Genomic DNA, 70,768 nt, shown 5'->3' with positions numbered 1-70,768 from the left:
CAGAGACTTCCTGAAGAAGAGCTAGAGAGATCAGGGTGCATTCGAGAAACTGAAAAAGCTTCTGAATCACTGAAGAACAGAACAGGAGCAGAGATTGAGAATGGTCATATAATTCAGGGTTTTACATCACCTTCAGGACTTTGAAATTTCTCCTGAGTAATGGGAATTTACTTAAAAAATCTTCAAGTTAATGAATGTAATTATATTTATATTTAACACTGATAGGATGTTTATTATGTGTCAGGCCATATGCTTTAGATATATGCCTACTTTGGTTTCCAAAGATGAAAAGTGAAGCTCAGAGATGTTCACGGAGTTGGTGTAGGTGAGACTGAAATTCAGTTTTGCCTAATCCAGAAAACTATACTGTCTGGAGTCTTCTGGAATTATAAATTGCAAGACGAAAAACAAATGTATTTCAGAAATATTGTCCTGGCTACCATGAAGAAAGACAATGGGAGGAAACAGTACTGAAGTCACAGAGTTAGACTCACAAAGCTGCAGGTACCTAAGGAACAGACGATGGTTACCTGAACCACCACTGATGCAGACAAAGGAGAGAAGTGCGTGGGTTTAAAGATGCTTAGGAAGTAGAAATGGCAGTGCTTTGAGGTTGCACAGACATGTAGGATAAGAAGAGAATGCGAAAGGATGACAGATTTTGGTTTAGGGAACTGAATGAGTGATAGGACTATCACTAACAGATGTAGACAGAGACCGAATTATGGATACAAATAGTAAAATTTTGAGCCTGTTTAGTTTTAACTGTGTCAGGACCTTCAAATAAGGTTGACAGGAGTTGGATAACTGGTGGGAACTATGGAGTAAGAGCATGGCTATGGAGGTAAATCCAGGCAATTATCACATACAGAGAGGAATGAGGTCGCCCAGGGTTGCAGGTGGCAGCAGAGAAGATCAAACCCTTTGGGAAATGACAAAGTGTTAGCAGAAGTTGGAGCTTCCAGAGGAATATAAAAAGAGAGCTACAGAAGGTAGCAGGAAAATGCAGCACCACAGAAGCAGAAGGCTACAGAGTTTTGTGATTTCACAAGAGGTCGAGATGTTCAACTAAGAGAAGTGTCAGTCTTCTTTCCCACTCCACATTGCATGAAATGACAGAAAGGTCAGAGGCATCATTAGCTGATGGGTGATTCTCAGGAATACTGGGAACACAGAGAATAGTATAAACAACTATTCTCACAGAGAAGAAGGAATAGAATCACCCTACCCCCAAAGCTAGCCAGAAGAAAACGACTTTAGAAACAAGAGCAAATGCACAAAGAGTCCAAGTTCAGTGTCAAAAACTAAATAACAGGGGAGTGGGGCAGAGCCTGAGGCAATTGTTCAGGTAACTGAATTTTAAAATTATGTTGAAAACAGCTGTGTCAGTTTGTCCCTTTCTCCCTCACCCAATTGTCACACACCAATGTGGTTTAACCATGAGACAAGATTCGAGAACTGTTTTACAAGCAAAATTACAGTTCTGCCCCAGGCAAATGTACAGGAGGTGAGTGCTGGACCTAAGTAAGAAGCGGAACAGAGGCAGGAATAACTTCAAACCTTCCAAACAACATGGGAAAAAGAAAAGGTAGGGAGAAAATTAAGGAATTGACTCCCAAATGAACATTCCTGAAATGTTCTGTATTTTTTTTTTTTGGCAACTGCTCTACATTCTCTTATCTTCTCTCTTCCAAGAGATTGAGTAGTTTTTATTATTATATTTCTCCCTTCAGTTAGCCTGGTAATTATACAAGCTTTACTATACAAGCTTTTGCGTACAGCCCTAGAAATAATAAGTAATTCAGAGAGAAAAGACAACAAGAAAATGTGCCTTGGATTTCATCTAATGGAGGTGCTCAGTCCTTCCCCTGGTCCCAACCAATTTCCTTTCTCTAGATGTAAGCATTTAAATTTTTATTGTTTAATTTACGCTTACTTTCATATTTCTAAATGAATGCATTAGTACTGTTTAAAATTGGGGGTTTTTAAAACTAACTCCCTCCTTACTATTAAAGACAATGAACGGACTAACTCCCACATGCTGCCCCCTCATCCCGTCACACATCTCCACCACAGCACTTCCTTTCCCCCATTCTTCCCATACAGTTTTATCATAATTTTCAGCTGCATCAATATATAGTGTTTAAATCATTAATGGCTAAATCACTATGCATGCTATGATGGTGTCTTCTTGCAATGATTTCTTTTTTCTGGAGTTAGAAACTGCCTCCTATTTCACATGCTTAGTTTTCTATATACCTAAAATGAACTAATTCCCAAATATACCACCATAAATGTAAATCAGTGTCTACAGATTCATAGGATAATTGATCAGCTTCATTTGTTTTTCTGGAGACACTTTTTTGGAGCCCTGGACTATCTTGTTCCAGTTAGAATTGATTACCCTCTAGGGCTGCTGAGTTCTTAATTCACTATTTTTCATGATTTCACCTAATTTATTATTCATTAACTTATTAAGACAGAAGCAGCTCATCATGGTGTCCAGTGACAAATCCAACCGGAGGCATTTCCAACTCCTGGAGCTTATTTGAGTTCTGCAAAAAGGAACTAGCCTTTTGCCAGGCATCCAGCTCCATCATTCAGATTTACACTTTCTGTGGGCTGCTTAGTCACTTCCTATTCATCCTATTTGTGGACTTATGACCTTTTTCCTACCCCTTCTGGTCATTTTTGTTGGGTTTTGAGGGAACAGAAATAGATATGTTTAATTCACCAAGAGTAGCCATCAGTTCAAAATTATATTCCTTATGTCTGTTTTTCTTAACAGGTTTTTATATCCCTGAGGATGGGAATCCATTTTTCTGATTTCAACATTTAGCAGTACCCAATATCACACAAGGATATTTCAGTTGAATGCCACTGGTGAGTAAAATCGAGTCTAATGGAGGGAATGGATGTAGGTGATAAATTAGGAGTGAGCTGAGATATATCATCACAGGAAATAATATTCCAACCTCAGCAAAAGGGATGGGAAAAGCTTCAGATACCTGGTATCAAAAATGAGAGCAGAGGAAAACTGTGTAAACAATATTTTAGGATTTGGGGGTCATGTGAAGTTGAGGAGATATATCTAAACCCCGCTCTTCATTATTTTGAATCCAGGAAGATTATTACTTTGCTTTCTCCTAATAAAATGTTTTTTCCAGTGACTGTACAATTCCAAATTAAAAGCACAAACATAATATATTTTTCTTTATGGGATTCCTCTATGATTAAGAACAAAGTGGTTCTGTAAATAGCAGATATGAAGGATAGAAAGGTACTATTCTTGAGAAACCACTCTTTAAGTGCTTGTCATTTAACCACAGACACTTGTCCTGCACATACTAATACATAAAACAAATGTTAATGGTCTCTAAAGAAACTAGGGATCGCCCAACCAATCCAAGCTGATATCAAGGCAATGTACACACGTGGCATTCTCTTCTTTATTGTTACCAGTTCACTCAACTCTGCCCATTCACGTCCTTGCAATCATTTCACCAATTAAGTACATTAGGTTTTTATCTGAACTTCTAAGAGAATGACGTTCAGAGCAATCAAGTCACTTAAATTAAATGAATATATATGTTTTAAAAAGGAAACAGGAGCACTGTTTCTTATTTTATTTGTAAGACGAATTCTAAAAGCCTACAATTCCAGTGAGATCTAATCTCACTTCCTCTGAATGCTGATTTTGACAGAAAATACCAGCTGTTTCTGGCGAGTAACTCCCTCAATGCTTCCATTTTTATCAGGAGTCAAAAAGGCTTGTGTTTTGCACACTGGAATTTGTCTTGTGACTTTGGAGCAGGAAAAAATAAATTCCACAAAAAGCTAAATAAAATATCTCAGCATTTCTCCAAATCCAACTACAGTGACTTGATATAATTTTCTCACAGTGTCATCTCCTCTGACTTCTGAACCCAGAATGATTAGCTATCCCAAACTTCCTTTAGTATATTGATAATCCAAACAAACATTGTTCTCCAGCAGCCATTCATTATAATTTGTTTTACTAAAACAATGGATTACTTACAACTATATATGCATTTTTTCTTCTTTTTTGCTAAGGAGACCGGGGCTGTGGGCTTTGCCCCTGAATATGCCAGTGTGAGTGTGGTAATACAGAGGGACAATCTTGGGGTGCCCAAATCTGGGACTAGCAGCTGTTTATTGAGGAGCTATTCTGAGCAAGGCATTGAACAAAATGTCTTATTACATAACTCCTTTAATCCTCCCAACTATACAAGGAAGGTATTATTAGTTCCCAACTATAGCTGAGCCTCAGAAAAGTTGGGACACAAAACTAGGATCACACAGCAAAGAAGTGTTGAGTCTAGATTTGAAACTAGAGAGGTGGGTCTTGGAAGAGTCCCCCCAACTCTGCATCCGTAAGGCCCTATGCCTTGGTGCTAAGGCAGGGTGAGGTCTTTGCAACTCATCCTAGACACCAAAGAGCAAATGAATCCTGAAGGTGAGCTGAGGGTCAGAGGGTGGGTCCCAAGAGTTCTCACAGCCCAGTGCACAAGGGTCTACCTGCCCTAATCACTGGGCTCTGGTGAGGAAGGGTCGCCGTTTGTTAATAAAACGCAACAAAGGACATGGAAGTGCTTTGCGAATCGCTAGATGCCACCCAAATGCAAGATGATCGTCACTTATTTTCCCCGTAAGTGCAATGACTCTACTGATAAATTGTGAGGTTGGGTTTCTAAGTTTAATTTTCCATTTTTTTGTGATATAATTGATATATAACATTAGTTACAGGTGTACAACATAATGATTTGATTATCTGTACTTACTGTGAAACAATCACCACAATGTCTAATCAACATCTATCACCACACATAAAGAATTCTTTTTTCTTGTGACGAGATAGACTCTATATACAAACATTTTAAGAACTACTCTACATTCAAACATTCTGATAGGTCGACGAAGTGTGATTTAACAAGATTGTAACTCTTGCAATGGTTTTTAGGAAAAGGTACTAAAACCGTAACAGCGAGGAACAAAGAAAAGAAGAACAAAGAGGAAACAGAGACGGTCGATGGTAAGGGAAAGATAAAACAAGGGGCACCTGCTGAGCGCTCATCACACACGTGAGAACTTTGGGTTGTGTGGAGTGCCTAAGGAGCAAGGCGGCTGCAGAGGATAAGGGGTGTGATTGGGAGTGAGATGACCCAAGTTCTCAGCTCAGCTCAGCCACTAAACTCAATGCCACATGAGTAAGGCTTTGTTTCTTTATCCTCCAAGAGAGGAACTGAAATGGGTAAGTTCCAGTGACCGGCCAGCCTGGTCCCCAGCGATTCCATCTGTTAGCTGCCAGCTGCCACACAGCTCTTCACTATTCCCATCTGACGATCGCCTTATCACTATGACCTCCTCCCCTGCCATCAATACCACCTTCCATGCGTATCTTATGACCACCATGTCTCATGCCTGTGATTTCTGCAAACTGGAGGGTCTTGATCTACAAAGCCCAGGCCTGGATATATACTGGCTCAACAGAGCATGCTGGCACTCTTAAACTGGGCGAGTGAGTTACACTGTCTGCAACATAACCACACACATAGGCAGAAGAACTCCAGAGCCAAAAGATCAACATTTCATCCAGTCTGCAGCAAGGGAGAGTAGATGGTTCCTGAGATGAGCCAGAAGCCGAAGGGGATTTTTCTCTGATGTTCTGTCTCTGGCAGGACTCTTAGAGGTAAAACTCATGAAAGTGTACCCCCTGCCCCAACCCACTCTTGGGTTAGTCCCAGCCTTTATCCTTTATTAGTTGGTGACTCTAGCTATGAAAGCTACATAAAACATTAGGAAGAGGAACAGAAACACCATCAGACCAAGAAACTGCTTAGTCCAAGGTTGGGATTGAGACCCGCCATTATCTCTTTGTCTCTTCCTGCAGGGGAACAAGGGGAATAACCAGATACTTAAGTCTTTTTACCCATGTGTACTTTCAACTTTCCAGGTTTCCATATTCTCTGTGAGTCAAAGCCAAGTTCCATTGAATTGTTTCTCCAGAAAGGGGGACTGTAGGCATAATGGAAGGATTCTAGGACTAAGAAGCAGCAGGTATGATTTGGCCATTTGCCAACTGTGTGCCTCGGGGAAGTTCTCCTGTAAATTTCATATAATGAAGCAAACCATGCAGAGAAGTGTGGAGGGCTGGAGACTTAAAGGTGGCGAAGGGCAAGGCATCCTCGGTGGGAAAGGGCAAGGCATCCTCTCCCCACCCTCTCCCTGCACTGGCATGGTCTCTGGCCGTGGCTGTTTTCTTCACAATTAGGCTGCAAAGCAGCTTCTCTTCCCAGATTCCTGCTCTTTTTCTTCTTTGGTGCCTTTCCATCCCTTCTAGTTCCCTTAACTGCCCAGCATCTGGAAGGTCCTCATTAAAGTCCATTAAAATGAATCATGTGAGATGAATTCTGTTTCCTGGGGAGATGGCTGGTAACTGGGGGTTCAAAATAACTGAATGTGGGGAGTGAAAGAAAGGGAAGTGCCTAGCTAGCCTCCTAGGTTATCTTCTGCAGAGCGATGCAGCCTCCCAGTGGCCTAGGCCACCACCCTCTCTCTCCCGGACCACTGCGGTACTCACCTCACTGTTTTTCCCATCTCCACCCTTGCCCACTTTGGGTCTGTTTTCAATATGACATGGCAGCCAGCACGATCCTCATAAAACACAAGTCAGATCCTGTCTTCCCTTCGCTCAAAGTCCCCCATGCCTCCCATCTCACTCAGAATAAAAGCTCAAGTCCTTAATATCACCTTGAGCCTTTTCCTGAACTAGCTACTGGGCACCTGAGACAGCGTCATCTTCTCCTCCCCAAATCCCAGTCTCTGCTTCAGACACACAATCTCATCACCTCAACAGCTTGGCACTTTCCATTTCTTCTGCCCAAAGCATTGTTGGTGAGCTCTAGGGAACTGTATTTTCAGCTTCAAGAAAATTGCTTGGTTCCATTCACTATGCTCTACACTGTCAGGTCCGAAAAATAATAGTACATGTATGTTAAGTTAGACTGAATTTTATTCACCTAAATTCCTTTTGAAAAAATTCCTTTATTAGCTATTTTGAGTAAGAACCCCAAGGGATACTCAAGCAGCACAAGATGGTTACTAAATTTCTGGTATAAAAAGGGTGTAGGTGATTTAAAATTCCTGTGAGGGAGACAGGGCTGGAGAAAACTTAGAATAAATCAGTGGATCTCTGTATTGTGTGAAATAGATAGCTAAACACACACACACACACACCAAAAAACTCCAGTAGTGGTAAAGGTTCAGCCACAATGGGACTGGATTTTGCAGAAATACTCACTGTTCAGTTCTCCTCCCAGCTCTTCCACTGATCTACTGTACAGCATCATGCAAGCCCAGTCTCATCTATCCCTGCCATGGGAAACGACTAGGTGAGCCCAGTCACCTCCAAAAACACTTCCAGCTCCAGAAGCCATATGAGTCATTCTAACATCTCTTCCTGCCATATTCCCATGGTACATGGTCTAGCTGCCCAACACCGGCATGCAGGAGCCCCACAGGTTGTGGTTCGGGTTGTTGCCTACAGCAGAGGCCAGGGACTGCTCCACCGAGATGAAGGAAGCTGGGCACAGCTGGTGCCACCCGGATGCTCACCCTGGAGCCATCCACAGCCCTCACCTTCAGCTTCTGCAGTGAGGTCACTTTCCAAACAACAGAAAAGAGGACCTGGCAGTGTTTCCGGTGTTCCACCCACAACCCAAATCATTCAGAATATGAGGTCAGGTGAGGTTTCAGTCTTGTCCTCTCCTTGTAGCCTTATCCATGCCCTCCTCCATCCTGCCTGTGCTCAGACTTTCCAGAAGGTGAGGATTCAGAAGGGGGAGGAGACTGTATTAGAGAACAATTAGGCAAAATCCAAACGATTGCTTTCAACTAACCAGCATACAGAGAATGGGATGGGATTGGAGGGTACACAAAGCACTCTTTGAAATTAAAGCATTGTAACTATAGAGTCACTATAATAATACCTATTATCTGGAAGACCAACTTTATGTTAATTAAGCTTTTTATATGCAATATCAGTGATCCTTACAAACACCTTTCTATATCAGTAATAGTATCTCCACCTAGTCGATGATAAAATGAGGCTCAGAGGTTTGAATTAATTTATCCATGAAACTTCCAGATAATCTAGGATAGAACTGTGATCCAACTCAGATCTAGCACACAAACCGGAGGTCTGGGTCTCCCTTTCAGTAGAGCCTTCCAGAAGACATTGGTGAGGCTGGAATTCAGAGCTCACTTTCTGCCCCACTGACTCCCTCTTGTGGCTCAGACACATCATCTCAACGTTTAGGAAAAAATTTAGGAAAAAGAGTCGAGCAAACAGGTTATAAACACATTTCCTCCATGACCCACATGAGTCACTTTCTTCTCTGGGTCACAGTTTTCTCAAGTCCCTTATAGCTCTGAGGTTCTGTATTTCTAAGATGTATACTGGGCTTCTCAGGTAGAGCCCAATCCTAGCTCCTTCTCATTATAGGAACTCGGCATGCATGTGTGTATAATTTAAGCAACTCTCCAGTGAGAGTCTCCATGACTTTAGCATGGCTCTAGGACACACACACAAAAATCTCAAAGGAACTGGTGTGCAGGGCTCTGAATTCATCCAGTTTATCACACATTCACAAGAGGCCAACCACGGCCATTCAGAGTGCTGTCTGACCTCAGCAAACTTAGTCAAAAAAGCTTGTAAGTGCAAGATCCAGGGTTTGAACATAGGTTTCTGGCTCCAAGCTCATTTATTCCTTCCACACATATTTATACCAGATTGAATAAACTTAGTAATGAAGATGCCAAAGACAAGAAGAGGGCCCAAAGGAGCTACGATGGCTTGGTGAAGCGCCTGGCCAGCAGTGGAAATGTAAGTTAATTATAAATTCAAACACTAGCACGGACTTGAATCCTTCCTTGTGTCATATCATGCATTAAACAATTCATGGATGTGAATCATGTACAGTTTCTGTCTTATACACAAATTGACTTAGTAACTAAACTGCAGAAACAACGTAAGGATTAATGTATGTCATAAGAAGGTGCTTGGTAAATGGCAATAAAGATGATTGTTATTTCTAAACTTTTGTGATCCCACCCAAGAATCTGATCCAACCAAAAGAAACTGACTTGGAGATTCCATGTATAGGAAGAAAAAAAATAGAACAGAATTCACAAAGCTTCTTGAAGGAGAGAGAACTGGGTGTAATGGCTCCGAAGGCACAGGAATAGTCAAAGCCAGTGCCGGAAGTTTGGTGAGGGGACTCTTCAGATGGGGAGGGAGAGGAGGGGACAAAAGGAAATGGCAACAAGTAGGATTACAGAGGAGACATTCAGAGAACAGTGAGCCTTTGTGTTTCTGGACACCTTAAGATTGTACGCTATTTTCCACCTGTGTTTATAGTCAGTAGTGAACAGGCCATGCCAGGACTGCTGGGAGAATTTCCCCGATGCCAGGGTTTGAGGTTTCTATTGCTTCTCCATCCTAATTCATTCCCCAAAACATGTCACCCTTGTCCCTTTGATGGAGAAGGAGTGAAAAGTGCATTGCGGCATGTGTTCCTGGGACAACCACTCCCTACAGTTATCCCTATAGGGGGGTCTACAACTTAGGTTTCGATGCGGTGCTCTATGGGATGAACCCAGTTTCTGAGAAGTGGAACGGACTTCTTGAGGCCTAGGCTCAGATTTGGCACGCCACCACTTTTGTTGCATTCTGTTACCAAAAGCAAGTGACAGGGCTCCCCAGATTCAAGGACTGGGGAAATAGAGGCCCACCTATTGATCGAAAATGCTGAAAATTCACATTGCAAAGGACAAGGATGCAGAAGGGAATGAAAAATTCTGGCCATTTTTGTCATCTACCACCCTTTCTTGTCATGTGATGGGCACCTGAATAAAACATCAGGGGCTTGCCGTGTCTCCTGAGATGGGCCTGTAGCAACCCCTGGGGCCAAGCAACCTCAGCCGCCCTCCTGCTTGAAGAAAGTCTTTTTTTCCAGGTCTCAGGTTTTTATATTAATTTTAAAAAGCTTACATTTCTAGGTAATTAAGCACATTTTTATACATTTAAAAATTGCTTCCAAACCCTAAAATGACAAAAAAAAGATACCTCCTCTTGTCTTTATTTTTCTTTACCATTTGATTATTCATTCCATCTGTTTTCTATTATATATTCTGGGATAGAGTATAGGTAGTATGAGGCAGGACTTAGCCTATTATCATTTTTTAAATTTTTTATTAAAGTATCATTAATATACAATATTATATTGATTTCAAATGTACATCACAGTGGTTCAAGAGTCCCCATGACCAACTTACACTGTGACTGCGAATCATTGTGCCCTTTTATCATCCTCCCCCTTCCCCTCCCCCAATCCCTCCCCCCTTAGTAACCACTAGTCACTTCTCAGTGTCTATAAGTCTACTGTGGTTTTGATCCTTCTGTTTTGCTCTGTTTTTATGTTCCACAAATAATTGAAATCATATGGTATTTCTCTGCCTGGCTTATTTCACTGAGCATAATACCCTCTAGATCCACCCATGTTGTTGCAAATGGCAGGATTTCTCTTCTTTTTAAGCCTGAATAATATTCCATTGTGTATAGTACCACTGTTTCTCTATCCATTCATCTGCTGATGGACACTTAGGTTGCTTCCATATCTTGGCTATTGCAAACAGTGCAGCGATAAACATAGGGGTGTATATATCTTTTTGTATCAGGGATTTTGTTTTCTTTGGGTAAATTTCTAGGAGTGGAATTACTGGGTCGAATGGTATTTCTATTTTCAGTTTTTTGAGGAACCTCCACACTGCTTTCCACAGCAGTTGCACCAATCTGCATTCCCACCAGCAGTGTAGGAGGGCTCCTATTTCTGCACATCCTCACCAGCATTTGTTGTTCCTTGTCTTTTCAATAGTGGCCATTCTAACTGGTGCCAGGTGATATCTCATTGTGGTTTTAATTTGCATTTCCCTGATGATTAGTGATGTGGAGCATCTTTTCATGTGCTTGTTGGCCATTTGTATTTTGTCTTTGGAGAAGTGTCTGTTCAGCTTGTCCACTCATTTTTCAATCGGGTTATTTGCTTTTTGGGTGTTGAGGTACATGAGTTCTTTATATATTTTGGATGTTAACCCCTTATCAGACGAGTCATTTAGGAATATATTCTTCCATACTGTAAGATGCCTTTTTGTTCTGCTGACAGTGCCTTTTGCTGTACAGAAGCGTTTTAGTTTGATGTAGTCCCACTTGTTCATTTATTATTTTGTTTCCCTTGCCTGAGGAGATACATCCAGAAAAAAGTGCTCATGCTTCTATTCAAGAGATTTTTGCCTATGTTTTTGCCTAAGAGTTTCATGGTTTCATGACTTACATTCAGGTCTTTGATCCATTTCGAGTTTACTTTTGTGTATGGAGTTAGACAATAATCCAGTTTCATTCTCTTACATGTAGCTGTCCAGTCTTGCCAACACCAGTTGTCAAAGAGGCTGCCACTTCCCCATTGTATATCCATTGCTCCTTTATCATATATTAATTAGCCATATATGTGTAGATTTATATCTGGGCTCTCTGTTTTGTTCCATTGATCTATGGGTCTGTTCCTGTGCCAGTACCAAATTGTCTTGATTACTGTTGCTTTGTAGTAGAGCTTGAAGTTGGGGAGCGAGATCCCTCCAACTTTATTCTTCCTTCTCAGGATTGCTTTGGCTATTCAGGGTCTTTGGTGTTTCCATATGAATTTTTGAACTGTTTGTTCCAGTTCATTGAAGAATGCTGTTGGTAGTTTGATAGGTATTGCATTGAATCTGTATATTGCTTTGGGCAGGATGGCCATTTTGATGATATTAATTCTTCCTACCCAAGAGCTTGGGATGAATTTTCATTTATTAGTGCCCTCTTTAATTTCTCTTAAGAGTGTCTTGTAATTTTCAGGGTATAGGTCTTTCACTTTCTTGGTTAGGTTTATTCCTAGGTATTTTATTCTTTTTGATGGAATTGTTTTCCTGATTTCTCTTTCTGCTAGTTCATCATTAGTGTATAGGAATGCGACAGATTTCTGTGTATTGATTCTGTATCCTGCAACTTTGCTGAATTCATTTATCAGTTCTAGTAATACTGACAGTTTAATTTCTTCCTTACCTATTTGGATGCCTTGTATTTCTTTGTTTTGTCTGATTGCCATGGCCAGGACCTCCAGTACTATGTTGAATAAAAGTGAGAGTGGGTATCCTTGTCTTATAACTGATCTTAGAGGAAAAGCTTTCAGCTTTTTTCTATTAAGTACAATGTTGGCTATGGATTTGTTGTACATGGCCTTTATTGTGTTGAGGTACATACCCTCTTTATCCATTTTGTTGAGAGTTTTGATCATGAATGGATGTTGCATTTTGTCAAATGCTTTTTCAGCATCTTTTGAGATGATCATGTGATTTTTATCCTTCTTTTAGTTAATGTGGTGTATGATATTGATTAATTTACAAATATTGCACCATCCTTGCATCCCTGGAATAAATCCCACTTGGTCATGATGGATGATCTTTTTTATGTATTTTGGATTCCATTTGCTAAGATTTTGTTGAGGAATTTGCATCTATGTTCACCAGGGATATTGGTCTGTAATTTTCTTTTTTTTGTGGTGTCCATCAGGTTTTGGTATTAGAGTGATTCTGGCCTCATAGAATGAGTTTGGAAATATTACCTCCTCTTCTACTTTTTAGAATACTTTAAGAAGGATGGGTATTAGCTCTTCTTTAAATGTTTGATAGAATTTGGCTGTGGAACCATCAGAACCTGGAATTGTTTTGCAGGGGAGTTTTTTGATTACCAGTTCCATTTCATTGCTGGTAATTGGTCTGCTCAGATTTTCTGTTTCTTCCTGGGTCAATCTTGGAAGGTTGTATTTTTCTAGAAAGTTGTCCATTTCTTCTAGGTTGTCCAATTTCTCAGAATAGAATTTTCCATAGTATTCTCTAATAATTCTTTGTATTTCTGTGGCATCTGTTGTGATTATTCCTTCTTCATTTATGATTCTGTTTATCTGTGTATGTTCTCTTTTTTTCTTGATATATCTGGCTAGAGGTTTATCTATTTTCTTTATATTCTCAAAGAACCAGCTCCTGGTTTCATTGTTTTTTTTTTTCCATTGGTTTATTCTTCTCTATTTTATTTATTTCTGATCTGATCTTTATTATGTCCCTCCTTCTACTAACTTTGGACTTCATTTGTTCTTCTTTGTTTAGTTTTTTCAGTTGTGATTTTAGACTGTTCATTTGGGATTGTTCTTGTTTCTTGAGGTAAGCCTGTATTGCTATGTACTTTCCTCTTAGAATGGCCTTGCTGCCTCCCACAGATTTTGGGCTGTTGTGTTTTTGTTTTCATTTGTCTCCATGTATTGCTTGATTTCTGTTTTAATTTGTTGATTGACCCATTGATTTTTTTAAAAGCATGTTGTTTACCCTTAATGTGTTTATAGGTCTTTTTGTTTTCTTTGTGTAATTTATTTCATTTCATACTACTGTGGTCTGAGAAGATGATTGATACAATTTGAATTTATTTGAATTTACTGAGGCTCTTCTTGTGACCTACTATATTATCTATTATGGAAATGTTCTGTGTACACTTGAGAAAAATGTGTATCCTGCTGATTTGGGGTTGAGTGTTCTGTAGACACCTGTTAAGTCCATTTGATCTAACATATTGTTCAATACCTCTGTTTCCTCATTTATTTTCTGTCTGGTTGATCTGTCTATCCATGTGAGTAGTGTGTTAAAGTCTCCTAACATGAATGTGTTACAGTCTATTTCTCCTTTAATTCTGTTAGCATTTGCTTTACACATATTTAGGTGCTCCTAGATTGGGTGCATACATATTAACATGGGTTATATCCATTTGTTGGACTGATCCCTTTATCATTCTGTGATGTCCTTCTTTGTCTCTTGTTACTTTCTTTGTTTTGAAATCAATTTTGTCTGATATAAGTACTACTAATTCTGCTTTTTTCTCCCTATTATTTGCATGGAATATCTTTTTCCATCCTTTCACTTTTAGTCTGTGTATGCCTTTGGGTCTGAAATGAGTCTCATGTAGGCAGCATATAGATGTGCTGCCTACACATCTTGTTTCTACACATCTATAGATGTCTTGTTTCCTTATCCATTCTGCCACTCTATGTCTTTTGATTGGTGCATTCAGTCAATTTACTTTTAATGTGATTATTGATGGATATGCACTTATTGCCATATTATTGATTGTCGTCTGGCTGTTTTTTATAGCTTCTCTCTGTTCCTTTCTTCCTCTTATACTTTTCTCTTGTTGTTGATGGTTTTCTTTAGTGTTGTAATTAGATTTCACTTTTTTTAATTAATTAATTTTTTGTGTGTATTTATTGTAGGCTTTAGTTTTGTGGTTACCAAAGGTTCAAGGATAGCTTCCTCACTATATAATAACCTATCTTAAATTGCTGATTACTCTATTTCAAACACAATCTAAAGGCACTTTTTTTTTCTTCTTCCTCCTCACTTTTCATATTAGATGTCATAATCTGCACTTTTTGTTTACCATATGATTTTGCTTCTTTTATTTTGTTTTAATTTTGTGCTTCCTTAATTAGTTGGTCTATTATCATTACTGTGGGTTTATTTTCACTGGTGAAAGCTGTTTAGCCTTAGGGTCATTTCCATCTACAGCAGTCCCTTTAACATATCCTGTAAGGCTGGCTTAATAGTGGTGAATTCCTTCAACTTTTGTTTATCTGGAAATTGTTTAATACCCACTTCACATTTAAATGATAATCTTGCCAGGTAGAGGATTCTTGTTTGGCGGTCCATCTGTTTTAGTATATTACATATATCATGCCACTCCCTTCTGGCCTGTAAGGTTTCTGCTGAGAAGTCTGCTGATTGCCTGAAGGAGTTTCCTTTATAAGTAATTTTTTTCTCTCTCTGGCTGCTTTCAGTACTCTCTCCTTGTCCTTGATCTTTGCCATTTTAATTATTATATGTCTTGGAGTTGTCTTCCTGGGGTTCCTTTTGTTAGGGAATCTCTGTGCTTCCATGACCTGAGTCTATTTCCTTACCTGGACTGGGGGCATTTTCAACTATTATTTCCTTAAGGAGACTTTCTATCCCTTTGTCTTTCTCTCCTCCTTCTGGTACCCCTATTATGCAAGTATTGTTTCATTCAGATTGGTCACATAGTTCTCTTATCATTCTTTCATTCCTAGCTATCCTGTTGTCTCTCTGTTGCTCAGTTTCTTTGTTTTCCTGTTCTCTAATTTCCATTTCATTTACCATCTCCTCTACATGTTCTTATCTACTTCTAAATCCTTCCAGTGTACGTTTCATTTCAAATACTTGAGATATTCTTCAGCTCTGAGTGGCTCTTTTTCAGGATTTCTATGTCTTTATTGAAGTCCTCCCTGAGATTTTGAATAGTTTTCTATAAACCCATGAACATGTTTATGACTTTTATTTAGAAATATTTATCAAGAAGTTCGGTGATCTCTGTTTCATTTAGCCCTCTTTCTGGGGTTCTGTCTTGTAGTTTCGTTTGGATCATATTCCTCTGTCCACTCATCTGGTCAGTGTTTCTGCATTTCTTCCTTTGTATTAGGTGTCTCTGCTATGCTTTCTGGCCCATAGAGTAATAGTTTTATGAAGAAGGCATCCTGTGGTGCCTTTAAGCTCAAGATTCTTTACTCTCTAGTGCCTGGTTCTATTTGGTGAGGACCCTGGCTGTTGGTGTGCTGTGCGCAGGGCTGCCTTTCTGTCTGGTTTCTGTAGTGGTCTAACTCTGGGTGGGCAGATTGCTTCAGCTGCTGTCTTTGTGATCAGCTCAGGAGTCTCTGTTGAGCTCGCTGTAGGTGGGGCTGCCCTCTGCCTGGCCCGCAGCAATGATGGGGCTGCAGTGTTAATGGGGCTGGTGGACTGATGTGTGGCTCTACCCTGGCCAGATACACAGCATGGGGTTGAACATCACAGGGAAGAAGGAGCTCTTGGTGCTGGCTCCTCCAGGCACTTCCACGGTTGGGCTGAAATGGAGCCAAGCAAGCTGGGAGAGTCTCCCTCTGCCTGCCAGGCAGCAAAGTCTGATGCTGCTTCTGGGCCGAGTGGGTTGGTTCCCAACAGTGTGCAGGGAGGTGCCTTGGGGCTGTATTGCCAGCAAGGGGGATGTAGCTCCCAAGAGTTCCCTGTCTGTTGGGTTAAGGAAGGGCTGGAGAGGTGTCCTCTACTTGCCCTTTCTCCTGAGGGGAGAGTTCTGTCCAACCCTCATCACCTCTGATATCCCTCCCACTGCTGGCAAGTCTTTCACACTGCCACCTCTGCTTTGGGTCTCGGGACTGGAGAAGCATGCCTGCCCTCCACACTGGCTAGAGTCTCAGCCTCCCAGAGTGTTCCACCTGCCCCTGGGTGCAACCCTGCTAATCACCAGAACCCAATGTAATGTGGGCTTGTGCTCCCAGAGCAGATCTCCAGGGCCAGGTGTGCAGTGCTCCTGGGCTCCTACCCACTCCCTGCTCCAGTCTTCTTTCTCCTGCCTGTAGGCTGGGGTTGGGGGAGGGCTTGGGTCTTGCTCTATCTCAGCTTTGCCACCTCGTCCTTTTCTGTGTGGTCCTCTCTTCTTCCTCATGGTTGCTGTCTGGGATTTCAATTCTTACTGTTTTATCATTTGGTGTGTTTCAGTACCCAGTAATACACAATTTGTATTATTTAATGTATATATTCTATTTTAATTTCTGGAAGTACAATGTCTGTTTTAAAAAATGTTTTGGCTAGGTGTATTCATTCCACATGAACTTTAAATCATTGTCAAGTTCTACAAGGGACTCTTTCTTGGGAATATATTACATTTTTGAAATAAATTTTGGAATACTTGACATAGAGAAGTATGTCAATATAATCAAGTCCTTTTTTATGTCCTATAATAACAAAACTTGTCTCTTTCCTCATATGAGTCCTTCACACTTCAGGTTAAGTGATTACTGATTATTTTACATTTTTCTCACAGTATGAATAAAACACATTCACTTCAAATTTTTAATCTGGGTATTGACAGCTTAAAAATCTATAAATTTTCATTGGGCTTGAATTTTTTTACAGTGGTAACAGTATTGGTGTTGTCTATTTCCACTTGTATTGCAATGTGACTAGAGAATGTGACTTGGATTTTTTATTAATTTAATGAGGTCTTCTTTGGGACAAATATTTGGTCAATTGTCAATGTACCAAGTGAGGTTTAAAAAAACCTGCTTCCTTTATTTATGTTGGTTCATTCAAGAATTTTATTATTCACATCATTTGGCTTTTGCTTGCATTTCTCAAAAGTTGCAAGATATCTCTTAAAAATTCTCATGTCTACTGTGTTTTTGTTAGTGACTCATATTCTGAGGCAAATTTTTTATTATTATGTTATTTGGTCATAAAGATTTTTGACAATGTATTATCATTAGAAATGAACTCCTTTGTAATATTTAAGAATTTTCCTTAGACTTTTTGTTGTCTGATACTAATACTACATCATTTGACTTTTTAATTTGCATTTTCGGATCTATCTTTGCCTCTCCACACCCTTGCATGCAGTACTATACTAGAGCTGAGCATTTGAAAATACAGAGATTTTGTTAGCACACCACTTAAAATCTCCTGCAGCTACTTACTGGCCCCCTGACAAAGCTCACTGCCTCCAGGAAACACTGAAAGCCCTGGGCCTCCATGATCTTGCCTTTCTCCTTGGATCTGTTACTTCTCACTCTGTTATGGACTAAGAACTGCTTCCTAGTTGCCCAACAGGCCAGTTTCAGGGCCCTGACCTTTATCCACACAGACCCTCCTGCTAAAATGCATATGGCCACAAGCACCTGCTCTTCTCTGAAAGCACCATGTAAATGTCACCTTGAAAAGCCTGCTCTTGCCCTTGTGTAAGCAACTTCTCCCACCGTTGTGCTCCTGCGATGCTCTCTAACACAGTGTTCAATGGCAGAGTCAGTAACTTACTCATTCGGTGCTGCGAGTCTCTGGCCTGGTGCCAGCACATGGGGGACACCTCATAAATACTGGCTGACGAAGAGAATCTGCATACTATCTCACAGTTTGGAAAAGTAATGTTTTTCTCTGAAGTTTCAAAACAAGGCTACTGGGAATCACTCTTACTGGACCAGGTTAGGTCACATGTCCCTACAGAACTAATCGTTGCTATGGGAGTGGAGGATACCCATTGATGATGGAATCAGCCTAGAAGCAGAGCACACTGGAGAAAGGGGAAGTCAGTTCCTCATATCTGTGTGGCTCTCCAACCCAGGTCGTAGATTATTGGGAAAAGGAAAGTGGCAAATGAATGCTAAGGAGACAAGTCTGTCACCCTATTTTCATCCTGCCTTTTTCCTTATTTCACCAGCTCACCCAGAGATGTCTCCCTCAGAGTCCCTATAGAGCTGGAGACCTCAGCAGCATTCCAGCTCTTCTCAGTTCCCTGTTTACAAAATGTAGGAAACAAGCTCAAAACAAACCCTTTGAAGAAAACAAATCCATGGAAATCTATGTTTCCAGAACCCCATAATTAATCTAGACCTACGGTGTCATTTTCAAATACCAAACAGCAACTGAAAAGTCGATGAAGGAAGGAGAGTAGATGAAGAAAAAGAGACCTTGATTTTCATCCTTAAGGAGGCTTATTGATTCCAGTTTTCCAGACTTAATGATTTAAATCAATTTAAAATCAATTAAATTTGAATTTAATTGTGGATTTAAAATCAATTAAAATTGAATTTGGGCACCTTTTAATGCTGTCTATAGTGTGAGGGGGGTACAATAACCTAAGTGTACACACAGCTTTCTCAGAGAGCAAACATTGAGACTTTACGGTACTATGTCAGTCAGAGTTCTCTAAAGAAACAGAAGAAATAAGATGGATAGATGGATAGATAGATAAATAGATAGATAGATAGATAGATAGATAGATAGATAGATAGATAGATAGATAGATAGATGATAGATCGACATGATATTTATTACAGTAATTGACTCACATGGTTATGGATGCCAAGAAGCCCCACACTCTGCCACAGGCACATTGGAGAAACAGGAAAACTGGTAGTATAATTCAGTCTAGTGCCAGTGCCTGAGAGCAAAATAAGATGGATGTCTCAGCTTAAGCAGAGAGAGTACATTCACCCTTCCTCTGCCTTTTTGTTCTATTTAGGCCCCCAATAGATTGTATGATGCCCACTCTCATCAGTGAGGGCCATGTGCTTTACTCAGCCTGCCAATTCAAATTCAAACGCTAATCTCTTCTGGACACACCCTCACAGACACATCCAGAAATAATGTTTACCAGCTACCTGGGTACCCCTTAGTCCGGTCAGGTTGACACATAAAATTAACCATCACAGTTACTTTTGCAAAGGTTAGACATATACATCCATCCCAAGTACCAAGTCACTCCTGAGGCACTTCTGTCCCTGTCCCACTCAGCTTACTCAAAACCGTTGATGTGTTTCCTCTCTGGTTTCTGTGTCCTGGTACCTCACATTGCACCAAGTGTGAGATCTCTCTGGTCATACGGTCCTTGGCCACAATAGCTATGCCAACATTCTCTTGGGTTGCTATCACTTAGTCCTCTAAAACCAGCCTCCCTCGTACAGTTTTCCCCTTGTTCTCACTGTAATTTTGGCCAAAGAATCCCTCTGAGAGAAATCCTGAACTAAAGCTTCTCTCTGTACCTGTGAAGCCAGAGCCCCCAGGAGGCTAGGATGGCCAGTCCCTCTGCCAATGTGCTGCTCTAGAACCAAGCCTTTCTTCGGCTTTCAAATCCTTGGGCCATGAGGTGGCACTTCACACTAAAATACTATGGTTACCGCAAAGTAGCAGAAATGTTTCTCTTTTCTGCAGCATTTTTTCTGCAGAAATCATATTTTACCCCAATATTCTATTTCCTTCTGTAGTTTTCCTACTTTCTTGAAGGCTTGGCTGAGCTACTACACTTCCTCTGCTTTTTAAATTGGTGTAAAGTGGATGCTTTTACCTATTGATATAAAGTTGATGCTGCTAATTGATTAGAACATATTCTCTTTTCCTTTCTGGCTTTGGCATTTGTGTCTTCCTAACATACTCCCTACATGGAGTCTCCAAGACTGTCAGTGTTCCAGAAGCATCTGCTGTTCAAAGGAGGCTCATCTGCCTCAGCCCCTAGAGTTCCATGACCCACTTAAGAGACATAATTCCATTTTGTCAACTTCCAGCCAAGACTACAGTCAGCTGGTCATTGATTTGAAGTCACCCAACCAAGGCTACAACAGATGCCTCAGTCTCCCCAAATGTCAAATTTTTTTTCAAGGTTTCCAGTTTCTGGACACAGATTTTTGGGGGATTACTAAATTTGACACCCCTCACGTTAAATAAATTACATGACCAAATGAACCCCTCATCCCATGCTTAGGACCACTTGACAAATAAGACACAGAAAGCAGGTGAAAAACAAAATACCACGTTATTCTTGATGAGCTGAAAGGAAAACATTCCTTCAAGGCCAAGTGGAATTAAATCTCTATGTCCAACTAGTGTAGATAAAAGTATAGAAAATATAAACATTAAAAGATATTCTTAAACACTTATCATCCTACCATTGTATAAAGTAGACACCCAATGCTTTCAGAATCAATACAAGAAAAATCAAGGAAAGAAATAAGAAAATATAAGTCTCCTATAAAATTTGGAGCTATTTCATTATTGTTTAATGTACCATTTCATACAGTTCTGCAGCTTATTAAAGTCCCTGAGTGGTGCACACACACACGCACACACACACGTGTGTGTGTGTGTGCGTGTGTGTGCATGTGTGTATATATAGTTTTAAATTTTTTAGATTTTTTTAAATTAAGACATTTCAGAAAGAAGGTCAAACAGGAAGTCATACACATATATACATGTAATAAGTGTACTTATTTAAGTGTGTGTATGTGTATATACATATATATATGTATATATATATATGTATAGTCTTGTTTCTTCCTCTCTCCTCTCTGTTCCAATGTAGCCCTCAAATGGTTAATACTCTTTTGGGGACCAGATGCCATTGTCATGCTCATGAATCATAAAGGCAGATGCACTGTGCCCCCTAGAACTAATGGGATGGAAAGCTTCAGCCTAAGAGGTATTTTATACTAATCAAGCAGTAGATGTCATTTCTAACAAACTGAAAGTAGCTGAAAGACAAACCTCATAAAAACACATCAGGTTTCCATTCCCACATGCACCCATGTTTTCCTTCCCCTCCTTACCCCACGTTTGGGCACCATGAATGTTTTCGCAAACTTGGGAGGCAAAGAAGTCAGTCTGACTCACGCAGGGACCAGTAGGAGATGCTCTACTGTGACTTCCAGGGTGAGCTCATGGCAGAGGTGCAGTTGGCTTGGAAGATTGAGTTTATTTTTAGGGCAGGAGCAGAGGAAGCCCCTTCATGTCCTCAGAGAAAATAAGCATTGCCCATCTGCATTTCTGCCGCAGCCCCCCAGGAGCCATGGCAGAGAGGCTGCTGGCAGGGGCAAGTTCTGTCCTGGAGCTCAGGGCCCCTGACCTGGCCGCTGCCTCAGGCCCTTCGCCCAACAGCCTGTCCCAGGAGCTCAGGGTCAGTGTGGCTCAGAGACGGCACACAGGTCTCACCCTGCAGATCAGATGCCTGAGCACTTCCCCTTGAGAAGCCTATTTACTGTTTATTTCTTCAAACACAAAATAGTTGATCTTGACCAAGTTCCTCCACTTTTCAGTGTCTTCCTCTCTGTGTAAAATAGGGAGAGTCAGAACATATACTAAATAGTGCTCCATATGCTGACAGAATAAGAAAATGAGGATCAAGAATAAACAGCGCCGGACCCGTCACTTCATCACTCGTGAGTTTCCTTTCCCTCCTCGTTCTCTCTTTCTCTGCCTGGCTTTCCTAGCCTAGGCGAGTCCCCTCCCTCCACAACACACACACACACACACACACACACACACACACACACACACACACACACACACGCGAGCCCATCCAAGTGACTTTCTGGTACGACTCCTGCGAGACCAAACAAAAAGAAAAGCGACATATGGTGAGGAATTTTCATCTTAATTCTTTTTATTTTAGGTAAGGCTAAATGTTCCATCTGCTTCTGACAGTTGCATGCACACACACACACACACACACACACACACACACACACACACACACACACACACACACACACACAGTGCCACCAGATACGATCGAGCAGATGAAACACTACACAAATCTAAAAGGCGTCATTTACATTTGCAACCACGATGGATTTGTGTACTTGCTATTACTTGCCTGCAGATGGTGCTGCAGAAGCCGGAGCTAAACTGTCCACCTGGATCTAACAGGCTTTAACTTGGGCAGACTTTCTGCTGTTTCATCTGAGACTCAGACAATAGATAACACGGTGTCACGCTGTCGTGCTCACGGTGTCGTGCCCCGGGCAGCGCGGTGGGAGGCAGTGGGAGTGCTCCAGGAACAGGCCATTTAGATTAGAATTTAGACCAACAAATTTTGATTTTTTGTCTGGAGAGGAATTTATTATTATTGATATTGTCTAGAAGTCCTTATACATGGACCATCAAAGGCTTCTGTTACTGTTTTAAAAGTTTGTACAAACAATGCTTCTCCTTTTTGCCTGCGCACCTGGAGGGACCACTCCCAACATCTTGTTCTCGATTTGCCAGAGAAAACAATCATTCCCAGTTTATAAAACGAAATGCTGTTCTCCCAAGAAATAATTACAAGAGAGACAACCAGATATGGTTTTCTCAACCAGCCTATAAAAGCAGTTGAAGATTAAGTAATAATTCAGAGAATTTTATTGGAGACAGAATTATCAGCTTGAAAACTTTACAGGAGAACTTCATTGCAAGAAAATTGTTGAGGTTCTGTGGGGTTTTCTGCTCCTCCCACCATAGAAGAAGGAAGGAGAAATTTCCCCTCATCTCTAAGATCAGAAGGGCAGGGTTACAGTGGGACCACATGGGGAGAGTAATGGAGACCCCCAGGGCTGGGGGCAGACGGTAGACTTGAGTCCAACATACTCTGAGGGACCAAAAGGGGTTAAGGCTGAGGCTTTCAACTCTGAGGGCCAGTGTATGTATCTGGGGCTGCACAACGTATTACCACAACCTTAGAGGTTTAAAACAACACGCTTTTATCGTCTGTTTCTATGGGTCAGGACTCTGAGGATGGCTTTACTGGGTTCTTTGTTTCAGGGTCTCACAAGGCTGCAATCAATGTGTGAGCAGGGCTTTGGCTTCAGCTGAGGCCGGGCTGGTCTCAACTGGGGCAAGCTCCCATTGATAATGACAGAATCTAGTTCCCTGCAATTGTAAGACAAAGGGCCCCCTTTTTATTTGCTGGGTGTTGGCTGGAAGTCTTTGTAGGCTGTTGTTTAGAGGCCACTCTGAACTCCTAAAGGCTGCCCACAGCTCCTTGCCACATGGAGCTTCCCAACAGGGTGGCCTGCTTCCTCAAAGTCAGCAAAGGGGGGAGAGAGACACCAGCACGACATGAAACAATTGACATTATACAGTCTTCTGCAGGGTAATCATGTAATCACATACACATAATCAAGCACACATCCGGCCACCTTTGCTGTGTTCTATTTATTGAAAGCAAGTCACCAGTCACAGGTCTTGCCTGTACTCATGGGGAAACAATCACAAAAGGACATGAACACCAGGAAGCAGGACTCATTCGAGCCGCCCTGAACTCTGTGTGTCAGCTAAGCAGGAAGTGTGGGGTCTATGGGGATGGCCTGGCCTTCTACCTGTAAGCCACCTGAGACTCCACCCGGGTGGTCTTAGAGCTTGCTCCCATAGGACAGCAGGAGCAAGGAGACCTTGAAAGAATAGGGCTGGAGATTTTTGATGGACACTCAGGGACACTTATTTCCCCTGTAAATGACAGCTAAGTTGTGATTCTTGCGTAACACTCGACGTTTATAGCTGAGGTAGCTGAGAATTCTTTACTCCCTGACAATAGCTTACCTCATATTTTAAATAAGACGTTGAGGAGAACTAGCCCCAGTGTGGATGTTTGGAATGATCGGCTGTGGGGAAAGAATAAGATTGTTTTCTTTGAATTCTATATGTCCTACTTACTCAAGTACAGGTTACAAGGGCTTTGAAAACCCAAACAGGAAGAAAAGTGCTAATTATTATTTCTGTGTTCTCCATGCTGGGTGTATTTATGCTTTAGGAATTGAGCTGTCAAATTCCTTAATATCAGGTGATGCTCCTTCGAAAAAAATTGAGATTTTTTAAGTACTACCTTAAAGTGCTTTATTCCTTAATTCTATAATTAAAGGATCATAACTATAAACCAGCTATAATATTCTTTACTTATTTTAACTAACCATTTTTCCACTTAAATAAATGCATTTAAAAATACAATAAATGTTGTCACTGTATATTTGTGTGCAATATTATTTGTTACAACAAAAGGTACCCACAAATAAATGGTATTTAAATGAAAAAGCATTACACTTTAAATAAGCAAAAAATATCTCTAACAATAAACAAGCTAATGGCAAAAATTAATCTGACTATAATTGCTTAAGTAATGAAGGATTTTGTCTGAATACCACTTACTAAAAATGAAGATGACATTTCATATCAGTAACTTTTTAAAAATTTAACAAATATTAAGGATCCCAGGTCACATGTGTATTCAATCAGAATTCCTAAGATTTTAATACCATTATGTATGATACTATTTGACATGATTTGACACGTCGAAGAGTAACATAAATATCATTAGAGTTTACTAAAAATAAATTAGTAAAACTAAGTTTGTTTTTGTATAGGTGCCAAGTATCATCTCAGAGAAGAAAGTCATTAAGCATTCGTTGAGTGGGGAAAGCCAGGGGCTTTCCAACTGGAAAGAAGAGCTCTCATGTTGGTTATGCAAACCACAGACAAAGCTAGCATTCTGCATGCAGAGAAAGAGTTTAGAACAAGTCCTGCCATTCAAAGTTAATAACGATAAACTTCAGTGGTTTGAATCAGTTGCAATGAGTGGGTTGAGTCCACTGTAATGATACACAGCACTCGGTGTTGATTTTTTCCCTAAAAATATTTATCTCCTACAGTGAAAATTAATAGCAAGCCAAAATTATAGGAAAAAAATGATGAAAAAATTCTGGTCTCTAAAATGCCATTAAAATTTGATATAACAGGTGTATGTGTGTGTGTATCTAAAAATGAAATATCCTTCCAAATGTATTTTAGTAATACAAAATGATAGTAAAATGGTTCTGTATCCATACTGCAATGTTCTGGTTTAAGAAAGTACTTAGGAAGAAATCTTAGCAAGTCTTGAATGTGTCATTTCATAATTTTTCAAGTATTTTCAGCTAAATCTTCAAATGAGTTCGTAACCAGGTTATTGGAACCATGCAAAGGATCCAGCCCACGAAGATGAATACACACAGTCCAGAAGAAATCGTCTTGCAAATCCAATGCTCATTATAAAGAGATAATCTGCCTTTTCATTATCTAGTCTCCCTATTTTTCCGACACAGTGACAGTGACTTTACTCTGGAATGGAAGAGTGCCCAGTTAAGAGACCATGGTTTCCCGCCTTCATGTGGCTAGAATGGCAATGTGACATTGTCTGGCCAGCGAGAATAATTCTGCTGGACATTTCAGGAATGTGTCAGTTTCCTATTTAGGTGCTACTTCTCCTCTTCACATCTTCCTTCTTCCTACAGGGAAGGAGAATGGAGAGCTGACAGCAGAGCACCCAACGTGCTACCATACAGCTCCCATGAGGATGAAAACCTACGTTATGGACAGCTGAGCAGAAAGACAGGAGCTCAGAAGGGTGGCGGCGTGGACCTTCTTCATAAGGTCTAGACAGCCTCCCCACACCTTGGATAGACCTAATCTCCTAAGTCTTAGTATTCAGAAATCTGTGGCACAGAACTAAATGCGACCTCTAATTGATCAACTAGCATCAACATCCATAGAAAGAATAAATATAAGTTGTTCAGATCAACAAACTGTTGAGTTAAATTCAGTTTTGAAAACAGTTATCTGTCCTCTCCCCAAGTTTATCCCAGAATAAAAAAACCACAGGGGCCTGTCAAAATGTTTGTGTTTGAGGAATTCAATGATTATATTACTAAGGATTGGGAATTGAATTACCTAGAGCTTCCTAAGTTTCCTTACATGTCTCCTGAGTCAGATAAATAATCACCACTCACACTAAACATTTAAGATGATGTAAATGTAAATAACTGTGTTAAGCTAAATTGGATTGTAATGTCTAATGCCTTAATAAAAATGGACTCTTTGACATTCAGACAAGTACTTCAAATTTTGTGGCCAGTTTCTCTACTTTCACTAGCTGATTAAATTTTCAGTGGCCATTTTTCTCTGACAAGTTTTTAATATTAACTACTTTAACGCTAGTTTGAAATGTAGTTAAAAGGTCCCTACTTTAAGAGAGTGATCTAATATTAAACAGAAAGAATTAATGAATAATCTCTGTTACCATTTTTAAAGAAATTGAAATTTATATATACAAAGAGGCAAAAGTTGCCACACTATACTCTTTGTGTCTAAATTCCATGTTTTTGTTCTTCATAGTTTTCAAATTGGAAGGTAAAAATCAGTAGAGAAAAACCATCATCATATGCTTAATAAAATCTTATTTAAAAAGTAAAAAGCAATGTTCTAAATAATATTGTCATTTAAAAATATTTAATACGAGTGTATAAATATATATAAGACATGCTAAAATTAAATATTTTTTGAAAGAAGATTATTGAGAATATAGACAGAATAGAACTGGTAATCTACATGGCAAAGATTTTTGCCTCACTTAATGTAAACTGTATTCAAAATTTTAGGAAAAAATCTTTATTTCTGTAACTGTATAGATGAAATCCACAGGCGTCAACTGCTAATTTTTCAAAAGGAGGTGTACTGTAAACAAGCAAGTTGCATCTGCTCATATGTGCATAATTTCCTAGAATGTTCTTTGTTCTTATTTTCAGACCACAAACAGTAAAACACGTTTATATAAAGGACAGCATGAAATTAAGCAATTCTCTCTTTCATATATATACTTTGCCCTTCCATCTGATGATGCAAAAAGATCTGCAGCGTGACCAGATGAGCTAGGCTGTGTCCTCATCTTCAGTAGCATTAGGATTATAACATCACCATTCCTCACAGTTCCAGCTTTAAGTTCGCTGGCGATCTTTGAACACCCAATGCAACACTCCCGTCTCCACCTACCTCTTCATCTCCTGCTTTTCCTTCTCTGCTTCCTTCAGCCATTTTATAAGTGGTTCCACTTTGGCAGCAGTTTGGTCAGCTGTTCTCTTGGGACCTGTTTCTTAGAAGCCTTTTCCAACCAGCCAATGATAACGTCTTCTTCCAAAAGCCCTGTGACCTCTCTCTCCTTCAAAATACATGGAATGGTAAAAGATGATTGGAGCTTGAAAATTTGCTATTATCACCCCAAAACCTGAAGGAAGTCCTGGGCCCGTTATTACTGAGTCAAATTTGTAGGAAATGGCACTTGGATTTCTTAATTTGTTTTCTTGTATCTTTTCAAAAACGAAACCCTGCCAAAACGAGAGAACTCATCATGGCTTGTATACCCAATTTTTCTGCTCTTGCAATAATTTGTCAAGAGTCTAAAAAGCCCTCTTTCTTTTTTCTTATGAAAAACTAGGACAGGACATTGATCTGCTCTTCAGATGGTCTTTCAGCACCACCATCAGTCAAACCATGTGCACCATCACCGACTCCCTCCTTGCTGATTTCGGAGCTGCCTGAGCGCTGTTCCCCCTCCCTTCATCCTTATCCTCTTGTTCCACGTGGGGGGCTTCTTCTGAAATGTGGAGTTGCCTCACTCTGGCCACAGACTAGTTTCTGTCTTTGCTCTGCTACTGTTCTTTGCCGCTGTCCCTGGATACGTGGAGTCTGTGATTTTTGTCAAGCATTTGCTTCCATAGCTACAGGTCTCCTGAGCACTGTCTACTGTTTCCGTTTCAGGACTGACATCCAGAACTGTTTCAGGATTCTCACCCTGGGCCAGAGGACAAATTTTTAAATAAATCCACCAGTGTATGTTCAATCTTACTCACTTCCTGAGATCCACTTAAAATGATATTCTTAACATCAGCTCTGTTCCACTGTTCTCTGCACGACCTTCTCACTAGTCCTATTACTATGTCAGCACAGTCCCCCCTCTTTACTCTTCTGTTTTAACATAATGTAAGCCAAACAAAAGCAGGTGATTTTGTCTGTTTTCTACATTGTCAAACCAATCTTAGCACAGACTGGGTGGCTTCAATGACAGACAGTTATTTCTCACAGTTCTGGAGTGTGAGAAGGTCAAGATGCCAGGAGATTTGGTGTCTGGTGAGAACTGTCTTCCTGGTCTGCAGACGGCCACCTCCTCACTGTGTCCTCACATGGCAGAGGGAGCCCCCTTGTCTCATCCTCTTTATATAAGGATACTAATCCCTTAATGAGGACCCCACACTCATATCTCACCTAAACCTAATTACCTTCCAAAGGCCCCTCCCCCAAATAATCACACTGGTGTTTGGATTTCAGCATACACATTTACAGGGACACATGACATATCCCCTAGAATGCAGCCGGGAACAGAAGAGGCACTCAGATGAATGAATGAAGAGGAAGCCCATTTTTTTTCCATTTGGAATTTTGGGAGGAATACTGGGCCTCTACACCTCTTCAGGAAGGAGACTGTCTGTGAAGTTCCAGGAGGCCTGGCAGAGCTGCTGAGAGTGGCGTGCATGGGGCCCCACTTTATGCAACACTTCTTCCCAACACGCAACACTGCAGTGTCTGGCCTGAAGTTCTCCCAAGGGCAGATGCTCAGCTCATCACCATCTGGCTCCTTCACCAACCTCACTTCCTCATCACCAGTCTCGTTCTTTCACCCTCCATCAAGTGAGTGGTCAGTCCATCAGCTGTGTTTTACCCACACATCAAGGGTACTACCAGATGACCATCCGTGCACATTTCACTTGGAAGGAAAGGTTTCACAATAGGTTTGGGATCAGCTGTTCAAGTCAAGAGGACCAGTAAGCAAGTTCGGCAGCAATAATAGAGCAGAGTAGTTAGAGCGTGGTCCCTGAAGTCTGCCTTCCTGGATCCAAATTTAGACTGTACTAACTACCAAGTGTGTGACCTGAGAGATAAGTAGGTAGCTTAGGTGATCAGTCAGGAGACAGAGACCTCCCAAATTATTTTAGCAGAGAGCATTTGCCATAAAGAATCATTAACTGCAGTAAAGACCTGAAAGGCATGAAGAAATCACCAAACTATAGAGGTAAAACCTGTGTGAATCAGGCACCATCCCAGCCACTCCCAACTCCCCAACTAATCTGTGGGCTTTAGTTTCTCCACCTGGAAAATGTGAGGCTGGGAAAAAGATCCTTTAGCTTTTATTCTGCTGTCATAACATGAGAAACTAAGCAGGGGGAATAAAGAACCCATGAGTGCAAGACAATAACCAAAACCGAATGCCAAACCGACAGCAAACTGCGGCTCTGGGGAAGCTCTCCTAGACAGTCAGACCCTGCATCGCCTATTCTGAGGAAAAAAATCTCAGTTCAAGGTCAGTACAGTTCTGAGATGATGCACTTCCACTTTTCCTAGCTTCATGGCTTGGGGTGGGGAGGATGGGAAATTGGGAAATCCTAGACTGCACCCTTGAAGCAAGCTTAGCACAGTGAGTCACTTACCATCTAGACACCAGGACTCTTTGAATAGGGCTGAGGTTATTCCTATCAATGTACAGGAGAATGGATTTAGAGTAAATGTAGGAAAACATTTTCTCTACATTACTCTACTGGCACATAGACACCAGAGATCAATCTAAAAGATCAAGCACACTTTTCTATAAAGGGGGTGGGAGAAGATGTTGTACAAGGAATACAGATTTTTCTGAATGTTAATATATGTCAGACTCTGTGCTGGCCACTTAATACAGATTTATATACATATGACTTTATGACTTAGTACTCACAAAAATTCTGAAGATCTTTTTATAATCACTTCATATCTGAGAGAACTGACTGGATGTTTAACTGATTTTCCCACAAATCAACTTCTTCCAGTCAAAGAAAGCTTTTCAAAGCTCCCTTCTCTTTCCAATCTGGTTATTTTGTTTTTTCACATTGCCAGCCTGTACAACCCCAAATGAATGACTTCATTTGCTAACATCTGAGGATATAAAGCACCCTGGAAATCTGCTTCTGGTTTTCAAGAGGTTGATACTCCTTTACCCATGCACACATTAGCACACACAATCACACACAGGCAAGCGTGCTCATCATTTACAAATACAGAAGTAATTATTTAAATCACAAAATCAACCAATGGAAAAACTTTTTAAAAATTAACTACAGGGAGAAGAAGGAAGGGAGGGAAAAAACAGTGTCCTATATGCGTGTAACATCCCCAGCAGCACAGGAGAGAGTTCGTTTGACACCCTCTGTATGTTTACACCTTACAACTGTCCAGGGCACAATACATGCAGAAACCACCATGTGACAACCAGGGAATATTAAAGAGTTCCTTTTGGTCCTGGATCTGAAGTTCACACTTAACAGAGAAAGGTTCTGCTTGCTTAATCTCTGCAGTTTCTGTAAACTCTGTCAGTTTTATTTTTTGAATCATTTGTACACACTGGATCAAAGATGATGATATTCATATTAAGAGATACTTATCAAGGAATATATTTATGAATGTGTTGATCATGCTAACCTATCCACTAATACTCCTCCCCCAAAATGAGCAGTTTTTACAAATAACCAAGAATATTTAAAAGAATTATCTCAGATTTAGATATCGCTTCACACAGGTGTATGTAAAATTTCTGAACAATTTAGTTGTGGTATTTATTGTTACTTCATGACTTGAGTAAAATTTATAGTTCTTGGACTTAAAAAGTAACATAAAAAAATAACCACGTGCTCTTGCTTTTGGTAATAATGAGCATCTATGTATGAAGTAATTAAGGTAAGCGAAATTATATAAAGATATGCATTACTAAAAGGGAACAAAAAAGTGATATGAGGCTGAAGAACTACTTCTAGCCAACATTTTGTGTTATCTCAAAAGTATTAATAAGTTTTTATATCTGAGATTAATTTTATTTCAGAGTACTGACTATAAGTATTATGTACCAATACTATGTAAGTACGTGAAAACTATGTCATCTTGTCCATAAATTAAGAAATTATAAGCCAGAAACTATCAATCATTTAATCTTCAATCATGTGCATGCTGTCAAAAAATTGAAAACATACACTTTATTTCATATTGCATAGGCCAAGATTAAGCCTTGATTGTATCACCCAATTTGATTTTGTAATGTTGATTTGTAAAGTTTTAATTTTCTAAACAGAACTTTTTCAACCCCTTTTAACTGCTTCTTCCATCTCCTGTTTCAATTCCTTTTCCCCAAGTCTCAGTCCTCTTTTCACTAGTTTCTCTTTCATTCCTAACAGTGGAAAAGAAAATATAAATACACACACACACACACACACACACATTTATACACCGATGTACACAGATACACATCCATATGCATATATATAAAGAGAATGAATAGTGTTGCCATGCAAGCAAATACGGGTTTGGAAATTAACTGAGAACATTTGATAACAATATTGATCTAATCCTGGCGAATCCTAACCTACAACATATATGCACAGAGTTATGCATATAAAAGCAGAAAATAAATTATCTGTGACATGGTAGTTAAGCAAGTCTTTTTCATATGTAAACTTGGTTGAAACTAAATTAACTACGAAGATTGTTCAATTTAGTCAGAAACAGTGCTGAGCAGCTCAGCAACGTCAGTTCTGACGTTCTCATGGATGAACATTTTTACAAACGAGGCTTTGATTAGTATGTATTTATATCCATGGTATAAACAGAAAAATATTATAGCTAAATTAATCACTACATACACCTCAAATTTTAGGATATACTAAAAATTACCCTAATGATAAACTGAGGATAATAAGTATCAGAAAAAAATCAAGTGAAAGTTTTTTAAACATTTACCATATATACGTGTATTCATATGTATATGTACATATGTGTCTGAATATTAATTTTTCAACATAAAATAAAAATATTGATACTACTGGTTTAGGGTCACCTCTTTGGCTTGCAGAAGATGTATGAGAGAAGCCCAATGATGGAGACTTTTCCTTTGCCATTCTGTTCAAAGCAGGTCACAGACCCGGAGGAAGGTCTGGACCAGGAAGGTCTTCTGAAGTGAAGAAGATGACGACGTTGGTCTTACGATGAAGATAATGACAGTGAAAGATTGCTGCCAAAGTACAGTCGTGAGCCCGAGCTGCCAAGAGACTTGGATCCCAGTCCTGTTTGGACCACTGACCGGATGTGTGAACTGCGGTTATGCTCCTTCGGCAATGTCACCTCATATGGAGGACAAAAGGGTTGGACTAGAATTGTCTCCAAGTATTTATGAGTCTATTAATGCCCCCTGGCTTAGATGTGCTCCTCCCTCAGGGAACAGCCTTGCCAGCCTTTAGGAAGTAGAGAACCATGGGGTATCGCAGGCTGCTGGCTGCTGTTACAGGCTGCACTTCCCAGAGCCATCCTGACCCCTCGCCTTCAGAGCTGTTCTCCAGGCAGCCTTAAAAGGAATGTGAGGGTGGTAACAGCATCCCTTCAACAACCTGTAATTCCCAGGATAGGAGCTTGTTTGCAGCCTCGATGGCTCTGCCTCTGATGCCAATCCACTGACATCCTTCCCAAGATGTGTCTGGACTTCTTGCGCACGAAGTTAGGAAGATATGGAGCCAAAGATAGAGGACAAGGCAGCCCCAAAGAAGTAATAATAAGGCAGGAGTCTCCATAGGTCGCTTTCAGTTTGCCAAGAGCCTGGAAATGGGAAAATACATAAATTCTCCCAAACTCAAAATTAACATCATTATTATCACTAGTAATTATTGGGTGCCTACTTTTTGTAAGCTCTTTACATCTTTTCCCTTTAATTCTCCCAAAAGCCATATAGGGTAATTATTATCCATCTCCATTTAGTAGATAAGAAAACTCAGGCTAAGAGGAAGTGTTTGAATTACCTACAGGAATGGGGGAAACGACTGCTAACAAGGGCACGGAACTCACTAGTCTTCACAAGCTCCTTCCCTTATGTGTTACTTCATTTTCATGTCATTCTCAGACAGTGAAATTTAGAAAGAGGAAGCAGAGATATTTTTTATATTTAACTGTAAGTACAGCGAAACCCCTATCTTGTGTAATCATAAATTGCTCTGAGAAAGGGACAGGAAGTCTCAGGGTTGGACAGCAGAGCAGCAAAATCATTCAGCAGGAACAGCCTAGGAGGCAGTTCTGGCTGAAGGCTCCCCAGAGGTGAGCTGACCCACCAGCCACAACACCCAAGACTGGGCGGCAAGAACAGGTAGGTACCTTGGTTTGGATCAGGCATTTTGGGAGAGATTACTGTCTTTTGAAAAGCCAGCCAGGAATCAGATTCCTGTCTCTGTGCTGATGACCTGCAATGAATTGGTGAGTCAGCTCCCCTCTCTGGGCCTCAGTTTACACACTTTCCAAATAAGAGAACTAGGTGAAATGATCCTTAGGTTTCTTTCGAGATTGGAGGTGGTAATTTCCCACAATTGTCTGCACTTTGTGGTATGTCCCTCAGTCTCACACAGGACATGCTCTCAGCAAGTATGGTGCAATTAGATGAAATCCTGCAGGAGCACCCCACTGTTTTATGCTGTTTCTGTAACAGAGGAAACTGCTGTGTGCAGAGCAGTCCTTCAACCTATGGTTTGAACCCAAAGTGAGGATTTCAGAACTGTCTTGGAAGGTTGTGGGCCACCCCAAGTTTGTCCCCACTTGGTGGACGCGGAAGGACAAGGCCTCCCCCTTGGACTGTGGCATTGGAGATGATGGCATCAGTCCAGAGACTCCTCATAAATCCATGAACGATCTTGGTTATCCAGGATGCCTCCTAAAAATTAGCAATATGTGTCACAATTCGAGTATTACAGCCTTAAACTCAGTAAATCCACTTCTAAGAAGATAATTGAAAAGGTGAGGTACAGCAAAGAGGCAGAGATGTTCCTTATGGCATTGATTGTAAAGGTAACAAATAATAGCAAAAAAACAGAAATAACCTAAATAACCACAAGTACATGACTGGTTAAATGAATCTTGGAACACCTATTCATTTGAACATTTAACTTGGCTTTTTTTGTGGCAAAATATACATAACAAAAATTTAGCACTTTAACCATTTTTAAGTGTACAGTTCAGTGGCATTTAGTACATTCACACTGGTGTGCAACTGTCACCACAATTGAAGCCCAGAATTTTTTCATCTTCCCAAATTGAAACTCCATGCCCTTAAATGCTAACTCCCTTTCCCCTCTCCTCTCGGCCCCTGGCAGCCTTCAGCCCGCTTCCCATCTCCTTGAATCTGAGTGCTCTGGGCGCCTCGCAGAAGTACAATCATTGGGTGACTGGCTTATTTCACTTCGCAGATTGTCTTCAGGGTTTTCATCCATTTTGCAGCATGTGTCAGAATTTACCATTTGGCTTTTAAATTTAGGGCTTTTATTATCTATATTCATTAGTGTTAAAGACATCCAAGAATAGCATTGAGTGCAGAAGGAAGATTTCTGAATGGCACAGATAGAATGACTCTGTTAGCGTAGGATTTTGAATGTATGTAAACATACATACAGAGAGGAGAGAGACAAAATGAGAGAGGAGAAAAAGAGAGTGTAAAAGACATATATGAGACAGCGGCAGTTGCATGGTAGTTGAGATGCAGGGAACTTTCTGTTTCCTTCACAACCTTATTCCTTTTTCTACTATAGTTGCTAGGTTATGTTCTCTTTTAAAGAAAACAATTAAAAAACAATAAAGGGCAATAAATGTACATAATATCTGAGAGTGCAGTGAGCTAGAAGGTAATAACTAGGCTTCCAAGTCCTAGATTCAGGCTTAGGAGAGAGCACATCCGGTAGTTTCTGGGAATAAGAACCGAAAAATACAGGAAGGAATCCAGAACTATGAGGCCTTTTTTTTCTAATTGGGGTTCAATCTTTTTTTTTCTTTCTTCCCAATTTTATTTTTTAAATGAGATCTATTCTTAATGAGATCTACCCTCTTAGATTTCAAATGTACAATACAGTATTGTTATCTATAGGCATAGTGTTACACAGAAGATCTCTAAAGCTTATTTTGGCATAACTGAAATGTTATACACCTTGTACAGCAATTCTCCATTTCTTCCTCCCCAAGACCTTGGCAAAAACCATTCTAACCTTTGCTACTATGAATCTGACTATTTTGCATACCTTCTGTACGCCGAATCATTCAGTATTTGTACTTTCTGTGACTGGCTTATTTCACTTAGCACATGTCCTCAAGGTCAGCCTTAAAAGGAGGAAGTCCTGCAGTATGTGACAATACATATGAACTTTGAGAAACTTGTTATTAAGACCAGAAAGAAGAAGGGGTCTACTTGGCACATCTGGGCACTTAAACTACAGGGAGCAAGGCAGAAGCCAAGTTAAGAGACTGTGGGACCAACTCTGGACATATAGACCATGAACCCACATTCCCCAAGGTCAGAAATGTACCTGTGAGTGACTGTGGAGCTGCTGAGTGGCAGCCAATGGACTTCAGCTCTAAGGGAGGAAGGACACAGGGGCTGGTCCTGTAGCTCCATGAGTAAGCCCACATCTCTAGGGGACCGAAGAGCTCTGGCGTTAGACTGCCTGGGTTCAAACCTGCCTCCACGACATGCTAGGTACACAGTCTTATGCAAACTATTCGCCTCCCTAAGTAACAACAGCACCTATCTCTAAGAGTCACTGTGTAGATTAAATGAGACTCTATGCAAAACTCTTAATATTGTCAGACTCACAGTGGGTGCTCAATAAATGCTAGTAGTTGTTTTCATTTTATTAGAAACTATTGTTTCATTTTGAAACGTAGAATCTCTGGCTCTAAAGATGTGCTGGAATGCTCAGTGGAGGGGGCCTGGAACTATCACAGCATCCTTGCCCCAGCTCTACCACAAGGATTCAGTATCAACACTATTCCTCTCCTTGTTCAGGTAGCCTCACCCATACTTCTGCCCATATTCCATACTTCGGCCCAAAAAGTGAAAATCAGCCCATTAAACAAGGAGAACTTTATTTTTAATAACTCTTCAAATAAGGTAGTTGATGCCCTGAGAACATAAGAAACTTAACCAGGGGAAAGATGTAGGAGTAGAAATGGAGTAGAGGCCACCAACGTCTTTTTGAGTATTACAGAGCACGTGCACATCACAGAGGCATGACAAAGGCCACTCACGTACACCGCCTCATTCAAATCCTCACACGAGTCCTTCATGATATGCCTATTTTATAGGTAATGAAACAGAGGATGAATGAGAGGAAATAGCCTGCCTGTGGCCAGCTAATAAATACCAGAGCTGAAATTCCAGTGAGCCTCGGACATAACTAATACGTGTGGAGAGCTCATCATGTGCCCTGCTCTATGCTGAGTTCATTACACACTTCATCTCATCTAACCCTCACCACAAACCTATGAAGTGGCTGAAATAACTTGCCTATGGTGAATTTGGTGATACTTGATGAGTATAGAGTATGAGCTTACCTCACCTAGCCATTGTTCAGATGTACAACCATGTGCTGAGGCATCAGACTCCCAGCGCAGTGCCCTTCCCCATCTCCCCACCAGTTATGAGATTTTGATGCCAGTTCCAATCTCTATGTGCTATGCACCCCACCTGAGAGAGCCTGGAACCATTCCTAGAATACTAAGAGATAGAGGTGAAGCGTCAGGGAATAGAACTGTGGCTCCATCAGATTACCATGAACCTTAGTCTAAACTGGGACCTTCAAGACAGAGAACGTGCTGCAGAGAAGAGACCTGGGGAGCCTGCCTGTGGCTGAACTCTGCTGCTGACACCCCAAAAGCCCAGGAGTGCTGCTGAGCTGGGGCTCAGCAGACAACCTGCTCCTTAAACCTACCCCGGAGCTGCCAATGTTAGGGAGGAAGGAAGGGGAAGTTAATGAGGGGAGTTAGTGTAGTGTTGAGAAAAATACCATAAGCTTCTGAGTCAGACTGACCCGGTTCATACAACTTCCAGTTATGCAAATACAGGCGAATAACTGTATTTGCTGCATTTCAAACACTTTCTATGTGTCAAACTAAGCGCCGGCACTTCGTGCTCTGTGTGACTGTACCATTTAACAAAGATCACTTGAACTTAGTTGTCCTGAGTTTCTGATGTATAAAGTGTATTTAATAACATTTAAGTTGTTATAAAGGTTAGTACTATGGCCTAGTGCTGTAATTCAGCAGGAGTTAAATAAATGTTCGTATACGCAATTATTAAGCTAATAAGGTGAAGGAGTCATTCTAGGTGGGACAGGCTCTATACAGGGAAGGAACGTGGAATAGGATTATCAACTTATCAATGGACAGTAAACAGGACTCTGATGGAAGACCGAGCAGGACAGGGGTAGCATAAAAGCACAGTACTGGGAGGTGCGGCACGGGAATGTACCACAGGTGAACCAGAGGTACAGGGCGAAGGAAGGGGGGCTGGAAGGAAGGGTCGTTGAGGGAGAGGGAGCTGGACACACTCAAGGCTGCAGAGCAAATGCTACGTGAATTGTTCAACTGTTAATTGTGGGCCTCCTCAAAACGCTTACAGTTTTTGCCCCACGCCTTGCTTCCTGTCCACAGTGACGGACTGTGCCAAGCACGCATAGCTTTCCAATGCTTCCACTGCTCCCCCACAGCCAGCTTTGTTCCTTAAAGGTAAATCATCCAATGGAGAAAAATATTACGCTCCTACAAAGTCTGATTCCTGGGAGTTTCGTATCCTTAAGTCAAACCTTGGGCCCTAATTGAGCTCACTGAGTTCATTGCCTCTTCCAGAACCATCAGCATCATGTTATTGCAGCCCAAGACCAAGAAAGCCTTTGACGCCTTCACTCTGAAGGGCATCATTATCCCCCACGGAGAGAAACCTGGACACAGCTACCAAAAGGAAAACCTGCAGGAAGGTCTGCAAAAAGAAGCCACAGTTCTTGGAGTAAGTCTGTCTCACTGTAAGGGGAGCACCAGGGAAAACATCATGCACAGATCCAGACTACAGCTCTACCACACATCTGGAGGAATCTTTCATTTTCTTTCCTATCTGCTTCCAGGTTAATTGGGACATGAAGTGGGGCTGTATAGACAGACTCTCTCCTGCTCAGGCCTTTTTGTAAAATAACTGAAAATACTGGGTCTTTTCCACCTGAAATCTACAGTAATAAGGTCTCTTATCATTTGTCTTTAATATAGTAGAGATTTTGGATTTAACCGTATGATTTTAGTCAATATGATTACATTAGATCTTCTTATTCTGAGCTCATTTCTTTAACATTTTGAGATGAGGTGATCTGGACTAATCTCATGATGTATTTCCTCCCTGGTCACCTGCATAATCTTAAGACACCCACGTGTCCTAAGCCATCATCCTTCATATCCAGGATTTTAATTCCCACATGGTTCTTAATATCCCCTCTGAAGACCCAACTCCTCCTCATTCCCAACTTTGGAAACCTTTATCTATTGTGCAAACAGTAATCTAATTCCTGAGGGCACTGCTTCCATGGCAACCCTCTAGGCATGGAAGGAAAGGCAGTATCTGTTTTGCTTCTTGTGAACATTTCTAGATCAATCTTTTCCTCTCACCTCTAAAAAACTCCTACTTTAGGATTTCATGCCATCCTACTAAGCAATTCACTTCCACTTACAAAAAATAACATAAACATCCTTTTTTACTTATTATCAGAAAAACCCAAGAAGATATTTGAAGTGTTATTTATATTTTGAACACTGGAAAATAATCATTATTTCAAGTATTTTTAGACAGTCATGAACTTCAAAAGGTATTTTTAGATAATTCTAATATTAGGAATAACAGAGATATAATAGAATTGTAATTTAAGAATACTGAGCTTAGTTTAAAGATCTAAAAAAAGTCAGTGTTGTAGAAAATAACATTAAAGGATACACCGGCAAATTTGAAAAGTGATCATCCTTTAAAAATTGTATGATGAATATGTTGCTGGAAAATAAAAGCAAGTAATGACTGTCACTCTGCCTCACCAATACTCCTTGATTCACTTCATTCTGGTGACCAGTTCCAGGCCGATCTGCCTTTCAACTCTCTCGTTCCTTTTGCCCAGGCGCCTTGCAATCTAGCCTATATGTAGCCGAGAATCATAAACACATTTCATTCTTTGCTTCAGCGATCAGTAAGAGATATTATAAATATGTTTATTCATTCATACATTCATCTATCATTAACTGAGTGCCTTCAATGTGCCGGCCATTATTTTACATAGTTAGGATAATCTGTGAACTATAGGGTTAAAAGACACAAAACAAAAAAGCTCCCTTCTCACAGTCCATGTGGTGTATTAGAGACACAGAGACAAATTCCAGTGCATTCCCACTTCTTTTACTCTCCAGGTAATTGACCTCCTCCCCTCAAGACACTGGCTCCTCATTCACCATCTCTCCCTCCAGTAGGGTTTTTATTATAAGCCTCAGCTGGTGCAATACTCGTGTTTATGCTCCTCCCAGTGTCTCTTCCTCTCAGCTCCTGACCTCTTTCTTCTTCACAAGTATCCTGTTTATCCTTCCTTAGACAAACATTCCTGGACCTTATCAATACTAATGGTGTAAACCCATCATTACCTACAATTCAACCATCCCCTACACCAACCACCAAGTCCACTCTTTCCAGATCACTCTGTCTAACTCTACATTGACTAACTTTTTTGACCTCCCTGAGATTTGCTGATAATATCCCTTCCTCACAAAGCATCACTTCCTTATAAGCTCACCTCCACCCCAACCTCGCCAAGAGCCTGTAGTTCACTCTCTCGTGAATGCCCTCAACAGCCTTGTCCTTTCCTCCTTGTCACACATTCTTCAGGAAAAACTGTAACATTGGTTTAATTCTAACTCTGCCTGTTTTCCTACTCATATTATACCTAAATAAATGCAACTAACCTTGGTTGAACACACACACATACCAGTTTTTGTAAAAGTTGCCTAAAAAGAACATATTTCTCTCATCCTTCCACTTTCCTACTACCCCAGGAAACTATTTCAAAAATCTCTAATGCTTCTTCCTTCTCCACTGACTACCCTGCTTCCTAAAATCCTAAGAAAATTGAGGCACTCTAGAGAGAATGTCCACAAGCTGCTACAGTGTACCTCTACAATAACGCACATCCATGATCTTATATTCTTTCTTCACTCCCCCATTACAAAGAATAAAATGTCCATCTTCTAATTAATGATAACCCTGCCTTTGTGCAGAGACCCCTTGTCACTTGTTCCAGTAGTTCTCCCCATTCTTTCTGCACTTTTTTTAATCAATTCCATGAGCACAGAATCTTACTGCAGTTCCTTCCATCTTGAAAACAAAAAGCAAAGACAAATACTTTAACTTCACACACCCTCCAGCTACACTTCCCAGCAACACTCCTCTAAAGGGTAGGAGGTCAGTGTCTCTAATTACTCTTGAATGATGTTCTCTCTTGAATCATATCCAGTGGTATTTTTCCCCAGGGCTCCACATAACTGATCTAATGTCCAAGCCTCCACTGTTAACTTTCTTGAACTAATAGAGGTGTTTGATGTGGTCAACCACTCTCTCCTCCTCAAATGTTTTATTTCCTTGGCTTCTTACACATCACGTTCTTCTGGTTTTCCTCCTTCCCTCCTGGCTGCTCCATTCCAGTTTCTATTTATTTCTCTTATCTTAAATCTGGAGGGCACCATAACTTCATCCTTGATCCCATTCTCTTTCTATATCTGCTGCAATGGTGTCCTCATCCAGTCATATGGCTTTAAATATTATCTCCACTTAGGATTTGGAAAAAAAAGAATATGTCCTTTGCCTGGATCTCTCCTTCAAACCTGAGACTCGTATAATCTAACAGCCTGTGTGCATCTCCACTTGGATATCTACTAGAGATCTCTCCCTTAACCTATCCCAGACTGAAATCCTGATGTTCCTCCCCAAACGCACTCCTCATACAATAGCCCCCATATCAGATCAATGTCAACGCCATTATTTCAGATGCTTAAGTCAAAACCTTTGGAGGCAACCTTCATTCCTCTCTTCCATAACCTACATTCAAACTGCCAGCAAATACTGTAGCTTTAACCTTCATAGGACATCTAGAATCCAACTACTTCTCAGTACCTCTACCATCAACAGCTTTCAAACCAACATCATCTCTCATGGGAATTATTGCAATGACCTTCTTATTGATCCCCTGCTTTGTTTACTTCCAATATCTTCTCACCACATCAAGCAGAATGATCGTTCAAAAATATCAACTTATATCATGTAACTCTTTTCACTCAAAATTATCCAGTGGACTTCCCTTCTTACTCAGGATAAGAGACAAAGTTGGTCAAGTAGCCTACAAAGCCCTACAGAGTTTGCACCAGGTTCCCAGTACTTCTCAGGCCTCCTTTTCTATGACTTTGCTCTTAACTCATTCTACTTTCTAAGGAACTTACCTGTAAAGGACATAATGCATGTCCAATGGCAGTGATTTTCATTTGTGTTATTCCCCCAATGGCTGGCACACAATAGATATTCAATAAATACTAATTGTATGAATGGTTGTATGTTCTTTAAGTCACTTCTGCGTGTGCATGATCTTTACATATGTGTAACAGCAAGTAAGACTGAGGGCTGTGGTGGAAATCCTAGCTCTTCCACTTGGCCATTTCTGTGGGTTTATACAAGTTAATTTAAAGTTTTTCTCATTCATAAATGACATAAATAACCAGAACGTAGAAAGTATCAAATAAATGCAGACTATATTATTATCATTGGTGTCATAAAAATGGTAATTATAATTAAAAATCCAATGATGAATAAGATAAGATGAATTAAGGCACTAAAGACTTCCTGCTCTATTCTTTTTCAATTGGAATTGAGTCTTTTTTAAACACTCCCTGGCTTTCAATATCTATCTAACTGGGCTGCTGCCCAGAAAATTTTCTCCATCTATTTTTCCTACAACAACAACAACAAAAAAAACATTGCCAACTACCTTTCTCAAAATAAAGTTAAAATGTGCATACGATCACTCTTTGATTTGCTAGCTTCACAAATCCGAGAAGAAAGTTACACATGGCTTTATCTTAGAAAATGTCTTTCGCCTCCTTGCATTTTTTTTTCCTTTTCAGTATGACAAATTTTAACACTCTCATATTCTTTATAATTCACAATGTGTATTCAAAGAATCACTTTCATCTTTTAAAGTGTGTTCTAGATGGTCTCTTTTATCTCTTGCAGATTATCCAGATTCTGTGTTGCCTGATGATTTCAAGTATGGGGGCCATTCTGGTTTCTGCTCCCTATTCCCCCCACTTCAAGCCAGCAGTTTCCACCGTTCTGATGTCTGAGTACCCATTTGTAGGAGCTGTGTGTGTGAGTAAAGCGGGGTCTCCAAGAGGAAATATTTTCTAAATGCTAACTGGGTGCTAAGTCATGGGGTGACCCAGTCCCATGAGGTGGGGAGAAGGGAGAAGGCCACGGCGTCCAACCTTCCCTCTGTTATTGTCCCACATCTGTCTCTCCAATTCAGGAGAGCCGCAGGGGAGTTTAATCCATCCCCATCTGTGAGCGTGCTCGGCTGGCTGGGGCAAGAGGCAAGGGCATTGCTTACCTGGCTGTACAGCCTACCTCTGGAAAGTGGAAGATTTTTTACATCCTTCTTTGGACCTTTGATGAGGCCATTGGATTCCCTCCAGTTTAAGGGTGATCCACCTGTCAGGCAGAGAGCAGAAGGTCATTTAAAAAATACTATCAGCACTACTGGTAGATGCCATGAGCTTTTCAGAGAATTAAAGTAGCAACGGTAAAATTCATGGGAAGAAGCGGCACTCCTGCTATGTGTTCAGAGGCAAATTTTGAGCATTTGGAAGACTTTTTGGCTGCCTTCCATCTAAGGACCCATGAAAAAGGGCCTAGTGGACCCTTTTATTTGGAGACCATCCGAGGCCTCCATATGCCTTCTACAAAGTGCCAGTTCTTTTCCATGTAGTATATCCTGTACAAAGGAGAAAAATTCTGGGCAAATTTTACCAAGGCACCACCTCTGTATGGATACAGTCCTTGTGTGGATACAAGCTATGCAGTGATGCCCGGAGGCCCTGCTCCTGCCCCAAAAGCATCCTCTGTCCTTGACTTCTCTATCTAACCAGTAGGTGTGGCTCCCACATTCCCCTGTGAAAGATGAATTAGCTCAGACTGGACCCTCTTCACCGGTGACTCCCTAATCCCTAAACCACAAGCTTAATCAGTATTCCCACTTCTCAGAGCATCCTCCCTCCACCAGCTGGATCCTACACACCACTGGGGTCACATACTGACCTCTGGCCTTTATGACTAAAGAATCTTTACGTATGACTCTGTACTTCCCACTTTCCTCAACTTCCTGTCTACAGCAGGCCACCGACACCACTGGCTGGAAGCCCATCTGTTTCTGCACCTTAAGCCTCCAGGGCCCGTTTCCTAAGTGCTTCTGTTGACTGCTCCCAACTCGCTCTCCCTTTAAGTCAAAACTCTTCTCTTCCACCCTTGCAATTTAGCTATGTTCTCTTCCCTCCACGCACACTCTCTCTCCAGGCCTTCTCAGCTCGTAGTGATTCTCACCAACATAAAACCAGCCCCTCTGTGCATCTGCCTGCTCTTCAAAGTCCATGTAAGCCTCCCACGGGCAGAAATCAGGCCTCCATCAATATGGGCCCACACCATTCCCGCAGTGTTATGCCCCTAAAAGTTTTACATCATTGATTGATTGAGTGATTGACAATAACATGGTGGCCACACTTCCACAAGAAAACTCAACTGACAATTTCTCTCTTTTCTGAGCAGTTTGCCATTACTGGATCCCTCTCAATTATCTCTGGGAAAAAAGCAGCTAAGCCCTTTGTAAGTATAAGAATAATCAATAGCTGATTGGAATAAAAGGAACTTCCGAGTTAATTCTTCTGGTTCAAAATCTCCATTTGAGAGTTCAGGGAAATAGGACTCAGAGCAGGAGTTCTTCCCACCGGTCTGTTGGCTGAACCAAGAGGAAAGCCAGGATTTCCTGCCTTCCGGACCAGCACCCTTTCCTCTGCACAGGGATGCTCCTGGGTCACATTCCAGGCTTGGAGGAGGTTCACCTCAGTTGCTTAAGCAGTGGAAATGTTTAAATATTCCATGGATTCTTTACAACTTGTTATCTTTGCCCTGAATAGGGCAGAAGACCATCCCAGCTAGAGCCTGGAGATCCTTTTTCTAGAAAATCCTGCCTCATAATGATTCAGTTTCTCTATAAATTGCAGGATCAGAGGCAGAAGTGTATGGGATTACATACTGTAGATATCTCCTCTACCCACTCCGAAATAAGAAATGCTCAGAGGGTAGCCACTTCCCTGACAAAGGTCCCAGGAGTCAGCAGGGGGAAGCAGCTGAGGTCTTTGATCCTCTCCCCTGCTGCGCACCCACAGAGATGACTTAGGGAAAGCCACTTCCTGACTTGGGAAGACCCAGGGTCTGGTTAGGCATGGATGAGGGCATGTGAGGTGGTGTATGAAGCTGGCATACGTTCCTGAACCTTGAGGCCAGAGTCTAAACCCCAGAACTAGTGCACAGGATTTTGAAGAGTTCACAGCCTTGGATGGAGTCAGATTATGGAATCAGGAAGACCATTGTCCCATCCCAGCTCTGTCACTGACCCATCTGTGTGGCTGAAAATGTTCTTTCCTCCTCTGGGCTACATTTATAAAATGTGGAAGATGAACACGTGGATCCCAAGCAATGGCCTCCCAAGAGCCCTAAGTGCACTGAGAGGGAAACTGACCTTGGGATGACCTGACCCAAGGTGGGCTCTGCATACGGGACACAGACACCATGGGGCTCCATTCCCACACGGCAGGTCTGTGCAAAGGCACTGCCCATTCAGTCTGCTCCTCCTTCAGGGACTCAGCACTGGAAGTTATGCAGCTACTGGGCTAGGGCGGCGAGGGCAGGGCAACCATCCTCCCCAACACAGAGTATCTTAAGACAATGTTCAAACAGAAAAGAGCACGTGCTGGGAACCTGACACAGAGCCTGGCACATCAGTGTCTTTGCAGATGAATCATATCCTATGAGAGCTCTTTCCCCCAAAATGTAGAATGTGACCCAGACGAGAAGGAGGTGAACGTGGCTCTCATAGGCCTGCTTCACCTTTAGGTGGGCATCCCAACCTCCCCAGTTTGCTTCTGCCTTTGTTCTGAAGCTGCTTCTCTATGGAAAGAGGAGCAATAACGCCATCTTTCCAGGAGGGGCCAAAGGTCATTTTCCAAAAGCCCTGAAATCAATAAAATGACTTTATGGCTGCTGAGAAAGTCAAGGGAGATACTGGCAGTGGCATGAGCAGTACCACCTCTATCTCCAGTGCTGCAGAGCATCAAGGAGCCAGAACATTCCCCCTAAGCAGGAGTATTCATACATTCTCTCATTCAACAAATACTCACTACTTACAGCAGGTGATAGACTTGACAGTGAGAAGGGAAGAATAAAACAGTCTGTGCCCCATAGGAATATGCAGATTAGAGGGGAAACGGACTCAGGAAAGCACCACTGCAATGCATGGAGGGTTAACAGCATCACATGCTGCTTCTGTGATGAGATCCCAATGCAGAATTTCTCTTGCAGGCCATGAGCAGCCTGATCACAAATGCAGTGAGTGCTGTTGTCGCTGGAGTGGGCCTCTTCCTCCTCACTGACAGCCTCGTAGCCCTCTGGACTGCCTCTCGGCAGTGTGGCTCAGAAAAGGACTCTCTATCCTTACTGCCTTATTCGGGGTATTATTATTCAACACACGAAGTCAAGGACTGTGTCCTGGCCAGTGTCAGTCTAATAGTAAGTAGTTTCAGATTTAACATCCTGTCATGTGAAATCTCAGTGTCTCTCCTTTGCATAATCTATACTTGTTCAGCAGTTTCTAGTCCTGTTGGTCTGAATGTCTGGAAACAGAGAAAAAAATGTCTGATTGAAAGAGGCCCATCAGCAGATTGCATAATATGGGAGATGTTTATGCAGTTAAAAAAAGGAAATTGAGGAGGGTGCTAGGTACAGAACTTGAATCTTAAATCCAAACACATAATTATTATTTTTTGACTCAGCTGGGCTGCCAGAGAGATGGGGATTCAACTTCAAGCAGAAATGCCAACATCTCTGGGCAGCATTTTCTTGGCACCTTTCCCCCAAACTTGATGGTCACCACCTGTTGATGGGAACAATCCTGGCTTAGTCAATCCTCTATACATAGGCCAAATGCATAAATGTTGGCCCTTTAGGAGAAAGATCTATTCCCTTGTGACACTGCCTCCTAGGAGCTGGGGAAACAAAGGCCGTATCTTTCATTCCCTTGGATCTATCTGTCTCATGAATCTCAGAGGATGCATGCAAGTTTCTGGACTCACAGCCTTCCGTGAGTCTCCTGTGTGACTCAAAGGTTGTCAAAAGCAACCCTTTGATACAGGAGCTTGAGGAAGTGGAGGAGCACAGAGACCCATCTGGTTGGAAATCAGCATGAAAGATGCCCAGGAGACAGAATAACCCGGGTGCAGGCAGGCGTCTGGCAAAGGAGTGCATAAGGCATCTTCCCCATTGGCTCTTGGCGGTTTAATATGATGATAACTAATCTCGATACACATCAAACTGCCTCCCACGCTCAGTTACCTGGAGCCAAAGAAAAATTCCTGTGACACTGGAGAAGTTGCAACAAGGCAGACTAAGCAGGCTCCGAAGGTCCACTCTCTTTATTGACTGACACACAGACGACCCGGGCAAAAGTAACACATCGAAAAATCAGACATATATATGTAACATTGTAAGAAGGAAGGAAAAATATCGAGGAAGAAAGACATCTTAGGTTCTAAAAACTGTGAAGGATCCTAAAGCCAGGAAACCAAACGGGAGCTGAGACCAGAAAACCAGGGAGGCCTGGGTAGGAACACAGATGCTAGCGGCTGGGGTCTGAGGTTCTTGACCCACAGGAAGCAGGGAGTGCCCACTGAGGGCCCTACAAAAATGTTACGGTCTGACACTGGATATGCTCCCTGTTTATTAAGACAAGGGGCCCTCTGCCTAATACCCCAAGAGGCTTTAAGAAACTCTGCCATAAAGGTTTCCAGGATGAAATTATCTCACCACGCCTGGTTCAGGAATGGTATCCAAATCCAAAATTACATGTAAAATAGAAGAATCTCAAATAAAAGGGTTAACTTAAAACTATTCCTGGATCTGTGAAACTCCTAAGGTTCTATCAGAAGCAAACCTAAAACTACCATCCAGGGAGACATCCATTAACCCAGCTTAGGAATCTCCTACATGTCAAAGAATCTCCCTCCACCACCCACACTTTGAAGTTACCTAAGAATAGAAATATTTTGAAAAACATAAGAAAAAAGATGGGGAACAGCAGCACATGGAACAAACATGAAAGTTAGTTGCCCAAATACTGGAGATTATGCAATCATTTTTCAAAGATTTATAATGAAAAAGTATTTTAAATAATAGATTCAAAAAAGGAATTGAAACTAATATGAAAGAACATGACAGGAAGGAAAAAGGTGGGTTTGAAAAAGGACTACATAGAATGACTAGAAATGAGAATTTGTAATCTTTGAAATTGAAAATCTGGTATATCGGTTAACTAGAAGATTCAACACATCCAAAGAAATTAAGAGTGACATGAAATTTAGGGCTGATTACATTACATAGAACACAACACACGAAAATGAAAATCTGGAAAACATGAATGAGAGGTGGGAAGACAGAGAATACAGCGAAGTGAAAAAGTTTAACCCCCACCTAATATGTGTTCCAGTAGACCAGCATAGGAGAAGGGGCAGACCAACAGAAATAACTGAGAATTTTTCAGAATTAAAAACATCATAAGATTTCAGTCTGAAGGAAGGCACTGAGACCACGGCAAGAATAGAAATAAATCCACACTGAGAAACATCACAACAATAAAAACCCCAAAGAAAAAAGAAAATAATAAAAGCAACTAGAGATAAATGAAGGATGCTATCTCAGAATGTGGGATACCAAGGTTCTGAGATGAAACTAGTATTGCTTATTTCCCTTAACCTGTTAGGAGATCCGAAAGAGGAAGCTGAACAGAGAATTACACAGTGTACTCTGTCCCTTATTCTCTGCTTTGCTAGAGCCTTCACCCCCAGCCTCTTGTCTAGTGTGTGGCACCAACCCCCCTGTCCTGATTTACAGGGTGTGCTGGTGGTGATGTTTATCTTCACTGTGCTGGAGCTCTTACAAGCTGCATTCACTTTTGTCCTTTGGTGGAAACAGGTCTACTCTAACAACCCTGGCGTAAGTACTCTGAAATGTCACATGGTACCTGCTGGGTCCCAAGATTTGAGTGATGATGAGCAAGGTCTAAGGAGTGGCAGAAAGAGGAGTCAATTATTGGGCATAAGGTACATATGGAAGTTGACATTTATAGTCGGAGAAGAGTTCAATGAATAGGCTCCTTCATGATGACACGCTGATCATCTGAAATCAGCTGGTGCCTACTGGGCAGCAAATCAGTCAGAGAATTGCTTCACATGAAGCTAGCTGGCTTCAGAAATCACCTGCCCCAACTCCTTGTAAAAGAGCCAAGGCTTAGGTAAAATCCCAGGGACAATGAATGACACGGACCAAGAGGCTGAGCATGAGGGTCTACACCTTTCCCTCCTGTCATGAACACAGCCACCTGCCTCCCTGGAGAGTCCCCACAGCCCAGTTGCCTTGCAATGTGATGGGATTTGACTAAAACACCTCTGTTCTATTTATGCTTTCCTGTGTTCTTCCCTACTCTCTCTGAGGGCTTGACATTATGATTTTTAAATATTTTTATATATCAAAAGCTATAGTAAAAAAAGGTGGGGGGAGGCTGAATAAATTATGATTCAATTTTGATCTTATTAGGAAATGGTAACGTGATTAGCAGATTGTAGAATGGCATTTGAACTCATATTGATGCAATTACATATTATGGTAATTGGAAGAGCTATGACTATACATTTGGGAGGAGTGAATTATCAATATGTACCAAAAAAGTCTCCTCCAAAGAGCTACTAACAAATTTTATCTTTCGTAGAGTGCATTTCCCTTGCTTCAGTCACAAGATCATATACAACATGTCAAAAAGAATTCTACAAGGTCATGGATATGAGTAATTCTTGGCTTTGGAAGAAAAAGGAGCAACTCAGTGATTATGATAAAGTGTGATTAGACCTTCCTGACATGTCACCTACTTTAGATACTGAAGGAAACTTTCCAAAATAGCTTTTGTTTCACACTTGCTCACTGTGAGTAAGTTTATTGCTATTGAAAATAATTTCCCAAAAGCCCACATTAGTAAAATATTATTAGTGAGTCTTCCAAGATGGCCATAAACTTTATAAACTTCTCTGGGTAAACTATCAGAAAATGATTTATCTATCTATAAATAAGAGGAGAAAATGTGTACTCTATGTTCCTATGACCTAGCTAAGTTGTGGGGCCATGCAGGCCCTGTTTCTGCATTATTGTCAGACTTATATTGCATTGGGATTAGATATGAGGGATTGCAAGAATATTTTCATTAAAAATATTTTTTAAATTTATGACTCCATTTCTGTCAATTGAAGGAACTGAATTTTTGTCAATTAAATATGGCTTAATATTCTATCTCATTTAATGACTTTATTCTTAAATATCTGGATTCAAAGATTAAAATTAACCACAATGCTCTCTCTGCCATCTCAGTTTAGACCAAATGAGTTATTAGACATATAAAAATAATATCAAATTTATTCCTGTATTGGAATAAAGAGCACACAACCTACCCAATAAAGAGGTTCCTAATATTGCCCCCTGGGTCTAAGCCTTGGGTCCTATGCCAGAGGGGAATGTGTAACAGAAACAAATATGTATATTTTCCAAATGACATGTACAGAAATAGTCATACAAGTATATATAACAGTCCCCAAAAGGAAACTACCCTAAATGCCTATAAACAGTAGAAGAGACAAGTAAGACTTGTAGCATATTCAGACAATGGCATAGTGAGTGGACAGACTACAATTACATGCAGCCATAGAGATAAATCCCACAAGCATAATGTTCAGGGGGTAAATAGTCGTGTATTAAAAATGCACATGCTCTGTGATTCCATATACATAAAGTAGAGTTTAAACACAAGCAAAATATATAGTATCAGAATCAGGATAGCAATTACCTTTGGGGGTGGTGACTGGAAGGGACCCAGAAGGCCTAAAAGTTCCTGGAAATATTCTTTTCCTTGATCTGGATGCTGTTACTGCATATAGATGACTTCTGTTCTCTTGGTTCTATGTTATAATTGAATAAAAACGTTTTTTTAAAAAGTTACTTTTGACCTCTTGTGCCCGTCTAGTTATTGAGCCATCTCTCACTTCTCCATAGCCAAATTCCTTTAAAACATCATCTCCCAAAAACATTGGAGTCATCCTTGATGCTCTTATTTCTTTTACATACTTTATCTAATTCGTCGTTAAAACCTGCTAGTTCTAACTTCAAAACAGATGGAGTCTGACTACGTCTCACCACTTGCAAGTACTGGGGTCCATTGTTTCCACTGGCATGATTGCAGTGAGCAGCCCACCGAGTATCCCCCACTCAATCACTCTCCACAGCAGATGGCAGGGTTTCCTTAAACCTGAGATCAGACCATGTCACTCCCCTGCTCAAACCCATTCCATTTCATTCCAAATGAAAGCCAGTGTCCTTAACTGCCCTTACAGGATCTCAACTCTCATTTCCTCTGGGGTCTTCTGACTACGCTCCCTTTCTCCCTCTGCTCCAGTAACGTTGGGTCCTTTGCTGTCACTTGACATAGTCTTTCTTCGGGAATTTTACACTTGCAGGCCCGTCTATCTGCAATGCATTTTTTTTTTTACAATTAGTTCCATTGCTTTCAGGTCTTTTTTCAAATCTCTCAGCCTCAATGAAAGTTTCTACCACCAACCTACATAAAATTATAACCCTCTTTCCCAATCCTTGCTTCTTTTTCCTCCATAACCCTTACTACCAGTGACATTATATATTTTATTTTGTTTGTTAATTGTATGTCTACACGCACTACTCAGTAAACTACATTAGGACCCCTACTACTACACACTGAGATTTTCAGCTCCTATTTATGTGTTTTCCAATGTGCACATGTGTATTACTATTTAAAAATGGGGATGGAGGATCTCAGAGATTTCTCCTTATTCCAATTCCATAAATTAAGCAATGCAATAAAATTATATTTTATCCAGCATCTGTTTCTTACATTTGTTTTTTTGCTGTTAATAGACATATTCTTCAGGATATGTGGAGAAATATATCTAGAATTATCTGAAATAATATTCCAAATAGCATTATCTGGAATAGATTCAGAATTATCTGGACTAATATTCCAAACTGATAGATGGTGTGCTAAGGACATTGCATTTTCATTTGTACCTCTCCTTGACCCCATCTCCCGAACCCCAAACTGGTCATCTTTCATAAATGGCATGACAATCCACTCAATTTCTAAAGTCATAAATTTGGGAATCATTCTTGACTCTCCTTTGCCTCACTACCACATGCACTTTGGGAAACAAATCAGGCAAGAACCACAAGGGAAGGTCTAATAAGCTCACAGTAAGCGCAGGAATGAATGGTTTCAACCAAGTCCAAGCAGACACTGCAGATATTGGCATACACAGTAAAACTGCATTCTCACTCTTGATTACAAAAAAAAAAAAAAAAAAAACTGCAGTTTCTCCAAAAAGGTAGCGCAACATGAGGGACTGGGCCACACATACTCAGACCCTTACCACAAACTCTCCAGTCCTTCCTCCCATCTTAGCCAACTCAGGTGAAGAATTCTCCTTGTTGGCCAGATGTGAGCAGCCATGTCAAGGAAGCAAAGGCCTGAGGGATCTGACGGCAGCCTCTGCCTCCCAGCCAGCAAGACCCAGAGCTCTTAGTCATACAACCCCAAGGAAATAAATCTGTCAACAACCTGAATGTGCTTGGAAGTGAGTTTTCTCTAGCTGAGCCTCCAGATGAAAATGCAGCCTGGCTGAAACCTTGACTGCAGCCACGTGGGATCAGGAGGCACCAGCTGGGCCAAGCCTCAACTCCTGACCCACAGGAACTAAAAGGTTACAAACGTGTTGTTTTCAGTAACTGAATTTGTGGTAAGTTATGTAGCAATAGAAAACTCATACACCCTGAACTGTTGGGTGGAAAATGCAAGTGGAAAAGCCAAGTTCAAATTTCAGCTCCCCCACTTACCAGCAGTAGCTGCTCTTCAGTTTCCTCATCTTTAAAATGGATGTGATAATAGAACCTATCTCCCAAGGGTTTGGGGAGAGTGACATGGTAGCACATGCAGAAGGATGAATTTAATGAAATATTAAATGTCTCATTTTATTTAGAGCAGTGTTGATACATGCTAAATGCTCTATGTTATTTGCCAAACTCAAGGAACAGTGGTCTTCTGCAGGGGGAAAGAAAGAGGGAATATCATTTCCACTCAAGAAGACTGTAGCCCCACAAGGATTCTGCCATTTCACCTCTTCACGGCATTAGCCTATTCTTGCCTTCTGGTCTGAGTCCACAGATTGCAGTATTAGAGTTTCCATCTTTAAGATGCTGGAAAGTCAAAAACGGGGAAAAGGGAGAGGCTGACAACTATAACCTAGCTGAAACATTAAAATGAGATGCATTTTGAAATGACCAAGGCAGATAGGCTTATAAGCTTCTCCTGCTTAACATCAGCAATGAACTCCTAAAAATCAGGTATTCTGCATGAAGACAGTTTTTACCACCATTTTAAAAGGAAAAAAAGCTATATATTAGTCAACCCAAACTCCATCCAATTCCCTAAAACTTAAGTAAAAGGCAATAAAACATCTATATATGAGCAGTAAATTAACGTGTTAGGTTTTAAATGCTCAAAATATTTCAATTCTTTCATTACCAAATAATCACAATGGTTGGTAACGTTAACCTTAAAAAATGAAAGTCAGTTGTTTAACCAGCAAAAAGGGGTATATTCGGGAATAGCAAAGAATTGCAATTCAGGAGAAGCAAGCTACAGCAAAACCGCAGGCAAGTCCAGAGAACAAGGGAGAGAAATGTTCTTTTATTATAGAGGAAAAGGGCCAAGTTGGAAGGGCTGTTCTAAGCAAAAAGTTCATTGGAGGAAATTGGGAGTCTCACATATCATGGCTTGTCATTGGCTGAGTTGTGACAGTCTCCTCCTTTGGCTGGGCTTTTGCTAGGGCAGAAGGCAGAAATCTTTCTTCTCCTCCAGGGTAGGGGTCTGCGATTAGCTCCCCCTGCTGGCCCCTGACGCCATGTCAGTGAGGTTTCCCTTCATCAATTTCAAGGTGGCGGACACCCTTTGCAGTCTGTGGCTGCAACAGTGTCAGCACCATCTCAAGTGCCCTTCCCTTTTACTGACATACCATGCTTTTCAAAACTTCTTCACAAGATTCTGAGGGCCTATCAGTTCTGCTTAGAGTTTAAATACAGACGTGTCCCACACATTGTTTTGTTGAAAATGTTGTGTTGCACTTTAGGTACATAATTTAAAATTCACCTGGATAAACATGGGCAGGAGGAAAATGTTGTACTGAGAAACACATACCTTCTCTGAATTTGGATGTGAAAAACAAAGAGGCATTCTATCAGGAAAAATTAACAGAGGACACAGTCTGCAATTCTTTCTATACATCCGTGCTTCTCAACCTGGAATGATTTGGCCTTTGCCCCCCACCTCCACCCTGGGGCCATTTGGCAATGTCTGGAGACACTTTGGGTTGTTACAGCTGGGGTGTGCTGCTAGTATGTAATGGCTGGAGGTCAAAGACGCTGACAGATACCCTACAGCACACAGAACAACTCCCTGTAGCAAAGGACTATCAGGCCCCAAGTGCCAGCAGTGCCGAGGCCGAGAAACCCTGCTAGCCACGGTTACCACAAACTAGTAAATACTCAAGGTAATATTTGCACATATTTTTTGGCTTTGTGAGACCTTTTGCCTTTATGATTTGAGAGCTTAAATCATAACCAATACAGGATATAAGGATTAACATGGAAGGCAAAATTTTAAATGGCTTCTTAGGTTGTTTTACTTGTATTTGTATAGTTTAAATCAGGAAGGCCTTGAATAGAATTAGTTCTACTTGTCTTTCTGAAAGGCAAAATCTGCTCCACTAAAGTGGCAACTACATCTGGTCCTATACCTTCTTAGTGACTGATTTTTAATCTATAGAAGAATATGGTTAAATAGTAAGGGAGACAACTCAGCAACTACAAGTGGGAAACTCCTTTCAAAAGCATGTGGAAGCATGGCTGAGTAGAAACAACAAGGATATTGGAGACAGTGGGGTTTAATTCCTTTCCCTGTCCCTTAGTATGTAGTAACATTGGGCAACTTAGCCTTTCTTTACCTAAGTTTCAGAAGTGTAGAACTGTTAAAAGAACACTGTTAATACAAGTTAAAACAAAACACCTTCTACAGTGCCTGGATATAGCAGGTATCCCGTAAGTTCCCTTATAGCTCATGAATGTAGATACTGGGATTTGATCTTACATATGGCATCTACTTATTTTGTGTCTACCGTCTGTAAACAAATTGACAAGAAAGTTGAGTCTTCTAGATAACTGGGAAGACAGGGGGCTGGATTATGCTCTAGAATTCTAAGACACTATGACTCAGTGACTGCAGTTCTGTACAGTCAAAGTAATCTAGTAATTCTAGTACAAAGTAATCACTAAGGGCTCAGTGCTAAGAACTCACATGAGGGGAGCTGTGCAGATAGCCTTCATCTTTAGTACATCCTTAGTTTAATTCTCTACTTGAGGGGCGGTGCCAGAGAGGTGTGGCCTGGGGAGAAACCCCAGGATGCTTTGAGGGGCAGCTCTGTCCTGAGAAAAGCTGCCGCATCCCTCTCCCTCTGACCCCTCATGGGCTGAGAAGCCCCCTGGGCTCCTCTCAGCTCCAGTCAGGCTCTGGGGAGAAGGGGAGGTGAGACATAACCTCACCCCAGTTTCTCCATTTGTCAGCAAACCTCATGAACTTTTAGATGGCTGGTCCGAGCCTCAATTCCAAAAGCACATATTGAATGTGGAAAATACAGGGTGGGGATAATAACAGAATGTTGGCACTATGGCAGGGGAAAAAATGCTGAACAGCTTATAGTCTGTCCTCAAGAAGCTTGCAATCAGTCTGATATAAGATAAATGGATAATATCAGGGAACAGCATATGGAGTGAAGGATTCGAACCTGAAGGACCAGGTAAGTGTAATGAGGAAAGAAATATGGGTCCCCTGAAACTCTGAGAGAGGCTGGTAAATGGACAAGGAAGGCATTCAGGAGGCGGGAAGGGTGACATAAGCTTAGCGGGATGCCCAGGGAACCGGAGACGGTGCATGCACCCATTTCTCTTCTCACAGGCTGTCAGATCCTACTCGCCCTGGTTACTGTGGGCATTGGAACTATATTTGCTTTTAATTCCTTCCATTTCTCCCAAGGATTTCCCCTTGTTTTCCTCACCAGATATCCACTCTGGGAAGCATTTTTTGTGAGTACTGTACATTAGGAGCTTTAGGGAAATTATTGTAAAAACTGGTTTGAACTGCACAAAGTCCTGGGGCAATGGACCCCAGGAATAGGGTCCCCAAGGAGAGTAGGCAGCCCTGCCACGGCAAGAGAAATGGGCCCATTTGGTCACTGCACTGCCATCATCATAGTAATAACTACACTAAAGGGTACAGTGTTTAAGTTTTGTGTATAGCAAGTCATTTGTTCCTTCCAGTCTGGGAGATTTGATGGGCAAATATACTAAGTTCCTTCCACTGATAAGGAGACTGAGTTTCAGAATGGGTAATAATTTAAACACATCTAGCTAGCACTTCACAGCATTGCAGATTCCCATAGCTTGAGAATTTTAGGATCATTTTGATGGTTTGACCCTTTATTATCCCAAGAGACAATTTCATGAGCATCACTCACCTAGTTAAATAATTCCTAGTTCAGTGCTATTTCCATCCAGTCCCCAGAGTCTGGGTTCCTAACCTTGTGCCACAGTATCTGAGGGTAGACTCATTAGAGCTTCCTCCACTAGAACATGCCCTTCCAAGGGGACAAGTATATTGTATTTTAGTTGCTGTTACATTCACAGAACAAGGAATCATGCTTAACACAGAGTGGGCATGAAGTGAATGAATCATTCCATGAACAAAGGATGAAATAATGAAAAAACTCTCCTCCCTCTTGATAAACATAAATATTCTATGTCTTTTCCATAACCTGCATTGCAAATACAAGCAGTAGTGTTTTCCAAATATGAATTATGTAATATTGAATATGATTATCAAACCGCACATCCCACACTGTAGAAAATCAAGCAGAACAACTCCTCACTCCCCATTTCACAACAGAATTTTCCCAATGTGGTTTTGTGTGACTTGCATGCATGAATTCTAATGAGGTTCCTGCATACTGTTTTGTAAAACTCAACAATTTTTGAAAAGATATTTACTGAGCACATACTGTATGTGGGGTGCTAAGAGTACTGGTAAATGAGGCCCTCTCAGAGAGAAGGGGTGAACTGCACTTCTTAGAATTAGGTGGGGGTTGTCATCTAATACAAAGTCAAGAAATGAAACAGTAAAATAACTCCACAGAAATGTCACTACCTTTGTGCTAAGCACTCTAAGAGAGGAGTTCCAGGTGTCATTCAGAAGACACAGTGTCTGGCTGTGAATCCTGGCTTTGTCACTTATAAGCTTGTGACCTTGGCCTAACCTTATATCTGAGCCTGAGTTCTCCTCATGTGGAAAATGATAAGGTTACTGACTTGTTGGGTTGCTGTGAGGATTAAATTAGAACACTACCTGACACAGCGTAAATACTCAGTAGGTTTTAGTTACTACTAGTATTGACGTGGATTGAATTAAAGTTTACCTTTCGGCATTAATAAGGAAAAGAAGGATCTAAAGAGTTTACTCAATACTCAAACCAAAATACAGTGAGAGAAGCTGTTTCAGCCATTTACTAAAGTATTTTAATCATTTTAGAGTATAAATAACTTTATACCCAGCTAGGAATTTTATTCATTACAGCAGATGAGATGTATATACTAGGAAATATAATTGTAGGTATAATTTTAAGTTTCTAGCAAGCATTCAATGACATTATTTCTATGTATGTCAATGATTGCAAAAAGAATTTCCTCTAATTCTCCAGGCAAATATGGGGCTTCATTCTATTTCTGGGAGCCACATCTTGAAGGCTTTGGCTCTAGAGTGTTACTGAGATGTAACCTGTTTGGATGGAAGTGAAATGGAATCATGGGAAACTGTCTCCCTTGATAAGAAGGAAAGGCAAAGACCTATCAGTTTCTCAATACAAGATGTTATTTATTCTTCACGATCACCCATTAAAGTGAGCTTAAGGATGCTCCTGTAAGTTCTAAGAGTAAGACTCATAAAAAAAGGCTACTAGGCCAGAAAAAAATCTAAGGCACAAAATTGTGTCCTAACTGGGCCAAGAATATGAGATGACATTATAATCCTTACCCACCCACTGGACAGGAGACCACCCTGTACATTATGTCAGTACATGCCAGGAAGAAATTATATACTGAAAGGGTTCATCTCCAGCTAAATGGAACTCCACTACTTCCTGCCCTACATGGATGGGGATCGCAGGATTAGTTCCTACATACCGAATCCTTGGTGAATCTCTCCCAAGACCTCACTTTTGTAATTCCATGATTCCTTCCTGTAACCTTAAGGTTATAAGTAAGCTTTAAAAAAAGACAGAACAATGGGCTTTAGACATCTCTTGGACTGAACTCTACACTGCAGCCAGTCATCACTTAAAAATGCAAATCTGAGCACATTACTCAATTAGTTCATGTTAAACCTTAAATTAAAAGTCAAATTTTAAAAAGCTTGCAAGACCCTATAGCATCTATCCTGCCTACCTTTCCAACATTATCCCAGGTCTTCATCCTTCTCACTCCACACTCCTACCACTTCCTGGAATCCTTGGTGTGTCAAATTCTCACTGCCCCATGACCATAACACCAGCCTTTTCTTGCTTCAAATGTTCCCCACCCCAGGGCCTACCTTTTCTATCTACCCAAGTAACTATTCCTTAATTTCAGTTTAAATATTGCTTCTTTTTTTCTTTTATGTTTTTTATTTAAGATTTTTTTTCTTATTAAAGTATTGTTGACTTTAGGCGTATTATGACTAGTTTAGGTGTATAACAAATTGACAATTATATATATTATGAAATGCTCACTACAATAAGTATAGTTACCATCTGTCACTGTACAAAGTTATTAAATAGTCTTGACTATATTCCCTATGCTGTACATTTCATCCTGGTGACATTTTATAGTTGGGAATTTGTACTTCTTTATCCCCTTCATCTATTTTTCCCATCTTCCACCCCCTCCCTACGGCAACCACCAATTTGTTCTCCATATTTATGAGTCCGTTTCTGTTTTGTTTTAAACACCACTTCTTTGAGGAGAACCTTCTGGATCTCACCTCTCTCCCTCCCAGTGCAGACCTGGTCATATCTCCCATGACAACAGTGCACAGTTTCCAATAGTTTTTCATAGCACTTATCGCAACTTAGTTAATTCCTTAAGTTAAGTAGATAATTGCCTAATTATTTGTTACTGCCTCCCTTACTATGATGTACACTCCACAAAGACCAGGACCAGGTCTATCTCATTCAACAGGTGAAGCCAGTAAATTTGTAAATTTACAAGGCACTTCACACACTGTGGTTTTAACAACAAACAGAATATCCAAGCTTTTGGACGTGTTGCAGGGAAACTAAGATTCACAAAGACTCAATCACTTGTCCAAGGTTAAGTGTGACCTTGGACCCAACTGCAGCCAGCTCTTTTGGTCTCTGCAGTCTAAGCTTTTTGGACACCATGCTATTCCATGCTGCTTCTTGATCTAAATATTACCTAAAAACAGAGTGTGCAAAGTGGCAATGTGTGGAATATATCCAGCCTGTACGTATGTTCGGTTTGGTTCATACAAGTGAATAAGTAACTGGAAAACTTCACACTAGAAATACGTATACCCAGCTTTCTTAGGAAAGAAAAAAGACCAGGCAGCATGGGGCCCATATTCCCACAGGGCAGCTATTGCCTGGAACTAAGTAAAGGATGTATCCTAGAAATACCTTCATTCTCTACTGTCTCCCCTCCTAATTGTTTCACTAATTTGGGATGTTTACCTGGCCCTTATAGGCCTTGCAGTTTGTTAACCTCTGCTTATCAGAAAGATATAAAATGAAAATTGTTCCACCACCGATGGCTACAGGGACATCTAAAATACGGGTTTTCCCATACTTGTTCATACAGTTTAAGTGGTGCTTGGCTTATATCTTTAAAATTATATAGTTTTTACTCCAAATGCCATAAATTTAATCTCATTATTTTCAGGGAATTTTTTCAGTCTCACTGATCATCAGCATAGCAGAACTCAGCATCTCTGTGACTATCGCCTCCTTCAGAAGCCAGCACTGGACAAGGTCAAATGAGGTGCGTTTAGTGTTGTTATGGGAATGGACCCCTAGTGGGGAACTCCAAGGTGACCTCTGGCCTATTCATGGGCAGAGCAGTACTTGAAGATACTGAACAGAAACTTCTAAGTTTAGGAAAGTCAAGGAGGGACAAGCTTAAAATTGATGGCTTCTCCACTCTTTGACACAACTATGCTTCTTTTTCTCTCCCTATTTGCTACCCACAGTCATCTCTCCACACGAAGTTCCTTATTTCCTACCAAAACATATGAAAAATCAGACTTAATGGGAACGCAATTTACTGTAACATGAGTAGCTTATACCTGGGCCATAAGGGTGTGTAAAACAATTCCCTCACCAGAGAAAAAGACAAGAAAAATGTTTAACAGTGATACTCATGTTATTTATAATAATCTTTATAGTTTACATTTACTGAATACTATGTCAGTCACTGTTAAAATCACTTAGCACCAACTTAACCTTAACGAAACTATTGAAACATCCTTATTTTGCATATGACAGAACCAAAGTGCAAAAAGTAACCTTCCCAGTATCATATAACATCAGGGTTTGAACTCAATGTGGCTCCACAGCCTGCTCTCTAAGTCCCAAGTAATAGCTCTAGGCTCTGTGTTAGGAAGACTTTTTTTCCTGTTTTTTACATCAGCTTTATAGAAGTATAGTTTACAAACAATAAAATGCACCCACTTCAAGTGTATCATTCAAGGACTTTCGACAAATTGTAATGTACCTGCTCAGCTACTGACACAATCAAGAGAGAGTGAATTCCTATCACCCTAAAGGGCTCCCTGGAACCTCTTGTCACCATCGTCATCGCCTTGATTGATGTTTACTTGCATAAACTTCATATAGATGGAATCATAAGCAAGTACTCTCTGTGTCTGGTTTCTTTCAGTCAGCAACACGTCTATGAGACTCATCCACGCTGTTGGATGCACCAGTAGTTTGTCACTTTTATATAAAGGCACACTACAATTTGCTTATCCATTTACTTCTTGATGGACATTTGCTTGTCATGAATATCTGAGTTCACATCGTTATGTGGACATGTTTCCATTTCTCTTGGATTGTCGCATCTACGATTTGATTGCTAGGTCATATGTCAGGTGGATGTTGTAAGAAAATGCCAACGTTCTCCAAAAAGTGGCTATCCCATGTTGGATTCCCATCAGCAGTATGAGAGATACAGTTGTGCCATATAATCACAACCACCTGCAATTTACATTTGTATTAATAATTTTGCCATTCAACTGGGTATGTACTGCCACTTCACTGTGGTTTTTATTTGCATTTCCCTGATAATAAATGATGAGAGTCTGTGTTTATTGTCCATTTGTGTGTGTGTATATAGTTGCATATAGATATATATATATTTGAGATGTTTGTTCAGATCTTTAGCCAACTTTTATTGTACTGTATATCTTATTGAGTTTCATGAACCTGATTGCTAATATAAGTCCTTTTTTGAGATAGATATATATTGCTAATATTTTTCCCAGCTTTGGCTGGCCTGTTCATTTTCTTAATAGTTTCTATCAAATAACACTTACGATTAAGTGCAATTTATTATTTATTTTCTTTTATGGTTAGTTGTTAAGGAATTCTAACAAAGACTGTTAGCTTTTCTACACCAAGATTGTAAAGATTTTCTCCTTTATTTATTGTAGTAGTTCTATAGTTTTAGCTTTTATGTTCAGGTCTAAAATAGATTTTGAGTTAACAATTATGTATAGTTGTGACATAAGGTTAAAAGTTCATGCCCCCTGCACCTCCACCTCATCCCACCATGGAAATATGCAGCTGTTCCAATAGTACATGATGAAAATGTTTTCCCCCATGGCACTTTTGTTTGAAAATCAACTGACCTCTTAATTATAGGTCTCTTTTGGACATTTTACGTTGTCCATTGATCTAGACATCAATCCTTCCACATATTCCACACTGTCTTAATTTCTGTAGCTTTAGAGTATCTTTTTTGTGACAAAATATACCTAAAATACTATTTTATATTTTATATGTGTACAATTCACTGTGGCATTAAATACATTCATAATGCTGTCTAACTGTCACCACTATCTATGCCAAAATGTTTTCATTATCATAATACAAACTCTATGCCATAAAACAGTAACTTCAATTACCTCCTGCCAGCTCCTGGAAACCTTTATTCTACTTTACATCTCTTTCTACTTTCTATTATCTATTGCCTATCCTAGATAATTCATAAAAGTGGAATCATTATTATCTGCTCTTCTGCATCTGTCTTATTTAACTAAACATGTTTTCCAGGTTCATTCATGTTGTAACACTTTTCAAAATTTCATTCCTTTTATGGACGCATAGTAGTCCACTTCATGTATATAGCACATTTTCTCTAGCCATTCACCTAGTGATGGACACAGGTTTTTTGCACCTTTTGGCTATTGTAAATAATGCTGCTAGGGACATTTGTGTGAAAATATCTGTTCAAGTCTTTGCTTTCAGTCTTTTGTATATATACCTAAGAGTGTAATTCCTGGGCTATACAGTAGTTCTACATTTAACCTTTTGAGAACTTCCCAAACTGTTTTTGATGGTGGCTGAATGATTTTACATTTCTACCAAGAAGTTTGAATTTCTCTACATCCTTGCCAATGTTTTTTATTTTCTTTTTTTAATAATAGCCATCCTAATGGGTATGAAGTAGCATCTCATTGTGTTTGGTTTGCATTTCCTAGTGATTAGGGATGTTGGGCATGTTTTCATGTACCTAATGGCCAGGTGTATATCTTCTTTGAGAAATGTCTACTATAGTCCTTTTCCCATTTTTAATTGAGTTGTATGATTTTTGTTGTTTAATTATAGGAGTTCTTTACATATTCTGGATATGAATCCCTCATTAGATACATGATTTGCAAATTTTCTCTGCCATTCTCTATGTTGTCTTTTCTTTCTTGGCAGTATCCTTTGATGCAGAACAGCTCTAAATTTTGATGAGGTCCAACTAACCTATTTTTCTTTTGTTGTCTGTGCTTGTAGTGTCATACACATGAAATCATTGTCAAACCCAATGTCATGAAGATTTCCATCAATATTTTCTTCTATGAGTTTTAAAGTTTTAGCTTTTAGGGTCATATCTTTGACCTATTTTGAGTTAAATTTTGTATACAGTGTAGGGTAAGGCTCCAACTTCATCCTTTTGCATGTGGGTATCTGGTGTTCCAGCAACATTGCTGAGACTACCCTTTTCCCCACTGAATGGTCTTGGCTCTCTGGGCTCTCTTTTATAAAAGAGCACTAATCCTATTTGTGAGGGCCTCACCCTCATATTTAAACACCTCCCAAACATCCTATCTCCAAATATGATCACACTAGGGATTAAGTTTCAACATACGAATTTAAAGGGGACACATTCAGCCTATAGTATTCCATTTCTGCCTGACCCCCAAATACATGTTATCATTTCCATCCCAATAGCCCCAAAAGTCTTATCTTATTTCAGCTCCCACTTTGAAGTCTAAGTCTCAAGTCTCATCTAAATACCATCTAAATCAGAGATGGATGAAATTCAAGATGTGACTCATCCTAAGAAAATTCCCCTCTAGCTGTGAACCTACGAAACCGAACACACTATGAAACCAAACTTCCAAAATATAATGGTGGGACAGGCATAGGATAGACATTTCCATGCCAAAGGAAGAAATAGGACAGAAGAAAGGACAGGTCCTAAGTCCAAAACCTAAAAAAGGCAAACAACTAAAACTTTAAGATTCAAGGATAATTCTTTTTGGTGATTCTCTGACTTAGAAACACACTAGGGTGGCAACATCACACCCACAGCTCCACAGGAAGGGGCTAAAGTAAAAACTCTCTTTCTGGGCCCTGTGGCTCTCCTAGGCTGGCATTCCATGCCAGTGGCGCTACTGGCTTGGGGTCCTGAGCTCACAGCTTGGTCCAGAAGCTCTGTGTTTTGAAACCTAGGTAGAGGCAGCCACATCCTCGTGGCTCCTCTGGGCACAGCCCGTGCAGTAGCTCTCTGCAGGGCTCCTACCCATGGGGCACTGGGTCAAGGCACCCTGGTTCTATATTGAACCAGAGGGCCAGTGCCAGCCTTTGAAACCATTCTTCCTGGACCCGTGCCCTCTGAACCTGTAGTGGGAGTGGCGGCCCTGATGATCTTTGAATCTCCTTTAGGGTCATTTTTCTATTACCTTGGAGAATAGCTTCTGGCTACTGTCGAGATGGTTGATCCATACTAATTTTCTTATCAAATCAGTCATTTGGCCATACTTGTAATGTTCTCATTTTTTGCAATATGAATAGACTGATAATTTTCCCAACTATGAAGTCTGTGGTTTTTTTGCTTACGATTTTATTTTTCAATCATTTCTCTCGTCATATTTTACTACAAACTGATCAGTAGGAGCCAAGCCTAACCTTCAACACTTGACTTAGAAATAGCAAATTTTTCCAGTTAAATTTCATTACTTGTAAGTTCTATCTTCCACAAAACACAAACACAATTCAGCAAAGTTCTTTGATACTTTATAGCCAAGATCACCTTTCCTCCAATTTGCAGAAACATATTCCTCACTTCTGTCTGAGTTGTCATCAGAATGACCTTTACCATCCATATTTCTACCTTTGTTCAGGATTACTTAAGTATTCTCAAAGAAGACTGAAGCTTTCTGGAGAGCTCTTTTTTCTTTCCTGGGCTCTCACCAGAATTGCCCTTAATGGTCTATTAACAGCAATATAAGCCTTTTCTAGCATGTACCTCAAACTCTTCCAGCGTCTACCCATTACCAAGGTCCAAATCTGTTTCTACGTTGTTAGGTATTTGATATAGCAGCACTCCCACTTCTTGGTACCAATTTCTGTCTTAGTCTGTTGGGCTGCTATACCAAAAACTGAGTAACTTGAAAAAAAGTATTTCTCACAATTCCAGAAGCAGAGAAGTCCAAGATCAAGGTGCTGGGAGATTCAGTCTGATGAGGACCTGCTTCTTGGTTCACAGATGGCAGTCTTCTCAGTGCCCTTGCATTGAGCTCTTTGGGGTCCCTTTCATAAGGGCACTGATCCCATTTGTGAATGCTCCACCCTCATGATCTAATAGCCTCCCAAAGATTCTAAATGCCATCACATTGGAGACTAGATTTCAACATAACAGCTTGGAGGGACACAAACATTCAGCTTGTAACACTGGACTGTCCAACAACATATAACTGCTAACCATCTGCCCTCACACTGTTGCATCACAACCTTGTGTTTTGGTATGCACTGTTTCTACTGTTTCCTTTACCTGGATTTTGACTTCTATCTTACTTAACTTTTTGCCTGATCAATTCCTACTCATCCATCAAGACAGATATCAAATATCACCTCCTCTGTGAAGCATTTCCTGGTTGTCTCAGAATTAGGTCCTCTTCTACATTCCCATAAAGCACTTGAGATAATAGAGGGTGATGACTTGTCCAAAATAAAACCAATATGTTGATAGTAAAGGCAGCACTCATATTTACTTTCTGATTCCTCATGCAGATGTTATTTCCTATCTATAGTCTTAAGGCAGAGATGAAAAATAATTTAGAAAGACAAGAGGAAAGAACATCAAAGATGATTCTGTTATAGCAACATTTCCCCCACTTGTTTTATAGATTGTGTTTTTCTCGCCTCTGAATGTTACACAAGATAGTGAATCATCTGTCCCAGAAGAAAATGCTATAATTCAATTTGAGCTTCAAGAAGAGTTTTCCTGTGATGACTCAATAGGAAACACACAACCTGTTTTCCTTGGAGGTTATACTTTCTTCTTTCTTCAAATTAAGAGTCTCAAGAAATCCTTTCACCTTCCAACATTCAGGGAGGAGAGGCAGTGTGTACTATGCATCTTCTCTCTCTGTGCCTGATGAACAACAGAAAAATATCCATTCACCTTTAAAACTTTATAAGGAACAAACTGAGTGGAAACCTTTAACTTCCACATAAAAGGAAAAGGCCCTCAGAAAATATCACACACAGTAGACAACTGAATGATGAAGACCTACAATATGCTACCGTACAATCCCCAGAAATACAAACCCAACTGCTGCAGGCCCAAGCCCCTTCTATTAAAAAATTCCAACTGTTACCACCCCAAGACCTGCCATCCCACACTTTGCCAACCCAAATTCTGCCAGTACAACCCTGCTATCTGGAGCCCCACAATCCCATGTCACACAGTCTCTCACAACCTGGCATCTGAAGACGTGCCATCCCAAGACATACCATCCCTGGACATACCATCCAAAGATATACTATCCCAAGATATATCATACCAGGACATACCATCCCAAGATTTATCATACCAGGACATACCATCCCAAGATATATTATACCAGGACATACCATCCCAAAATGTACCATCCCAAGACATGCCTTCCCCAAGTACAAGTCCTGCCAGCACAAAGACCCAACATTCCATGCTGTGCAGTGCCCTAATATACAATGCCTACATCAGCAATCCCCAGATCTTCAGCTACAAAACGTCCAAACTCAAGACCAGCAATTTACACATATATCATACCAAAACATTTAATCAGAAATGTTACTGACCCAAGAGTGGAAATGTATGAAGGAACGCTAAGAAGGGAAATCCCCAAAACAGCATGCCCTAGACCAGCAAAGCAAAGACTGACCATCCCCAAAGCAGCTCTCCATTGGCCAGAAAAGCAAAGGCTGCCAATCTCCAAAAAAGAAAAGTCTGGTCCAAATCCAAGATCAGCAATCCCCAAGGAAGAAATCCCTAGACCCATACATCAAAGGCTGGCTATCCCCAAAGAGGCACTCCATAGATAAGCGAGTCTGAATTAAGCAAACCATGCAGCAACCCCCATATCAGCAAGCTGAAGACCAGCTGGCCCAAGGGGAGCAATCCCTGAAGCAACAATCTCCAATGGGGCAAGCTAAACACCAACATGGCAAAGAGGAGCAATCCCCAAAGGAAGAATCCAAAGGTAGACAAGATAAAGATCAACAGGCTGATAAGAAGCAATCCCCAAAAAAACAAACCCAACACCAGCAAGGTTAAGATGAGCAGGTCCTAGAGGAGAAATCTGCAAAGCAACTACACCAAGATTGGCAATCCCCAAGAAATCAATCTCCAGATTGGAAAACTCAAGGCTGGCAATATTTAGACCAACAATCCCAAGACCAGAGAACTCAAGACTGGAAAAACAAAGCACAAGAACTGCAATTCAAAATGCAGGATTCCCTCAACTGGGGATCCTAAGCCGGGCAAACCTAAGATGTATCAAAGAAAAAATCCCTGAAGCAGAAAGTTCTATGTCAAGAATGTCTTAAACTCAAACTCTGAATGTCTTAAATCAACATCACCTATATCAGCGATTACAAGATGCTCTATTTCAAGATAGTCAGTATCAAGATGATGACCAACAAGACCTTCAGTCCACAAGTACTGAAAAAGAAGACATGCAAATAAATGATATGAAAACAACCGGCATCAAACCAGGGGACACACCATCCCAAGATACACCATCCCAGGACATACCATCCAAAGATATACCATCCCAATATATATCATACCAGGACATATCATCCCAAAAATGTCAGTGCCAAAACCCAAGTGACCTGCAGTCAGAAGACATGAGGACAGATCTTCACTGTTCCTCCTGCCAAAGCACAGTACAAGACATGTTATTAGTCCAGTATAGATTCAGAGCAAGTTGCACAACACATTTCAATTTGTTCAGCTTCATACAAAGAAGATCTGACTTCAACGCTTACCTCACATCCAAAAGATCAACAGCAATCTGAAGACTGAATAACATTTCTCCCAATTAATGGAACCAAATTAGGGGAAAATAGTATAATCTCCTCCAACCTATGTTCTCAAGTGTAGTCGCTACCTTGTTCACTCACCAGAAAATGAAAGGCATGGAGAACAGTTAGAGGTTTTCTCCTTAATTAAAATAAAACGACAATAAACATTAACACCGTATCAGAACTTTCTGGGGGTGAAGGAATAATTCACATTTAAACTCTTTGTTTTCAACCTTAGTGTTTGAATTGATGATCACCAGTTCATTTCACAGCTAAATATTTAATGCACCTACTTTTCTATGGTGCAAATATTTCTTGCCTCCTCCTCTGTGTATTTATTTGCCCAGTAACTCAACCAGGAAGAAGTCTATGCAGACTCTCTAAGGACTCAAGAACCAAAATTGTCAAAAGGAACAAAATCAATCCCCCATTCCCCTGTTTTGCTATTTCCAATCACCCAATTTACTTCCTCCTCCCCAAATTTATGTTGAGGATATATACTCTTAAGTTTGTTCAGTTATTAATGAGGTAGAATGTGGTAGGGAGTACGGAATGTGGCATATAGGGAGACAGTAAAACTTACCTAGACACAGGGAAGTAGGATTCAGGGAAGGGAAGCAATACAGATGTCATAATAAAAAGAATGTCAGACTGTCATATATTGAGTCAAGCTCTAGCTCCCATCAATATGCCTGCATTCATTACTTCTAATTTCTCAACCCTTATTATGTATATTTCTTCCTCTGTGGTCAAAAGGAATTGAGTGCTCAAAAGCTATCAGTTACCCTCAGTCCTCCTCCCGATACATCTGGAGTTGTTAACCATCCCTTCTTCCTATAATCTTAATCACCCTTGTTGGTTTCTGTGTTTTGCTCTTCCTGTTTCGGAAAGTCTAAGTATTTACAGGAATCTCTCTAACTTCCTTTTTGAAATCGCATACATCCTTGCAGTTCTCTCATGTCCTTATGAATAATTGCAGACTGTGTCATATCTGTGTCTTCTACAGAATCCTGCATAGAGTACTGCTTTTAGTAGGCATTCAATAAATCATTTTTAAAAGCATAAATGGAAGACTGGACCCTCACCTAGAGGTGAGTGAAGTTATGTGTAGAATAATGAGGCACAGAGCTGGAGAGACTGGCTATCTGCTCCTTGCTGCTTTTGTTTCTGTCATAAGAATGAGCTTCCCAAGGTTGTTCAGTCTGGGTAGGGTCCCTCCCTGAGTTGGCCTCCAGTTCCTAAATGGTTGCCATTCTGTATTCAACTTGCTTTGAATAATAATAATTTCCTCTTTTCCTTCAGCTAGATTAGCACATGTTTGTATGGTGCTTGTATAATGAGTTTGCAGTCTATAAACTTGGGTATTCAGAAAATACATATTTGCAATTCTTAATCAAATTTTTTGAGAATTCCATCCACAGTCACTCCTGGCCATTCAGCCTCATACCTATCCAACACACACACATGAACAAGTGTCCTGGGGTCTTAAATAGAACCAACTCTTTGGAGAGGTGATTTCTGTCATCTGTGACTGGGCTATACCACTTACCACTGAGAAACTCACTGCCCCAGTTCACATTAGGCCCTATGTGTCCTATGAACTTGATGCTTCTATACCACACTTGGAACATGGGAGTTTTTCTAAAATTGCAAGAATACAATGCCTAGAGTCCAGACTCAAAATGTGAAAATATAAATGTAAAAAAAATGTCCTCTTTTTCCATCCCACTGGTAATGATGCTAGGGAGCAAGTTAGAAACCTTAATGTTTCCTGGACCTTTCCAATCTGCAAGAATCCCTCTTTTTTCTCTTTGCTTCCTAACGGCATTCTCCCATTTCTCTCCCCTTTCTGAGTTACTAATATTCATCCATCGATGACATGCAATGTCCCATCAATGACTTTGGATCTAGGATTGACAACATCAAATGTGTTTCGAAGCCAATAAGGGAATACAAATATGTGAAGTAGTTTGTATATAACACAAGGTGCAAAAGGCTGTAGGGAGCCAGAGCATTTATGATTTACATAAAGGCAATATAATTTGTTTTAACTATCTTATTCCAAACCTAATAGGTCTTTCCTAGAATCTGCTTGTTTTTGGTAAAATCAGGATTTTCCAATGCTACTACCTTATACCTCCAGTTCCCAAGACACTGTAGGAAAAATGAGCTGGTTGTACAGAAGGGGCACTTTCACCTACTAGATTAAATAACCCATAGCCAGATTGTACTTCCCAGCCCCCTTTGCATGTATGTAGGTGAGAAGGTGACTATCACCAGTAGAATGTTGGTGGGTGAAGTTCACTGCTTCCAGGCTTGGCCTTTAATACCCCCTGCATTATTCTCACAATCTCTGTTCCCTCATGTACTGGCCAAATGCAGAGAATCCAAGAACCAGAAGATGCTGAGAACTGCAGAACTGAGCCTGGCCCATAAATAACTGCATAGATTAAATCCACTGCTGAGCATCAGTTGGATTGTAACCTGAGAGAGAAATCTTATTGACTGAGGCCAAGGAAAGAATGGGATTGTCACAGAACTTAGCCTATTCTGAATAATAGTTGCTAAGACAAAAATTTTCAAAACTTGCTCAAAATGGGAAGAACCTAGCCTTTTTCCCCTTGTATTATCCACTGTTATGTAACAATTTACCACAAACACAGCTGCTCAAACACAAATTTATTACCTGTCAGTTTCTGCAGGTCAGAAACCCTGGACAGCCTAGTTAGATTCTTTGCTCAGAGCTCACTTAGCTAAGATCAGAGAACTGGCCGGGGCTGTGGTCCTGAGGCCTGGGGTCCTCTTCCAAGTCCCTTCATTGTTGGAAGAACCCAGTTCCCTGCAGCTACAGGCCTGAGGCCCCTGTTTCCTCGCCAGCTGTCAGCTGGGGGCTGCTCTCTGCTCCTGGAAGCCACCTACATTCCTTCTCATGTGCTCTTCTCCATCTTCAGCCAGCAATGATTTGTCAAGTCCCTTTCAAACTTCTCCAGCTTCTGCTTTTAAGGGGTCCCGTGATTACACTGGGCCCACTTAACCCGGGATGATCTCCCTATTTTAAAGTAATCTTGGTAAGTTTATCTGCAAAGATCCTTTTGCCATGAATTTTGTTAACATATTCACGGGCATG

The 70,768-nt window shown here is 40.7% G+C and overlaps 2 protein-coding genes across 2 annotated transcripts; both read left to right on the top strand.

The window, feature by feature from the left end:
* Nucleotides 1–33,370: 33,370 nt before the first annotated feature.
* On the top strand, nt 33,371–50,620 carry MS4A7 (membrane spanning 4-domains A7). Its single transcript, XM_036995760.2, has 7 exons — nt 33,371–33,529; nt 38,047–38,203; nt 42,494–42,628; nt 44,078–44,134; nt 45,890–46,096; nt 48,473–48,574; nt 49,347–50,620. The coding sequence occupies exons 2-7, from the start codon at nt 38,060–38,062 to the stop codon at nt 49,419–49,421; spliced, it is 720 nt and encodes a 239-aa protein (XP_036851655.2). The 5' UTR covers nt 33,371–33,529; nt 38,047–38,059; the 3' UTR covers nt 49,422–50,620.
* Nucleotides 50,621–55,663: 5,043 nt separating this feature from the next.
* MS4A14 (membrane spanning 4-domains A14) lies at nt 55,664–67,368 on the top strand. The gene is given in 8 exon segments (XM_073228339.1): nt 55,664–55,684; nt 59,741–59,839; nt 65,478–65,630; nt 65,632–65,799; nt 65,801–66,002; nt 66,005–66,042; nt 66,045–66,242; nt 66,245–67,368. Coding segments are annotated over 8 exon segments (1,725 nt in total). The 3' UTR covers nt 67,091–67,368.
* The last annotated feature ends 3,400 nt before the right edge of the window (nt 67,369–70,768 follow it).

The sequence above is a fragment of the Manis javanica genome, unplaced genomic scaffold (genome assembly GCF_040802235.1).
Source record: "Manis javanica isolate MJ-LG unplaced genomic scaffold, MJ_LKY HiC_scaffold_25, whole genome shotgun sequence".
Classification (NCBI taxonomy): Eukaryota; Metazoa; Chordata; class Mammalia; order Pholidota; family Manidae; genus Manis; species Manis javanica.
The sequence above is the reverse complement of the archived record's forward strand: the minus strand, read 5'-3'. Positions and strand labels throughout refer to the sequence as shown.

Excerpts from the sequence above, each read along its gene's own strand:
- MS4A7 (XM_036995760.2), top strand. The coding sequence starts at position 38,060 with ATGTTATTGCAGCCCAAGACCAAGAAAGCCTTTGACGCCTTCACTCTG. Across the intron at positions 42,629-44,077 it reads CATTTGTAGGAGCTGTGTGT|TTTGCCATTACTGGATCCCT; the intron begins GTGAGTAAAGCG and ends TTTTCTGAGCAG. Across the intron at positions 44,135-45,889 it reads AAAAAGCAGCTAAGCCCTTT|GCCATGAGCAGCCTGATCAC; the intron begins GTAAGTATAAGA and ends TTTCTCTTGCAG.